General features: G+C 34.3%; 2 protein-coding genes across 2 annotated transcripts; both read left to right on the forward strand.

Moving 5' to 3' along the window:
* The first annotated feature begins 264 nt into the window (after positions 1-264).
* LOC124372414 (protein spaetzle-like) lies at positions 265-21093 on the forward strand. Its single transcript, XM_046830814.1, has 8 exons — positions 265-283; positions 1040-1071; positions 3305-3474; positions 13309-13468; positions 14349-14430; positions 16199-16261; positions 18299-18402; positions 19089-21093. The coding sequence occupies exons 3-8, from the start codon at positions 3372-3374 to the stop codon at positions 19369-19371; spliced, it is 795 nt and encodes a 264-aa protein (XP_046686770.1). The 5' UTR covers positions 265-283; positions 1040-1071; positions 3305-3371; the 3' UTR covers positions 19372-21093.
* A 19179-nt stretch (positions 21094-40272) lies between these two features.
* LOC124372413 (calcineurin B homologous protein 1-like) lies at positions 40273-57052 on the forward strand. Its single transcript, XM_046830813.1, has 4 exons — positions 40273-40507; positions 48038-48304; positions 49723-49816; positions 56899-57052. Exons 1-4 carry the CDS (start codon positions 40441-40443, stop codon positions 57041-57043), a joined length of 573 nt encoding a protein of 190 aa, XP_046686769.1. The 5' UTR covers positions 40273-40440; the 3' UTR covers positions 57044-57052.
* Positions 57053-61588: the final 4536 nt, after the last annotated feature.

Here is a 61588-nt window from a genome sequence, read left to right on the forward strand (position 1 = left end):
TAATTTTGTAATTGAAGAGTTGTTTTTTCGTTCTATCATGTTTTGTTTCTATAAATTTCTATTTTTGTGTTCTTCATACTGGTGTGGTCGGTATAATCCTCAAAGTACCGTTCAGTGTTTACGGACAGTTTTAAATTAATTATACAGTAATTAAAATCAACATTATATATTTTCATCTTGTAAACTTACTAAAACTCTATTCTTTACTAATAACTTATTTTATTATTAACTAATTTTCATCCATCTCTTAGTGGTTGCATCAATTTTCCATCCTTATGTGTAGGTCTGTTTTATTCCTTGTTTACCAACAAATTAAAAATGTGTTAATTGTGTCAATCGTAACTTTTAAATTGATATCTACGAGTACTTAGTATACAGTACTCAAAGCCTAAGGACCCTTATTTTTTAGTCACATAAACATAGTACGTATGTGATTTTTCGATATGTTTATAGATTGTTCAAATAAACATAAAACTTTGTTGTATTTCATCCTTAAAATATTAAAAAAATCAATAGACTTTACAAAAAGGGACTAATATCTTTATATCTTTGAAATAAGAACATCCCCGACCAAAAATAAAGGGTATAAGGGCGTAAAAGTATTTTCTTATGGGGAAAACTCCTCATGTTATTAAAGCCAATTACTTTTATTGAGAACCTACATTTATTTGTGTAAAAACAATGAATTATCTGTACATTAAATATAATTGTAGTACAAGTTTTTTTTTATTTATTTCTAAAACTGAATTTAGCTTTATTTATCTAGTATTAAAAAAATTACATACAGGGCATAAGGCTTAATTTTACCTTCAGTTATATAATTACCTATAAGTAGACTTGCAAAAAAAAACAAAAATTTAACATTCCTGTTACTACAAAATGTTACAGAAATTTAACAAACTGGAATAACTTTAATTTTCTATATTTTTTACTAGATAAAAATCTAGTATTTATTTGTTAACTTTTATCTTATTTTTAATATTTACTTTAATTAATTATTAAACACTTTTTTCAAATTCCTTTTTCTTATTTTTTACAGGCAGTGCGTCCTACATTAGAACTGTTTGTTGGGTAAGTCTTTTATTATCTATTTCTGTTAAAAGGTTATAATAGAGTAATCACTTATTATTACTTTAAAGAAGAGCTGTATTGTATTGATTTACATGGCATAGAGTATTTAACAAGGGAATATATGGAACGGATAGTTACAGACATTTTATTTATGGTTGCAGTCTGTGAAAAAGAAGGGATATGGCCCCAGGTACTTTTTTTGAAGTATTCTAGGTGATCTTAGGTGTGATCTAGGTTTACTTATTCTGATATCTTTGGAGAGTAATATTTCAGTGCTTTTTCCTATCTGCTGTCATATTTTTCTGCCCACCAGAGGGACCCAGTATCCACTTTATCACTACATTATGATTAGCTTAATAAACCGTTTACAGCCCTTAACATTTACACATTAGTTAGTATTTTTCTTCTGAACACAAAACACGATCTTCTACTTTTATACTCAATTCATGCTACTCCCAACCACAGGCTACAACCCCTTAAAACTAAAAACCCCCTATAAGTATTAACTTTATTAATTATATAAAGGTTATTGTAATTAATTATTACAATATACTTTTGATTGAAGGAATTATTAGTTTAACTTTTTTTGAATGACAACAGTATGGTATCATTCTTCTACTTTGGTTTCTGTATTAATTTTTCAATCTGTTGGTGCAAAATGTTAAAAGTATTCTTTAAAACAACTCCACAATGATGCTTCTAAATTTAATGTTACTATATCTGGGTTTACATAATTGATTTATATCACATGAGAGTTTGAGCGGATTTGCATATTTGCTAAATTCAAAATTGATTGAATGGAATACTGATTATTACTGCAATGAATTTTGATAATAACATGTAAGACCGTGTAGAAATGTTTGTGACAGTATGGTTTATGCAAGATTGCAGCCCAGTTCTAGGATATTTAAAAGTACATTTTGTGAATTTGTATAAGAGCTGAAATGGTTTGAGTCTTATTTAGTGCAGACTATTATGTCCTGTATCCTGGATAGTAATAATGTTTTATTTTTCTCTAATAAATGTACAATTGTTTTACAAACATTAATTTCTTAGAAACCAGATCTGAACTCAAGAATAAACTTATATATTTATATAAATACATATAAAATATAAATCAAATCATCTAACAGTTCTAGACAATAAAGTAAATAAAAAATTCAATTTATCAGTAATTCTACAACTAAATATCAATATATACGATACATGATTTGAGAAAATTTAGGGCCTCTAAGGTTAAGCCTGTTTAGAGGTTCCATCATTAGTAATAAAATATTTAGTGTGCGATGAGATAAAAATTATACTTATACTTATTTATAAAGCGATCTAAAACTAAAAATAAATCTTTTATGATGTAAAACATAAAATACTAATAAAATCAATTCTTTCCCCGTACTTCTGTTTTAGTTTCACTTACCTTTAAAAATAATATAAAATAAATCTCAGTACTTAATTACACAATATATACAAAAGTGTATAATCATTGCTGTATGAGTAGTATTTGTTCAACATCAGTTTCAAGCAACCATTTTTTTAACGCCACAAGGAATATTTTCCTACTAGGTGAAGTCTTTATGTTTTCAGGCTATGTATTAAATTTCTAGGTGCTATAAGGTTTAAAGTTCTTGTAAAAATGTATTGTTTGGTTTAGGAACTGTATAGAGGGTTGACATTCCAAAGTCGTAGCTTATAAGTATTTTCGTTCAGGGTTTATCATAAAACAATTTCAGAACAATATGGTACTCATGGCAATCAACCTGTTTGTTAAAGGGAAAATATTTTGTTTCTAAGAATAATGGGAATGAGGACTCTAACTTACTTTTAAATAAAATCAATCTTATAAAATGTTTTTGTTGAAAATATATAGGATTTAAGGAGATTTCAAACACATTAAAATTATTTCATATTCAATCCTGCTTTGAACCATAGCAAAGCACAACATTCTCAATATCTTTGTACTACTTGTGTTTTGCAAGAAATAGAATTATCTAAGTGTGCTGTTTTAATTTTTGTAAATGAATTTTCAAATTAACATCAGAATCAACATAAATTCCTAACCTTTTCAAAAATATAGCATTTATTTATTGCACATACATTTTTTCTACCAATGCACTCTGTGCACTTATATTTTATGGGTTTAAAAATAATGTATTTTTTTTAGATTAAAATTTACATATTATGTTTTTTCTTTAATAACATATGATCCTTATATGTATCTTTATCTGTGACACAGAAAAACCGGAGAGCAGCCAGTGGAAAGGCAAAGCCAGGGAGAGAGTGACATAGACGGAGATGGAGAGATGGAGATGTACCAGGAGGCAGCATCTCTTCCACTGCCACCACTTGTACAGCCACCGCCTCCTCCCCGGCGGTCCAAGAAGCGCCGGAAGCGATCTTCTGAAAGTATGAACAGTTTTGGCATTATAATGTCTGCATAGCTTAGCAAAATACGGGTCTGATGCTTCGTTATTGGGCATCAGGTCTAACGTTGGCGGCTGTGAAAATATTCAGGAGTATATTGTGCCTGCTAATTAATTTAACTTCAACTTTTGAAAATAAAATAGCAGAAGGAAGTGAATTATAAAAAGATTGTGCCCAGCTTACTTGTATGAAGCGTTACATCTGCTCAAGCTCTGATTCAAAATGTAAACCAATAAGACTATTTCCCAATTTTCAATAACAGACGTACTACTGCATTAAGGCACTTGTCCATCATAGGATTTTGACATCTACCATCGTTATATTTACAAAAATAGAACACTGAGGTTTAAGGATTGGAAACCATCCTTTCATCACGTGTCAACAACTTAAGGTTAAGCATGCGTTATTGTGTTCTATTTTTGTAACAAATCACAATGTCAAACGTCCGTATCCTATTATCCTTTCAAATTATCTTAAGAAAATCCATAATTTTGTTTAAGTAAATGTTGAAATCTTAATAGTGTATGAGGGAAATGACAAATAACTTGAAGTTTATGACTAACACAGTATTAACTCTTTTGAAGTTTATGACTAACACAGTATTAATTCTTTTGAAGTTTATGACTAACACAGTATTAACTCTTTTGAAGTTTATGACTAACACAGTATTAACTCTTTTGAAGTTTATGACTAACACAGTATTAACTCTTTTTATATGATTGTAGAATTAACCTCCACTTCACTTTACTCTTAGTGAAGCGTCAAGGTGTCTCTGATGTCGAAATGATGTAAATTGTTCGTTTTGAGCTTTGCGTCGTCGACTTTTTTCCTATCTCTTCAGACGAACACAGCGCTAGATTCTAGACACTGCTCTTAGAGGAAGCTGAACTCAACATTCATATTGTATCAACCTTTCCCACCATAGCTACGTTTATCTGTCTTTTTATATAACGTGAATGTTTGTGAATATTGTTACGTTTTTACAAACTAAATAATTCTTATGTGGGTTTACAAATAAGCAACACGATTATTAGTTACAATTAATAATGTTTATTAAAGCTAATTTACAATAAGGACAAATAATTACTTTAATTGAAAGAAATTACTATTTACAATTATTACTATTAATTACAACTCCAATAATTACAATTACTATTATTAATATTTGCTAGATGACTAAGATGGCTTCTGCAAAACTAATATTATTTGCAATCACAAATATAGCTAATTAACAAGTGGCTTTACTGTCTCTTCTGCTTAAGTCCAATTTGCTTACGGTTTCCCCGGTGTCGTATCCTTCCACAGGAGTTGTCCAATACTGCGCTGAATCTTCCGGTCGATCCCACGATGCGACGATTCCCACAGCAGTATCTCCGCAGGCACTCACTATCACAGGATCCGTGTCACGACACTCACTACACTGCCTCGCTGGTACTCACAACTCCCCCCGGCTCCCCAGTAGACGGCCTTATATAACCTTCTAGCATTCTTGCTAGAAGGGTCTATACCGGTGGGCTCTGGAAGGTCTAGAAGATTCCGGAGTCAATGGCAGTGAGTCTTTTACCAGGAAGACTGCTCTAGACTTTCTATTGTCATCAGCCTATTCAGAAGAAAGGACTGGCCCAGCCATTTATGAGGGTGTTGATGGCTCTCGCAGAAGGATTTATGGCGGTCCCTTACGTCAACAGCCAGGCCGCCACCGCAGCCGCCGCGCGACGGCCAGCTCCGTGACACTGCCCCTCTCCTTAAGGCTGATCGTCCCGATCAGTGTTGGAACCATGGTAAGACGCTAGACGATCTAGGTGGACGACGAGCATCTTGCCTCTTGGGTGTCTTTGGATTCGGTAGACCACGTCGTTGATTCGTGTCACCACACGATAAGGTCCAATCCAGTCCTGTTGAAGCTTTGGGCACCTTCCCTTCCTCCGCAGGGGACTGTAGAGCCAAACCAAGTTGTTCTCCTGGAATCCAGCTGAGTTGGCTTGTCGGTCGTAGCGAGCCTTCATCTTGTCACTGGCGACCTTCAGGTGCTGGCGAGCAAACTCGTGAGTGTCGTGCAATTGTTCAACGAGTTCCGAGGCGAAGTCAGTCGCTGGCCTCTCCTTGTCAGGTGGTAGGCCGAACATGAGATCACTTGGTAGCCGAAGTTCTCTTCCGAAGACCATTCTTGCTGGGGTAACACCAGTTGTTTCATGGCTAGAAGATCTGTAGGCCAGCAGAAAAACTGGCACCTTCTTATCCCAATCCCGCTGGCTGGTGGAGACAACTTTCCTGAGATGACCGACGAGAGTCTTGATGTATCTCTCAACCATCCCATCGGATTGCGGGTGAAGCGGGGTTGTCCGTGTCTTATGCACTCCCAGACGCTGAAGAACATCCCTCATCAAGATAGAACCGAAGTTCGTCCCTTGGTCGCTGTGTAGCTCACGGGGTACCCCGTACCGGCAGACGAAGTCGTTCACCAAGCATCCTGCCACAGTAGATGCCTCCTGGTTTGGTATGGCGTATACTTCTGGCCATTTCGTGAAGTAATCCATGGCCACCAGGAGATATTTATTCCCTGCGTCTGTCACGGGAAATGGTCCAGCGATGTCGATGGCGATCCTCTCGAAGGGTGATCCAACGTTGTACTGCCGCATCCTGCCTCGACTTCTTGTTTGAGGCCCTCGGCTTCCAGCACATACATCACATTGGCGGCACCATTTCTCAACATCAGCCCTAAGGTGCAGCCAGTAGAACCGTTGTCGCAACTTTTCCACTGTCTTGTTGACACCAAGATGACCTCCAGACGCTCCGTTATGCAACTCCATAAGGACTTCCCTCCTCTTACTTCTTGGGAGTACGATCTGTTCGATTTTCCTCTTCCCGTTAGGAGCTTCCCAGATCCTTATTAGTACTCCGTTCTTGATCTTCATAGAGTCCCCACTGTGCCCAGTAGCTCTTGTATAGGTGATCTCTAGCCGCGATGTCTTCCCAACTAGGTCGAGTTCCAGCTTCCACCTCTCGCAGGAGTGGTCCGATCTCCGTGTCTCCTAGCTGCTCGTTCCGAAGTTCACTCATTTCCCATCCACTAGCAGGCTCCACGGTGACACAACGTACTTCTGCCGAAGGATTCTTTTCTTCTACCTTGGAGCAGTGCTTACAGCCTTCTGGACAAGGACGACGTGACAGAGCATCAGCGTTGGAATGTTTCTTCCCTTGTCTATGTTCAGACGTGAAATTGTACTCCTGAAGCCGCTGCACCCATCGCGCTGTCTGCCCCTCCAAGTTCTTGAAGTTCAGTAGCCAAGTCAGGGCGGAGTGATCTGTCCTTAAATGGAAAGGTTGTCCATAGAGGTATTTATGAAAGTGTTCTAGGGACTTTACGACTGCTAGCAGTTCCCTCCTTGTGACGCAGTAATTCCTTTCGGCCTTAGATAGTGTTCTGCTGAAATAGGCTACCACGGTTTCCTGGCCATCCTGAACTTGCGAGAGTACTCCTCCTATGCCCACGTCGCTGGCGTCAGTGTCGACAATGAACTTTTCTCCAAAGCGAGGGAATCCCAAGATCGGAGCACTACAGAGAGCAGTCCTTGAGTATCCCAAATGCTTCACTCGACTCTGAGGTCCATTCAAACTTGCGCTGTTCTTCCGTGAGCTTGGTCAGTGGCTTAGCAATATCGGCATAAACCCTTCACGAAGCGGCGGTAATAGGTGCACAGCCCGAGGAAACTTCTTACCTCATGTTTGTTACGTGGTGTGGGCCATTCCTTTATCGCTCGTATCTTCTCTGGATCCACAGAGACTCCTTCTGACGAGACTACATGTCCGAGATAGTTTACCTTATTTTTAAATAAGTTGCACTTCTTCAGGTTAAGCTTCAAGTTGGCAGAACGAAGCCTTATAAAGATCTTTTCCAGGTTCTGAAGATGGTCTTTAAACGTCTTTCCAATGACTATGATATCATCCAGATACACTAGACAGGTTTCCCAAGTTAGACCTCTAAGCACGTTCTCCATTAATCTCTCGAAGGTAGCTGGTGCATTGCATAGTCCAAAAGGCATCACGGTGAACTGCCACAGTCCGTTTCCATTGCCTATGGAAAATGCCGTTTTCTCCTTGTCCTCTGGAGCAATCTCTACTTGCCAGTACCCACTCTTCATGTCCAGGGTCGAGAAGAAACTTGCCGCCTCCCAGAGCATCCAGTGTGTCGTCGATCCGCGGTAAAGGGTAACTGTCCTTCTTGGTGACGTTTATTGAGTAGTCGGTAGTCCACGCAGAACCTAGAAGTCCCATCCTTCTTCTTCACTAGTACCACCGGCGAATTCCATGGACTGCTGGAAGGCTCGATCACCCCATCTCGCTCCATCTCCTTTGTTATTTGCTCAGCTTCCTCCCTCTTCGCCCAGGGTAGTCTCCTAGGAATTTGGCGGATTGGTTGTGCGTCTCCAACATTTATCTTGTGCTGAACTACAGTCGTCCTGCCTCTTGGCCCTGTAGCAGTTTCGAAAACATCCTGGTACTCTGTTATTAACTTAGCTACTTGTTTAGTTTGTTCCAAGTCCATTCCCTTGCAAGCATCTCTCACAAATTTAGCTATGTCTTCTGGAAGATTCTTGTGGCAGGATGCTGTCTGTCTAACAGATTGTGATACAGAAGAAAACTGAGTAACAGGTACCTAAGAGCTTGCCTTGTTTTAAAGTAACAGGATAGTCGTTTAAGTTCATTATGCAGACTGGAACTTCCCTGGAAGATTGAAACAGTGTCTTCCCTACAAGGACACCTCGGCCAAGCTCCTCTTCGTTTACAGCTGGGTCTAACATTAAGTTCTGTCCTTCCGGTACAGTTCTGTCGACTTCTGCTCTCACGATCTTCTGAGCACGAGATGGCAGTGTGGTATCTTTTAATAACCGCACCGAAGAAGTAAGATTTTTTCTAAGCTGAAGGACGACTTCTTCTCCGCCAACAGTCGTCACCCCTTTCTTGAGGTCTAATTGAAGGCCAAGTTTCATCATTACGTCCATGCCGAGTATAACGTCCTCCTCGATGTTAGCAACGAGAGTGCGATGTTTAAAGCATGTACTCCCGATGCAGAAGGTGGCAACTGTCTCCCCGTGAACACTGGCCAAGTCCCCAGTCGCAGTCCTCAATGTCCAGGTTGTTGGAGTGACTTTATTGGGAGGTGAACAAACATCTCTATTTACTATGGTCATCGTTGCCCCAGTGTCTAGTAGAAGGCTTCTGGGCTTCCCGTTGACTAATCCATCTATGTAGAGGCTGTTAGTCTGTCCTGACAAAGATGCCACAATAATGCTGTCGGCTGGGGCCTCAGTTTTGCTGGGTTGACAATTGCCCCTTCCTGTCAACCCTTTTTAGTTTTCCTGCATCTGCCCCCGAGAGGCTCTATCTGGGCACTTGCTTCGGGGATGGCCCAACTCTCCACAACTCCAGCAGCGGATTTCCTTCTTCCTGTTCTTCAGCGCATCCAGCACTCTCTGGACTACGTCTTCTATCTTAAAACCTTCTTCCACGCAGACCCCTCGAAGACGTGCATGTCCTTGCACAGACTGTTTTACTGCTTCAAATTCTAGTGCTTGTGTTAGCGCCTCGTGTAATGTCTTAGGACGAGCCAACTTTACAGCCTGCTGTGTTTCAGCGTCTCGAAGGCCGTCGAGGAATTTGTCGATGGATAAGTTCTCACAGACAGCCTCATCACAAGTAGAGTAAGCACCTCTTACAAGTCGTGCGATATCAGCTTCAAATTCCTGCAGTGATTCATTGGACTTCTGGTGGCGACTCCTGAGTTGAGACCTGTAGACCAGTTCCATGTGCTTATGTCCGAACCGCATCTCCAGTCGTCTAACCAGTTCTCCGTAGTTTTGGCGCTCCGCAGGTGGCACGGTCTGCAGGACCTTTAGCGCGTCTCCACGCAGCGAAAGGCAGAGCATGGACGCTTTTGTTGATGACGGCCAACGGTGGACGGCGGCAGCAGTCTCGAACAGTGTCCGAAAATCCTCCCAGGTCATCTTACCGTCGAAGGTTGGCACCCCCCCTGCATTACTCATTGGTGGACATGAATTAAGCTGAGGTTCCGTAATTAATTCTGGTTTTCCATCTTCTGGGCTAACAATGGATTCTGTGCAGGTTTCTGAGCCCTTGTTTCTCTGAGCTATTTCCTCTAAGATCCTAATTCTATCACCAAATTCTTTGGAATAATCATTTAACTTGTCTTCTAATTGTTTGGAGCAACCATTTATACCTGCTTCTAGTTGCTTTTTAAATTCCTCTTCAACTCTACAAATTTTTAAATTAAACTCTGTAGCTAATTCATCTTTCATACTTTTCAAGTCATTTTGAAGTGTTTCACAATTACTATTTAATTTTTCTTCCAATGTTTTACTATTACTATTTAATTTTTCTTCCAATGTTTTTACTATTACTATTTAATTTTTCTTCCAATGTTTTACTATTACTATTTAATTTTTCTTCCAATGTTTTACTATTACTATTTAATTTTTCTTCCAATGTTTTAGTTAAGTTAGATTGTAACACTTTGGTAAGCTTACTTGCTTCAGTTTCAAAAATTAATATTTCGGGATCTTCACCTGCTTCTATCATCGCCTGTCTAAGTCTATTAGCTAAAACTGTTTTTGTCCCAGAAGTATCTAAGTCCCTTTCTTCTAACTCCCGTTTTAAATCAGCCACTTTCAAATCTGCTAACTTAAACCCACTAGAAGCCATCGTTTTATTATATTATTACTTTAAAATAATATTAATACAATAAATAAATAATAAATAATATCTAAAGTGTTGCTTTAACAAATCAATCCCACTTCTGACACCAATGTTACGTTTTTACAAACTAAATAATTCTTATGTGGGTTTACAAATAAGCAACACGATTATTAGTTACAATTAATAATGTTTATTAAAGCTAATTTACAATAAGGACAAATAATTACTTTAATTGAAAGAAATTACTATTTACAATTATTACTATTAATTACAACTCCAATAATTACAATTACTATTATTAATATTTGCTAGATGACTAAGATGGCTTCTGCAAAACTAATATTATTTGCAATCACAAATATAGCTAATTAACAAGTGGCTTTACTGTCCTCTTCTGCTTAAGTCCAATTTGCTTACGGTTTCCCCGGTGTCGTATCCTTCCACAGGAGTTGTCCAATACTGCGCTGAATCTTCCGGTCGATCCCACGATGCGACGATTCCCACAGCAGTATCTCCGCAGGCACTCACTATCACAGGATCCGTGTCACGACACTCACTACACTGCCTCGCTGGTACTCACAACTCCCCCGGCTCCCCAGTAGACGGCCTTATATAACCTTCTAGCATTCTTGCTAGAAGGGTCTATACCGGTGGGCTCTGGAAGGTCTAGAAGATTCCGGAGTCAATGGCAGTGAGTCTTTTACCAGGAAGACTGCTCTAGACTTTCTATTGTCATCAGCCTATTCAGAAGAAAGGACTGGCCCAGCCATTTATGAGGGTGTTGATGGCTCTCGCAGAAGGATTTATGGCGGTCCCTTACGTCAACAGCCAGGCCGCCACCGCAGCCGCCGCGCGACGGCCAGCTCCGTGACACTATGCTTGTGTGTCGCATCATCAGAGAACTGCCCACCAAACATTGACCTCTCTATTGATGACCTCTTATCTACAATTTGGGTCTGTTGTGAATATTCAGAGATGCATTTTCTGTTTTCTCTATTTAAAATAGAGAATAAATTATAAAGAGCAAAAATTGACATATCATTATTTTGAGGTTCTTTAATATTTTTACAGCGGCTCTATACTGAGTGATTTTGAGTACCCTCATTCTAATTCTGCACCTTACAGTGGTGGATCCTGGAGGGGGGGTTATAGGGTCCCCCATCCGAGATTTTGAAAAAATAAGTTTTTATGGAAAAACAATCATTCTTGTTTTCTAATCATAAGAATTCAAACTAATTTAATTATATGAACTAAACTTTGAGTATAAGTAAATTTTGATATGCATTGATTAAAGTGTTGAACAAATACTGCTCATACAGCAATGATTATACACTTTTGTATATATTGTGTAATTAAGTACTGAGATTTATTTTATATTATTTTTAAAGGTAAGTGAACTAAATTTTTTGTGGCAATTTGAGGTTTTGTTGTATTGAAATGCAAAATTTCATTTTGGTAACGATAAATTTAAACTCAGGTGGCCCCCTCCACATTTAGGACTAGATCCAGCCTTTGTGCCATAAGGTATCAACCACAGTTAATATGTTAACCGTAGTTTTTAAGGATTCAAGGCAGTTTTAAAACAGTGTTAAAGAATATTTTTAGAAGTGATGGTATAGACAGCTCTTTAGTTCTGTTCTCATATTTTTTCTGATTAAAAATAACATTTATTTCCTTTTAAAAAAGCGTTATTTAAACCAAACGTGGAAGAGATTTATATATTTTTACTAGATTATCTCTAATTATTAACAGATTTTTTTTAATTCTAGGATCCTGAAAAGCTTATACAGATCCATTTATAAGTCTACTTACCTAGTATGTAAGAGATTGGATCTCTCCTCATAGTGACATAAAATTGTCACAGTTCTTGTTGCTGTACAGCGATACAAATTAAATGTCATCCAATATTTTTCTTTACCAAATGCATTGTTCTTTCTTACAATTTTTTATTATTATTTTCCGTTAGATGTGAATTATTATTATTATTGCTGCAAAAACAAATGTTTTTCTGTTTTGTAACTGTAAAGGAGGATTGAATTATCTGCACAGTGATATCGGTTAGTAAAATTTGAAATTTATTAAATTATCAATAATTATTAATTTGATTAATAACCATTCTGATTTCTGAGTACTGTATTTGATAATGTGAAAAAATATTGACAGTTAATGTTTTAAATTATTTGAACGTGTTAATCATCAATTTCATTTGGTAAAATTATTTAGAAATGTGAGTGCGGTTTAATGAATCTACAAGTGCTTCTTAAAACCAGGCAATTTTGTAAATTATATTTACGAGTACACTTCCATATTATTTTGCGACTTGATAAAACATCAAAAGTATGTCTGAAAATTAGTCATAAAAGATATTATTTTGATCAAAAGTCTTCAATCTCTTCATGTTACTCAAAACAAACCACAAAAATTCAAAAATATTTGTATTGGATTTAGATAATAATTTAATTTGGGTATAAATTCATAGTTAACTCAAAGAAAGTATTGTTTGGTATGGAATTATCAGAAAGTGTCACACATAGTAATTCAGAGCAGTTATGAGTGCGTCTACTGGCACACCACATGTCACAGTTCGCACCTGGAATTAAGTTCACAGGCTAATTGCTGCTAGCTATGGTTAATTTTTTACGTATTTTTTAACTATAAGGATATCTTGCACTGAGCATTTCCAAATATATTATAGACAATTTTGAACATAAGTGTAATCTTTTCTTTCAGTAATACATCTTTCCGTAAGAAAACATATATGAGTATTAAATATAAATTTTGGTTCAACTATTTTTGTACAGATAAATTATATATTTAACAATTCATTAACATTGAAAAATTAAAATCCAACTTTCTAAAGTGAATCGTTTTTGGATTTGAGATGGGGTTTTACTTAAAGCACTGTTTTAAACTTTGGCTCCATGTTATGTAGATGCGTGGCAATTATATAACCTCAATGTTGTTGTTTATAACTCATAAAATATACAAGTATAACACAATTAAAAATAACTGTTTTTTAGTGTCAAAAAGTCAAAAACAATTAATTATGACCGAACATTTTGCAATCTTGAAATCTTAAGATGTGCGTAATTTTTCACACAGGCATGAGAGACTCCATAGTGTTCCCAGACCAAGTTCCCAATGCCTCGCAGGAGAAGAGCGACAGTCTGGAGGACAGGATATTTGTGGTCCCCAATACTGCAGGTCCCCCGCCCTGTGCTCGCGGTTCCACCTTCTGCGAGTCCGTCGATGAGTATCCTGCGTGAGTAATCTATTCTTTATTTAACACTGCTTACTGGGAATAAGCTCAGTGCTATTTGAAACTAAGCCAGGTGATGCAACAAACTAATATGAATGTTGTATCAGTTCAAGAAAAAGCCAGGAAAACATTTTGGGGGGTCAAAACGATTGATACTTTCTTGTAGTGGACAGAAAGTAAGGCAAGTACAGTCAACCGCTCATTCCCCATTTTGTTCCTTAAAAAGTTTTTGACCCATTTCTATTTTGAGAACGATCTTTCAGTAGTACATGTCAGTAATACTAAATTATTCAAATAATATATATAAAATAAAATTTCGGGGCTCCAGATCCCTTAGACCCCCTCGCTGACTGCGTCCTTGTATGAGTTATAAGCAACATCAATTCCGTGACCCATTGAAACTAGACACATATAAAATTTTGTCTCTACCAGCATAAAATTGTTTATCGACTTCTATATACTGTAAAAACACTAAATGAGGGCCACTATAATGATGTGGGTATTGTGTCCAAACCAACGAACCCTCTTGACTCCTATCTATGCCACCGGTGTCAAGTACATAGGTTTCTATTACTGTTACTGTTTTACGTACTCAACATTAAATATGATAAATCCAAAAATTATCTATCTATACACTACATTTTTATTGGTATAAAATGATGAAAACAACAGGCTCATATAAAAATATTATTTGTATTCATTTATAAAAAATATGTTTCTGACTTAAAAAAAAAAAAATATGATGTAGCATAATTTTGCCATTTTTTGTCCATAAATTATATTAGTTACTCACTAATACATCTATTCAAGTTTTAGTTCTCTAGTGTTTATTTTATTTATGAGGTGTGTGATGCAATGCTCATGTTGGATTTAATTTTTCCAGTGAACATGTGATAAAGCTGCTAAGAAAGGAACCGGTTTTTGTAAGAGGATTCTTCCAGGACGAGCGGAGAAAATACAGCATAGTAAGTAAAAGAAGTAACTTTGTACGGTATACCAGAGTGAATAAAAATGTTTCATCAAATAAAAGAGAAATCATGTTTGTAAATAGATAATTGGAGTTGGGATTGTCATTTTAAATGCGTATTGATTGCTTTTTACTAGGGATTTAATACTTATTAGGAAAACAGGGAGTGGTCCAAATAAAGTAGATTTTCGTATCTAGGCTGTTGCTACATGTTCTACAATGACTATGGAACAGAACAGATGGTTTCGGTTTACTTGTTGGTTTACGGCTTGCCAATTATGTTGTGTAACCCATTTGGAGGATGGGTGGTTGGGTATGGGAGTATATAAACTTAAGGGGCCCACGTTATACGACTTTTCATAATGCGTTTTGTGTCTGGATTACATAGTTATATTAAAACAAAGCTCATAAAAGATTTTGCAGGGTAAAATTATAGTTTTAGGTTGTTAATTGTTGCATATCTTATTGAAGCAGTAATATTGTTTTATTTGGTCCAAAATGTATCCATGTGTATAAGAGATAAGGAAATTATTGTAAACAGAAATCCTCTGTTATTTATGAATCAATTATATTTCATTGAGGTGTCAAAAATGGCCTTTCTGTAATTGTCTAAAGTGGTTTTAACTGTTCTTTATTACGATCTAAAGTAAACACTCCACCTTCAAAGTTTGTTTTTCCCCATGAGGATAAGACGGAGATAAAAAATGTTATTTAAAAACAATTAATTGTTTATTCAGTAAAATACAGATAAGCAACAAGTAAATAAATCAGTTTTACTTCAGTCGAATTTTAAAACAGCTGTTTGTTTTGTGATAACAGCTAAACTTTTCCTGTAAGGTTTTTTTATTATTTAACATGATTTTTATATTGAATGTCTTGAAATGCGCCAAGAAATAAAATGGAATAGTGATGACCAGTTTTTAATTCCGTATTGTGTAATAAAACCTAGAGATCACATTAAGCAAGTAAATTGGAAGAAGAAAATGTGAAATTAAATTGAATAGTAAAGATTCTCAAGAAGTTTCCAGGTTCTGAACTGCTTTGCAGAAAACTTCGTGCTGCACTCGTAATTTCAAGCACTTGAAGATCAATTTTGGTTAAATGACACTAGAAGAGATTTAAAATAATTAAACTGAATTTAAAGGGTAGTTTTGAAGAAATTAATGTAACAAATGAACCCATAAAAAAAGCATTGTTGAGGTTCTCAGCGAATAGCTAACAATTCAAAAAACTGAATAAACGGTAGCTCTCAATGTGGGCTATGTCTTGTCACAGTAAATATGCTCTAAATCAATGATTTATTATTCAATTCAAATAATGTTGGTGCCATTAGATTTGTTATAATATCCTCTAAAAACTGTTATTATTTGAGTTCTTGAGAAAAATGTAGTTTTTAAGATATTAAAAGTTAAAAAGTTATTAAGGCCGCCATTTTGAAAATGCTAAAGATAATTTCATGATATTTTTTCAGTAACTGGCCTTGTTATCATAAACATTTGAGACAAATTTGATATAATTCAATTTATTAGTTTTTGAGATATCAATTTTTTTGTAAAAAAACACAGATAGGCGGACAGACATAAGCATCGGAGACCCATGTTCATATGGTGAAATATGTTTGTCTTGACCTGAGCAATAATGTAGTATACCTTTGTCCAGAGAGTTATGGACACCCTGTATATGAGATATTCAACAATAGATTGTACTTCATTTGATTCTCCTGTGTTATGTGACCAATGTCTCATTAATTTCTTTCTTTTTCACAGGCAGATGATGATGTTCAGGACAGAATTGATATTTCCGACGAAAGTCCACTGTGCGCTGCTCGGGTATGATTTTTTAATCAGTAAAGACTTCCTTAACATAAGTTTAATTATTGAGAACAGCATTATTGACTTGAATATATATATATATTTCTTTTATTCGTGTGTATGTGACTGAACTCCTCCTAAACGACTGGACTGATTTTGATGAAATTTTGTGTATGTTTTCAATGGAATTTGAGAATAGTTTAGATTTACAACTCGGTCCAATTTAAATTGTTTATTTAATCAATATTTTATTTATAAACTGTTGTTGATTTTGGAATGTTTTACCTTCAATCCGGCAGACTGCGCTAAGACACATAATACAAAGTGAACTGATACTTAACAGCTGTTAATCCATATAAATAAATTGTACTGAATAACTTTTCAACACCTACCAAAAACCACAAAAGATAGGGGCAGGGAATATGGTACGTACCGTCATAACGCGCCCAAGAGGCTCACAAAATAACGACTATCAATTATCTCAGGAATGTTTAGAATGTGATAGAAAAAGAATATGTGAATATAGTGTACTGTTTTCCAACAGGAAATTGTGTGCAACTGCTAGTATATATATATATATATATATATATATATATATATATATATATATATATATACACATATACACATACATATATTGAATTCACTAAAGCTTCAGAAACATTTTATTTGAATACGTTAACAATTTCCTAATTTTATTTAATATGTTCAGGACAACATGTACCCCATCAGGTACATGAGATCTTTCACAACTGCCAGATCTTCTTTTTGTGTACCAGATCGTGTACACACCAGGGTTTCGTAAAGCGTGTCATGCACTCGATAGGGTACATGTTTTCCTTATTGCACTTTTATTGTTTGCATGTCTTGGTTTGTTAAATTTGATCTCGCACTTAAATAAATACGTCAGACTATCGTGTCCACCATCGGGTGCTCAATTGCTTCATTTTTAAGGTAAATTAATTTTTTTTAAGTACCCCTGGGATACACGAAGAGAAATTGAAAATTGCAAAATTACGAAGCCTACATACTTTTACCCATTTGACGTTAAATGTAAAAAAAAAGATCACGGTTTTTTTCAATTGTTATAGAAAAACTAAAGGCCAAATAATAAGGTCCGGAAAAAAGCCGTTGTTGTGAACGTGTTAAGTTAGTTTTAGGCTAGTTTTATTTAGTTTACGTTAGAACTGTATAGTGTTTCAATAACATTACAGTAATGGGGAATTTGATGGCCAAATAGACTTTGGACATGAATTAGACATAGCTCAGGCTCAAATCCTAAAAGTGACTGTGACACTTTTTATCAATACTATTGACTTTGTGCTGTACTGATTCCCCTCCTTGTACTGTTTCGTAAGATCTCCATATAGGCCATGGCCAACAGCACGGGTAGAATAAGGTTAGAAACTGCTCTCTGTTTCAAATATATAAAACAATAGCTCAATCCTAAATTAATTTTTGAACACAATAATGATCCAAAAACTAAAATATTTGTTGATATTAAATACAAATGTTTTACCATCACTGCTACTGTAACAGGAAATTTTGCATTTCTGTAAAATAATAATGCTTAGAAAGAAATTTACTCATACTCAAAGTTCAATTGATTAATTAAGTTTATTAAATTTTTTATGGTCATAGTTCAAGAGTAATTAGTTTTTTCGTAAAAACATAATTTTTTTAAATCTTGGAAGGAGCCATGGCCACCTGCGTTAATTGACTACCTGGTTGAAGTTTCAGGCAGCAGATTTTATAACATATTTCAAAACTAGATCACCATGATAAGTGCCTAAATTTGTATTTTAAACCATGTTGAAAAATAGTATTTAGTGTCATTTTAAAATGTATGTAATACAATTTTTTTACTTGTACTTTGTTTTTTGTTTATATCAAAACGTAACCTACTTTCCGGATAGCTGTCGTATAAATCAAATGCAAGGATAATTGCTAAGGTTGATAATATATCTATCACATATTTTATCGTCCTGCATCATTAAATACATTTTCATTATAACTGGTAAAATAAAATCACAAAAAATGTATGTTCTGTTACAGGAGCACACTGTTTACCCAAAGATGGCCAAGAACATTGAAGGTAACTGGCTGTTTGTAATCAACCAAGACGAGTACATCCAGGGCGTTCGCGTGGAGAAGTGTCTGTAAGTCATCTTTCCTGATGAATTAAGTATAAATTATTTTTGTGATAATCAACCTCGTATCACTGTATGTCATATGTTAACAAAAAACTACATATATACACAAGAAGTTGAAGGAAATTCCCAATAAGGAAAATAATTCTAAATCGATAATAGTTAATAGATTCACACCATGTGTCCCGTAGAGGCTTTGAAGAGGTTGCATGCAAAATTCCAAGACAATGTCTCATATATAAAGTCATATGATTGCACTCATTTCATTTTAAAATTTATTTTATTCTGCGATTTTCTCGTTTCCATCGTGGTCACCAATGACCAATCTGAACATTTCTGCTAACACTCAACCAAATCCCATACGCACCATCATCGTACTTGACGTTGCTTATATAGAAATGAAGTTTTTTACAAAATTTAAAATCTGTAGTTTAGTTCATTCTTAAGCTTTCATGCGGACAGGTAGAAATTAGAGTTTTCCAGCTCTTAGAATGATTGAGAATGTAAACAATGAGCTACTTTTACAAATTTGGTGATATTTTAATACTTAGTGTTCATAAAGCAGAAGACTGATAAATATAAAATATGTCGGAGTTCACGACAGGATTGATTTAGAATACATTTCTGTAACACTTTTATTTTGTAGAACTTTTAAGTAAGTTTAACTTATTTAATAACACTCTTCTGTGTCACAGGAACGATCGGGAATGCTCGTTCCCCGCAAGTCTACCTAACGGCTACCGATCGCAGTGCAAGCAGAAGTACATCTACCGCAAGTTGGTAGCACTGAACGGCACCGGCCAAGGCGTCATCTCAGACTCATTCCAGTTCCCGTCCTGCTGTTCGTGTGTGATCAAGCTGGACCATACGCACAACCGGTTCGGTGGTAGCAGTGGGGGTAGTGGAGGTGCCCCCCTCCCCCTTCCCCTCACACTGCCCAAGAGCACCCCTACACCACTCAAGAACAAGAAGCCCTGAGCGCAACATTTCTAGTCACCCTCGCTAACTCCCAGGCTGTACTTCCTTGGTTTGAAAAATCACTTTTACTACAGCACAAGCCATCAATGTATTTGCCGATCAAATTCACTTTGAAGTGTATTTTGTAATCGTAATTTGTAGTGAAAGTAGTCATTTATAAATTTTTCATTTACGCGTAGTAGTAGAATAGCGAAGGCAGTTAAAAGTGCAATGTAAAAATAAATTATTGTTTTTTTTTTCAAGATTTAGTAATCATAATAATCGAAAAAATGTTCATATTTGTTTGTTATAATTAGGAAATTCAAAATGTAAATAATTTATGCTATTGAGGCTGAAAGTGTTATAGCAATATTAATCCGTATATGTTATAAACAAGTTTATATCTAAATTTTTTTTAAATTGCGTGCAAATTATAATTTTATTTTAATGCCCATATTGTACTTGAAGAAACTTAGCAGATTACATATGTATCTATAAGTTTTTAGTGATAAATTTACAAAATGTATTTTTTTATTTCACAAATACTTTTTAATAAGCACAATTTTTCTGACACACGGCTTAATTTTCCACACCTTGTTTTTTACTATTTTAAAATTCTGAAAACTAAAACACTAAGAGTTAATTGTGAGAAATCCAATTTTGGTGATACATACATTATCGTCTTTTTTCAACCTCATTTACGATGATTATTAATTAGACATGTAAAACTTAACTGTTAAATTTGTATAGCACAACCTCTATTGTGGTTGTCTGCGATAAATACAATAATAAATGCTATGAATTGTCGATAATAAATGCTATGAATTGTCGATAACAAATGCTGTGGATTGTCATTAGTACGGTACATTAATGTTTTTAACAAGTCTCTGTCAACTTGATATAATGTGTGTTCCTCCTTAATTATGTGTGACCCTGGCACATTAGCAGTTATTATTTGAATTTCATAAGAAAGTATTTCCAATAGAAACTTCTGTCTAAGTGGAATTTACCACGCGCTATAAAATTTAAATTGCACTATTGCTTTTTTAACTAAATTTCAGAACATTAATACAGCCTTTATCTGATCTGATCTAGTAATTCCAAAATTTTAGATGTAGTAACTTAATATCAGATTATTTCTACTGCTACGTTAAAAATATTCTCTCCATTTTTCATGTTATGGATTTTTAATAGAATTTTTAGTTGAATAAATACTTCACACTCAAACTTACCAAAAAGTTATTTGTTTATTTACAACTATTTATTTACAAACAAATAAAAATTAATTTGGATATCAAATTCCAACATTTTTGTATATAACTTACTGTATTGTATATAACTTACTGGTATGTAAATTGATAAAATAAAAAAATAAAGATTGTACATAAAGAATAACCAGAAAGAACTTTCAGTAAGATTACCTGACTTAAATGAACCCATTCATTGTTTTGCCTTTTTTATTTTGTGATCCATTTTAATAATAATGACAGTTGTATTTAGTATTACATAAAAATAAACACAAAGCAATAGCTTTTATGGAAAGTACATATGAATAAAACGTCGCTATTCTTATCCTTAAAATATTTATACAAAGCATAGGCTTAGAATAAGTTTTTGTACATATTGTAAACATCATCATGTCCATAGAATTAGAATATTTTTTGTATATAAATAATTCCAGTTAAACTATGTAAATAATGTATTGTGAATATTGTACTGTGAATAAAATCTTAAGCAATGTTTTATAAGTGTCTCATTTAACTTCAGTCAATAAGGATGTGTTCTGTATTTATTTTGAACCTACAGGTTAATTTCTCCGAGATGAAACCACAAAATTATTTTGATAAATTTCTTCAGGAATTTCCTCAAGGAGATCAACAAATTATCTGCTATTATGTCCTGAGGTATCAACCTCTTTAAGTTTTGTATGCGGTAATTATTTTTGCTAGGCAAATCCTTTAAAATTATGTACGTCATGGCCACTGGCGCACCTAGAAATCTTCTATAGTGGATGGCTGAAATACCAGAGGGTCAGGGGTATGGAAAAGATAATTTGAATAATGTTGGTATTCCTATAAATGAAAAATCATCTTTTAATGTCCATTCAAAAGTTGAAAATATAACATAATTCATAATTTACTAATTGCAGGCCCATCCTGGTTAAATGCTCCATTTGTGCAAATTAAAAACACTGGCGCACATAATACAAAATCATATACCGTATTTCTTTTGAACATTCTGATTCAACTTCAGATTCACATTCAAATACACAAAACATAGATAATTTAGAAATAATTAACCCTTTGAGTGCTGAGTATTTATTGAGTGGATGTACTGAAAAGTGCCAGGTATTTTTAGAGGCATTGCGCAAGGTTTCAGTAAAAAATTCAGTTTTATTTAATAAGCTATCAACATAATTTTTTATAATTTTCTTTTGGAAACTCTGCCTAATTAACATTAAATAACAAAGTTACCATAAAATTAAATTTAGGAATATCAAAAAATCCAGAAAATTTATTTAAATTTTACTTTTCAACCAAACATCATTACCAAATAATTCATATCCTTTTCTTTGTCCGTATCACTGGAAAACGGTATTCCATTGTCTATAAATCATGAAAAATGTTATATTATTATCTTCAATAATGAGTGAGTTATACAACTTTTAAGAAACTAATGTCACATTGTTTCCGGTAGCCATGTAAACCAAAAATGTTTATATGTGGAGTTCTAGATTGATTTTCATTCAAGTCAATTGATCGGAAGTGTATTTTAACAATTCATTGGGGAAAAAACAGTTTTCACGAACAATTAAAATAATGTTGGTTTAAAAATATAAAGTTTTCGATTTTTAATGATTATTTCTCTGAACGTCCGGTAAAATCCGATTTTTGGCACTTTTTGGCCAACTTTTGACATCTGGTAAAATTGGATGGTGGCATTCAAAGGGTTAAACAAGAAAATGTCAATAAGAATTTACAAGAATATTACATTTTGCAATGTGGTACACCAAACACTGCTTCAAAAATGCAATTGCGTCAAATCAATAGTCTTAACATACTTCAATATTTATTTAGAAGTCAGTGATCATTTTAATACATTAAATATAAAAAAATAGACATAAATTCAATGGAAAATATAAAACTTTTATGTTAAAGAATTTAGTGTTGCATATTATTTTAAAATATAAAAAATAACCATTTAATAATTAATAAACATACTTTTTTAAGATATACAGGGTGTTTGAAAAGTCTGGGTACGGCTTAATATTTTACAAACTATAGCAGGTAACATCTATAAACTTTGCACTGTGTCATATGGCTATGTAAACTATTTTTCCTTGGTATTACCATGACATGCCAACCATGGGGGGACGGCCCACAGAGGAAAACATGGAAATCTTAAATTAAAGCATGTGTCGAGTGATACCTCATTTCAAAGAGCTCACTTAGTAGAGTTGAATGCTGCAAACCGCATATCAAAAGGTTTATCCAATCAGAAATGGCGGGTTGTTTTAGGTTCTTTCAAAGCATAATTACTTCTAGTATTTTACTCTGGAGCAACAGCAATCAAATTAATAGGATATTGCTACTTCAAAAAGAAATTGTTAGGGTAATCACAGATTCTCATAAATAGGATCCATGCAAACCTCTTAAAAAAAAAACAACTTTTTTTAACAACATTTTATTTATTTACAATCTGTTCAACTTGAGAAGAACAATAAGTAAATATATACAGAAACAACATTGACAATTAAAATTAAGTTAGATGTTAACCACTGTTAACACTAACATAATTAATTCAAGAACCTAAAAGGTAGATCCAGGATGGCAGTTCGGTGGAGTCTGTACACATTTTTATAATTATCGTAGATTTACCGCAAGGTAGTTCTGATGATCTTCTAGTCTTGAAAGATAAATGCGACTGAGTTTGGTTATTTCTTCTTTGACTGTTGGGATGTTCAAATCTTTATGTATCGTTTTATTGGATACATGCCATGGCGCTTTTGCAATATTTCTTAACAATTTTGATTGATACCGTTGTAGTATCTCCAGATTTGAGTTGCTTGCTGTGCCCCATAACTGCACACCTTATGTCCATACAGGTTTTAGGATAGTTTTATATAATAGTATCTTGTTCTTCAAAACTAAGTTTTGATTTAGATCCGAGTAGCCAATTTATTTTATTTGTTTTTAAATATAGCTGTTGTCTCTTTCTCCAAATGTGGGATTTCCATGTAAGCCTTCTGTCTAAGCCCATTCCCAGATAATTTACTTCAGTTACTTGGGGTAAATGAACGTTATTCAATGTAACTGGAGGACAAAAATTTTGAATAAACGTAAACGTTATGTGAGCTGATTTATTTTCTTTAATTTTGATTCTCCATGTCTTAAACCAATTAGCAATTGCATCTAAGCTCTGTTGTAAGTAATGAGATGCTCGAACACAATCTTTATGGACTGACAAAATTGCAGTATCATCTGCGAAAGTTGCAATTTGAGTATGTTCATTTTTTGGGAGGTCAGCGGTATATAGTAAGTACAAAAATGGACCAAGTACACTTCCTTGAGGAACTCCGGATTCTATTAAATGCAGCTGAGTAAGAACATCATGGTATTTTATTTGAAAAGATGCGACTTTAATATTGAAAAAACAGAGTGAGGCAAAAACTTCTTAATTTTGTATAATAGACCAGTATGCCACGCCTTATCAAACGCTTGACTGACATCTAGAAAGGTAGCCGAACAATAACTTTTATTTTCTAATCACTCCCAGCCTGTAGTCACTTTGGCAGAACATTGCAAACAACCAATAAAGTAGTCAGTTGCATTTTCTAAATCCTCAACACTTTTCAACTAAGTGTTCAAATTCAAATTTTCATCTAATGAATCACGAAATCGAACCCAGTTAGTAAATTTGTTATGTAACATTTGACTTGACTTTTTTTAAATACTTCTGTGCCTAAATTAAGTATAATTTCAGGGCTTTATTCAGGAAAGCCAAAACTTGGGGCACTTGGGAGACCTACCACGAGGCTCTTGCACTGTACAACGGCAAGGTTCGTACGGCTAAGAGGTTAGCCTGGAAGAAGCTCTGCACCGATATCGATAGTGTGCAGGGTTGTGCAAGGCTACAAAAGCTACTAGCAAAGAATCCCATCCCGCCGCTTGGTAGTCTCAAGGACGATCAAGGTGTTTACATTACTGAACCGGAAGGAGTTCTAAAAGTTATGATGGGAACACACTTCCCGGACTGTATTGTTCTTGAGAGTAATCAACCACCCGACAGTGAGGGGAGACATGCGGGCCGCGCCTCCCATTTGCAGTGGAGTCTGGCGCACCGTATTGTGACCTTCAGAAGGGTTGAATGGGCGATCAACTCTAAGTCCTTACATAGCTCCTGGGGGTGACGGGGTGAGACCGGTTTGCTTGCATCGGGGGTTGAATATTCTCCTTCCCCAGCTGTGCAGACTGTTCAGAGCCTCCGTGGCTCTCAGGTGCATCCCACTATCCTGGAGAGTGTCCAGAGTAGTGTTTATACCGAAGCAGGGGAGGGCTGGCATGGATCGGCCGAAGTCTTTCAGGCCGATATGCCTGTCCTCCTTTCTTCTTAAAACCATGAAGAAAATGGTTGCCAGGTTTGTTTGGGAGGGAGCTCTTTTGGAGCGACCTCTACATCCTAGCCAGCATGCCTACACTCCAGGAAGGTCATGCGGCTCGGCCCTGCATCAATTGGTATGCAGGATTGAGACGCTGGCGGCAAAAGAGGTAGCCATAGGTGTCTTTCTAGACATCGAAGGAGCCTTTGACAATACAGCCACTCAGGCGATTATCAATGCAGTCTCAAGACGTGGTGTTGATGGTCAGGTATGTGACTGGATAAGGGCCTTGCTCACAGACAGGATTGTTGTCACAACCCTCATGGGAGCAAGTGACTATGAGGGGCTGTCCGCAGGGCGGCGTCCTCTCTCCTCTTCTGTGGAACCAGGTTGTGGATGACCTACTAAATTCTTTGAATAGCATCGGTGTCTTTGCACAAGTGTACGCAGATGATATTGTGGTTCTTGTGAGTAGCAAGTTCAACACAAAAATCACGGAACTGACCAATGGTGCTCTGAACATAGTGGTAAATTGGTGCGATGGGGTTGGCCTCACTGTCAACCACACCAAGGCTGCTGTGGTTGCCTTCAGGAGGCGACCAGCTCGATAGTGTACCAGGAGGCGACAGATGGAGGGCATTGGTCCCTTTCTATTCAAAGGCTCTCCCGTTGAGCTGAAGTCTGAGGTCAAGTACCTGGGCGTGATCCTGGATAGGGTTCTAAACTGGGGACCTCATCTAGAAAGGGTCATTGCCAGGGGGAAATGGTCTCTAATGCAATGCAGACGTGTGATAGATGGGCCCTGGGGACTGAAGCCGAGGCTCTTGTACTGGCTTTATGTTTCCGTGGTCAGACCTGCACTAATTTACGGAGCTGTCGTCTGGTGGCCAAAAACGGAGGCCAAGACGGTGGTAGCTCGTCTGGCGGGTAACCTAAGGATAGCCTGCCTTGCTATCACTGGGGCTTTTCCTAGTGCGCCAGGCGCGGCTCTGGCTGCAGCGGTGGGCACTGCAGAATTAGCACCCTGATACAGGAGGATGCTCTGCACATGATCTCTGATCAGATGCCACAAAGGTTTTCCTTTGACAAACCCTTTAGGATTATTGTACCCTCTAGGGATGATTGGTAAGAGGGAAGGAACCCTCTTCCACCAGCGGAGCTCGAATGGTTCACAGACGGCTCTAAAACAAAAAGCGGCACAGGCGCTGGAATTCTGGGAGTGAGACCATGTAGGGAGCCTATGGGTCCGTATCCGACAGTCTTTCAAGCGGAGGTCGCAGCTATTATGGAATGTGCTCGTGAGAATCTTCATCTGCGATATAGGAGCAAGACGATTAATATTTTCAGCTAATGACAGTACCAAATATATACCGAGGACAAAATTAGTCTTTACTAAGAAAGTGAAAGCGAAAAGGAAAAATAAAAAGATAAAACGTGGTAAACAGACTTCATTATTGAACCCAGACGATGACAAATCGCCCCCCAAAAAATACTTTCAACTTGAAGATAGTGACATACAGTTGTATTTTGAGAACATACTCTCCCCTCCACCTGGTGTTCTCCTCCTGAGCCCGGCTCATAGTCACCTAACCAGGCTAACGGAAACCGACAATCTGTCACAATTAAAAAGTGACCTGAAAATTCAAGACTATGAATGGGTGGTTTCTCCGGTGAATAATGGATGCGGTTATGAAACGGGTACACATTGGACTTTGCTTCTGTACCAGCGTAGTGTGAACACCTTTTATCACCTGGACTCTATCGCGGGAATGAATGCGGCTCACGCAGTGGAGCTTGCCAACAGGCTAAGTTCCTCGGGCAGCCCTGTTCCTGCTGTACGAGAAATCGGGTGTCTGCAACAGAAGTTCACCGTGGAATGTGGTGTATTTGTTCTACAAAACATTAAGACTTTATTTTCCTCGATTGAGCAAAATGTTCCTTTCTCTGGTACGCTGTTTCAGAAAAGCTTTTCTGTTATGCAAATATATAATGAAATTCTCAACCTTAAATCAAATCTAAAATCTGTTTTAAATAACACAAACTCTGAAATTATTGTAAATAGTAGTTTAAGTAATCGTGGAATACTCAATGATAAGAATGTTCACTCAATATCACATGTTTAACAATAATAGTAACGTAGATAAGGAAGTAATTAATGATAAGAGTAAACTGATAGTCATCGGAGATAGCCACTGTAAAGAGCTACAACCTACTTTGCAAAAACTTTTACCCGAGTTAATGGTACAGGAGTACTGTTATCCTGGTAGGAGTATATTTTATGTGTTAAGCCAACTACAAACTGTTTTACTAAATTTAAATGACAGAGACCACGTTGTAATTGTAGGTGGCACAAATGACACTAGTCATAATCATTGTGTATCTGTAACAAATCTGTTGTCTGTTATAAAAAACCTATGTAAAGCAACAGTGATTGTGACAGAGGTCCCACTTTTGTACAACATTCCTATCCATAGATTAAACGAAATTATGCTTACCAATAAGTTTTTACTAAATTTCTGTATGTATTCTGACACTAAGTATTTTCTTTTAAATCACTCTTTGAACAGAAGCCATTTTGTAAGGAATGGTATGCATATGAATAGTCAGGGAAAGAGTGTGATCTGTTCAAAGATTGCGGGGTGGTGGTTGCAAAACAGTGGTAAATGTAACAAATTTTTACAGATTACACCCACGCCTCAGCCTACAGGGTATTACAATAATGTCTCTAAACTTAGTGTCTCACATTTAAACTAAAGGTTAACGACAAAGAAGCGATATCTGCTTGTAAATATGACGTTGATACAAATTTAGGCAACTGTTATAGTAGTAAAGGTGATGATAACTCCATATGTCAGACTGCTACTTCCAACAATTTGACTGATGATATACAAATCATCCATCTCAATGCTCAAAGTGTTAATAACAAAGTTGACATCATTAATGTATTTTTAAACCAACATCAACCTGATTTCTTTTGCATATCTGAAACTTGGCAAAATGAACTCAATAGTCATTGTGTTTATTTTAATGGCTATTCTCAATCATCTGCAACTACTCGGAAGTCCCATATACATGGCGGTGTTGCGATATTTTCTAAGAATTTTTACGACACAAAAACACTACAAAACATAAATGAGCTCTCATCTGAAATGGACATTGAGTGTACAGGAATCTCCATTTCGAAAATTAAAATGAATTTAATAGTAATTTACAGGCCACCTAATGGAAATTTTGATGTCTTCTTAACCATTCTAAATGATATTTTTTCTTTCGCTCATAAGACATCGTACCACACCGCAATATGTGGGGACTTCAATATAAATTTTTTAGATAAGACTTGTAACAAAAGACAAAACTTAGTTGACTTACTAGATTTAAACTATTATAACACTGTTATAAAGGAACCCACTAGAATAACTTCTCATAGTGCTACACTAATTGACAATATAATTACCAACTTGCCAGTACAAAATATTATTAAGTCACATGTTATAAGGACAGTTTTTTCTGACCATGATGCTCAAGTTATACATTTTGTTAACTCCAGTAAAAAATTAGTACCCGAAACCGCAACAATAAGTAAGCGATATTTTTCTGACAACAACTGGAAATATTTTGAAACACTTTTAAACTCAGAAACTTGGAATGATGTATATAACTGTAGTTTAACGAACGAAAAATTTGAAATGTTTACTAATACATTTAATTATTTCTATAACTTAGCCTTTCCAGTGGTTAGTAAAAAGGTTAATCTTAGGAAAAAAACTAGCTTGAACTGGATAACTAGAGAAGTAAGAGAGGCTAATCTTAATCTTAACTATCTTAAGTCACTTCCTAGGAATTTAGTACCTGATAATGTTGTTGAGGATGCTAGGAGTAAGTATAATGGTCTTGTAAAGAATACAAAAGCTAAGTTTTACGATGAACAAATTATGACCTCAGACAACAAGTCTAAAGCTATGTGGAATGTTGTTAATGACACAGTACCTATGAGATGTAAAGCAAAAAATAAATTTAAATATGAACTTTTTGTAAATGGATCGAAAATAATTGATGGCAGCTTGTTAGCGAGCACTTTTAATAGTTATTTTTCAGTAGTAGCCGCGGACATGGTGACCAGCATTCCACACCCATCCGAGCCTGCGGTGCTTGTACCCCCCAGCCCGGTTGGCAGCATGTTCATCAGTGAGGTGTCAGTCTCTGAGGTGTGGGATGTTGTGAGGCGGCTGAGGAGCACGCGTTCAACTGGGATGGATGGTATCCGTGTTGGTATTATAAAAAGGTGTTTTCCGTTCATTTCTATTGTTTTCACTCATTTGGTAAACTCCAGCTTAACCCATGGCATTTTTCCATCTGTATATAAAATAAGCAAACTCATACCGATATTTAAATCAGGCTCTAAATATCAGATAGAAAATTACAGACCAATCAGTATCCTATCGGCATTTTCAAAAATCATTGAAACTATTATGTGTAATAAACTTATCCAATTCTTTCAGCAACAAAATATGTTTAGTCCGCACCAACACGGTTTCCTCAAAGGTAAATCTACGTCTTCTGCAATTTTTAATTTCATTAATTCCATTATAACTTCTCTTGACCACAAGCTGTACTCGATAGGCATCTTCTGCGATCTCAGCAGGGCGTTTGACTGTGTCAGGCATGACGTTCTGCTGAGTAAACTTGAGGCATATGGCATTCGAGGTGTTGCGCTTCAATTATTTGCCTCCTATTTAAAAGACAGAAAACAAGTCGTAGAAATATCCACAAATACAGGTATTCACCATTCAAATGAGGGAGTCATTAAGTGCGGCGTACCACAGGGCTCTATTTTGGGACCAATACTGTTTGTCATCTACATAAATGATCTTCCCAAAAACATCAACCATAGTAAGATTATCATGTACGCCGACGACTGCACTTTACAAACATCAGAGTCTACTGCGTCAGCAGCAGTTGATGCTGCCAACAATAGCCTCGCTCAAGCTTCTGAATGGTTTTTCAAAAATGGGCTTGTTCTCAATCCAATCAAGACAGGCTTTATACGTTTCACAATACTTAAAGCACCCAATAGTCACATATTCCCAGGCAGTGGACTCACCTACAACAACAACTCATTGCAACATTTTTCTGCCACAAAATTTCTTGGGTTGCATTTGGACGCCCATCTCAACTGGGAATCTCATGTAGATGTCATCTGCAAAAGGCTCCGCCCAGTCTGCTATGCTCTCGGCCGCCTTGCTCAGGTATGCAGCATCCGAGTCCTTCTCGCTGTATATTTCTCCTATGTTGAATCTATTTTAAGGTATGGAATTATTTTTTGGGGTATGTCAAGTAACAAAAATTTTCAAAGAGTTTTCAAAATTCAAAAATGGTGTATAAGAGCAATGTTGAAAATGACCAGAAGGGAGTCTTGTCAGTTGGTGTTTAGAGAATTAAACATAATGACGTTGGCTGGTCTGGTGGGGTATGAGTGCTGCATGTTTGTTAGAAATAATCCCACTCTGTTTACTGCTGGCACGGCTTGCCACTCGTATTCAACGAGGGGCGCGCAGCGACTGACAGTGCGGCAACATTCGACTGCATTTTTTCAAAAAGGGCCACAGTACATATGTACTGTAGTATATAACAGGCTGCCATCAAACATAAAAAAAGAAACAGGTGCTTATACTTTTAAAAGACTTTTAAGAGAGTACTTTGTAACAAAAGGCTTTTATAAGAAGGACTTTATACAAGACATGTAAACTGTATTTTCCTTGTTATATATTTATTCTTACTTTGATGTGTTCAATTGTATTGCAATTTGAACGAATAAAATATTATTATTATTATTATTATTTTCACGGACAGTCAGGCAGCGCTGATGGCGCTGGACTCTTGCATGATCAAATCCAAACTGGTTTGGGATTGCTATCAGGCCGTTTCCTCCCTTGCCAGAATCAACAATGTAACCGTTTGTTGGGTTCCTGGTCATGAGGGGATTCTTGGGAACGAAAGAGCTGATGCCCTGGCCAACCAGGGCTCAGCGACAATTATGACGGGCCCTCAACCGTTCTGCGGTGTTCCAAGGTGTGAATCCTCTAGGGTTGTCTCGAAATGGATTCGCGCGGAGCATGAGAGAAGGTGGAGGTTGCATCCGGGTTTGAGAATGAGTAGAATGGTATTACAGTCACCTTCCTTCAGGGTGGCTTCGGACCTTCTCTCATTAAACAGATCAATGTCTTCTCAGGTTATTGGTCTCATTACGGGGCATGGTCACCTGAGGAAGCATCTTCACAGAGTCGGCATCCTTCAGGAGGATCCACTCTGTAGAAGAGAATGAGCAGGAGGAAACTGCTGAGTACCTGCTCTTTGATTGCCCCGCAATAGCAAGAGAGCGGTATGCCATCTCTGGTAGTTTGGACAGGGGTGGTGAATTTACCCAGGATGACTTGATAGGTTATTTTCGGCTGTTTGTGGAACTGCTGAAATTGTAGACTGGTGGGCCTCATGGTGTGTTTCCGGGGTGCGCAAAAAGCCCTTGAGGCTTAAGTGCATGGCTGTAGGCCACCCCAAGGGGGAAAAAGTGTAATTTGCGAATGATCAGAAGATAGATCAAGGCAGGATTTGATATCTGTGTAGTTTTGATTAATATCTTTTGTAACAAAAAATCTAACAAATCTGGAATTTTTCTCATATCAGATGGCCAGTATGTAGGTTCACCCATTGAAAGATAATTGTAATGATTATCATTTAGAACCTTTAATAGTTCTCGTCCTCTTAGAGTGGCCAAACGAGAATCCCATTCTGGGTGAAATACAACTTTTAACTCATAAATCTGTATATTTTTTACGTACTACTATTTACAAATAGTAACTCATCTACCCATCAATTATGACAGGACGTCTACTATTATAATACAAGGAATAATATATGTATTGATAATTTTTTGTATACTGTTGAAATCTCAAAAATAGTTATGTTGTACTAGGTGTGAAAATGTTCAACTAAGTCCCTTTAGAAATAGCAGAACTAATTATAGCTTTATTCAAGAATCAGTTTTATTGGCTTTTGGTTAATTTACCATTTTATTGTATTCCGAAATTCTTTGAATCCAAAGAACTGTCAATGTGATATTTTATTAGATGTTTGTTGTGTTGGATTAAGTTATAGATTGGCCTTTTGCTATAGTTTACCACAGTTGGTCTAAATTACAAAATGACAAGTCTTTCTTTTAAGAGTTCTTTTTCGATTTTCTATCTTCTATTCTTTGCTGACTTTGTTTTAAGTTATTAATATTATTTAATATAGCAGATTTGACTTTGTGTATTGCGTGAATGAAAATAGCTTAATGAAAATAACATTCTTATTTATTTATTTATACTATAATCACATATTCTTTTAGAACAGTACATTGAGTCAATTCTTGGAGATCAATAAATATTTTTATGAATCATGAGGTACATAAAAGTACCGAAGTTTAGTTTGACAAAATTCTTTTCGGTGTAGTAGGGATTGTAATAGGAACCTAATGAACACATATTGGAGCGTGAGACTTGGGACGAAGTGTGCAATTCAGAATGTGCATAAGAAGCATATAACACCTTAACTAACATTATAACTTCTACATGGACTTAGAATTTCCTTACGTTAGAGCTCACAAGAGATGTTTTTTTAAGAACACAATGCCCCAAAACCAAGACGCAAGACAGAAGAATTCCTAAAACGCTCAATAAGAATATATATTAAGAGATACTCCCAAAAACAAGAATATAGCAAGTAAAAAGAAGAAAACACGATCTTCATCTAAAAAATGAAAGAAAAGGTCAAAGTGTAGACTTTATTAATAACTCAAAAGACAAGTCCAAATCAATCTGGAGAGGTATTAACGGGGAAAGACGCAACAAAGATGCGGAGAAGCAGCCCATTCAGCTTACAATAGATGGGACTCTGCCAGAAGATCCGATAGAAATTGTGGAACAGCCTAACACATTTTTTTGTAAACGCGGCAGAGAGAATTACTGAACCAATCCCAAATAAAAATGCACTGGCAAATACCCCTCGACCATTAATACAAGATAATCTAGTACTCTGGCCAACTTGTTATCAAGAAGCTTACAATGTTATCTAAACCTTAAAAAAAACAAAAAAAATGTTAGCTTTGATGAAATCTCACTTGTAAACATTAATAAATCCTTAGGTGAAAGAATTGATCCGTCAAAATTAAAAGAAGCCAAAGTTAACCCTAAGTACAAACAAGGGGGCGCAGTACAAGAAAAAAACTTTAGGCCTATGATCACTTCTACCCACTTTTGCCAAAGTAATTTAAAGTAGCAATTACCTGACTTATGACTCTACTGACAAGAAACAACCTCTTACCTAAAGAACGGCATGGCTTCGAAGCTGGGAGATCAACAACTGCAATTACAAATATATAGTAGAATAACTTATCCAAGCCATTGAAGAAGGAGATACCACCACTGCAATATTTTTGACTGTAGTAAAGCGTTTGATTGCATCAATCATGAAATTCTAATAAAAATAACTTGAGAACATAGGAGGAATTCGAGACCTATCAGAACAGTGGTTCAAAAGCTATTTAACTTCAAGAACACAAGTAGTGGAGATAAACTCAAATAATAAAGGAGTAATCAGTAAAATCACTTCTAAACCACTAAGCATGAAAAGAAGAGTTCCACAAGGATCAGTGTTGGAACCAATATTGTACATTATATTTGTGAATAATAGTGATTTCCCACATTACATTAGTGACTATTGACAACTCTTGCGCAGATGACACTGCACTCCTTTTAAAAAACAAACTACCTACCTTAAGATTTATAAATAGCATCATACATTACAATGGGTATGGTTTCACAGTATTGCTAAAATAATGAATTGGTATTAAATAAAAAAGAAAAGTCAGCAGCTATTTATAGGCAGGAAAAGGAAGATATCTCAGGGCTGCCAGATGTAATGAGAGTTAAGAAAGTCAAATATATGGGTGTATACATAGATTATGCTTTATCTTGGCAATGCCAAAAATGGTTCATCGGTGTAAAATACTCAGTTCAGCCCTATATATGTCCCAACGACTAAAACAAATTAGTGATTAAAAAGTGACAAGATCTGTGTACTTTGCTCTATTTGACACACAATAAAGGTATGGTCTGATAGTCTGGGGCAGTTCTTCTAAGACAAACTTGCAAAGAGTTCTCATCCTCCAGAAGAAAGCAATCTGGATACTGCCAGGATTGGGACCCATTTCATGCATTTCAATATTGCACATTTTGACTGTGGTAGCACATTTCATTGACGAGAGTGCTCTATGCTTACAAACAAAACCTGAGCAACAGCACTGACCTCCACGGGTACAACACCAGAGCTGCCAACAACTACACTCTGCAAGCCCACAGATTGACGATCTTTGAGAAACAACTAACATACATCGATGCTAAGTTCCTGAATATTTCTACCAGAGGAAGTGAAGAGGGCCAGTGCTGCTGAAATAAAGAACGGACTTACCAAGTGGCTTCTTGACAGACCCTACTACACTACTGAGGAATTTGAGAACTGAAGATGACAATAATAACTTGAAGCTTAATACAAATAAGCTGTGACTTAACCATAATTACAAATATAATTTTTTTCTTTTTTTTTCAACTAAATATTATATGTGACGCCAAAACTGTATATAAAAGTACCTATGCTGCTTCTTTGTATGAGAGTGTCCTTCCAAATAGGCTGAGTTGGTGAGTTGGCAGTGTGAAATCAGCAACATGGTGAGTATTGTGCTAGTGCATGTCTCTTTACCTGAGTTGTGCTGTATTGACAGCACGTAAAATCACTATTAATCAGGAATGTGAAATGATACTACTGTGAGGACCCTTGGCAAGTCACTACAAATATTAAATATATTTCTTTTCCTTAATAGCTCGAATAAGAAAATAGAGTAAGGTTACATAGACTTGTTGTATTACATCTGCTTGATTTTTTGGAAATTATTCCTGTTGCGCCCAAAGCACTGGCCCTTTAAAAATCAGAGTATGTATCAGAACTCTAAAATTCTTTATTGACAGACAGAATATCAATGAAAATAGCGTCAATAATAATATGTGTAAGTATGTGTAACCAAATTAAGGTTTATTACTTTTTAAATCCCCTAATGGGTAATTAATAAACCTTAATTTAGATTGTTAATTACCCATTAGGCGGTTAAAAATAAGCTAATACAATGAAATATAAAAACAAGTCAGACTAATTAATGTAGAACTAAAGTTTTTGCTATTGCTAAAAAAAATAAAGATTACACAGGTGGCCTTTTACCTGAGATTAAACTAGTCTGATCAGAGCAGTCAACAAAGTCCCTGACGCTGTAATAGGCCCACTGCACCAATAGTCGCTCGACCTTCCTGTCAAAACACGGATTTTTTTACAATCATAGAGTCTAGAATATCATTGTAAATTCTAATGCCGCTGACTAACAAATGTCTTTCAAGAGAGCTAGTTTTATGGGTAAGAATGGTAATGCTATTGGAGTGACGAAGGTTGTGACGGTGTTGGGGTATGATGTTTTTTGATAACGTCGAGGTTTTTGTGAACAAATGTCACACATTTCAAGATATAAACTGATAGGAATGTTAGAACTTTAGCCTTCCTAATAAGTGAATTACATGATGTTCTTCTTCCCAAAAACCAATCTTAACACCTTTTTTCTGGATTTTGAAAACTAATTTATGCGTACACTTTTGCATATTCAAACAACTACTGTAGATATTAGAAAGGAGTAGATCAGGCGATCAGCTCATAGTAAGCAGCCAAGGTTACTTTGGTATCTGCAAACTTAGATATTCTTATAAAGAGAACTCGTGCGCCTAGTTTCTTACAGACGAGCTCAATATGATCATGGAAGCTTAATTACTTGTCAATCTGAATGTGAGGAACTTTAATGCAAATCACAAGACCAAATCTCTTTATCCCCCAAACGGTATGTAATCTGTTCCAAATCCTGAGTATTCATCTTCACCCCAATGCAAGTTTTTACAAATTATTATTCAAATGGTGCCTTCAACCAACCTAGCTACCAGCACAATAATTAATTATTAATAGTATACAAGATACCATTGACAATATTCCTATATATAAGTAGAAGGTTCCATAATACAGTATGTAACTAATCCTCACTCACATTATACATAATTCTGTAAATACAGGTTTTCTCTGATCGTTAGGTTCGATTATATGGGAGGCCATTGCAAATTTGTAAATAAAAATGGGAATTTCTGTTATTATTCACTACATTAGAAATTTAAAATGTTAAAACCATAGAAATAATTCCATAAAAATACATAAAAGCTTTGTGGTTAAGGTTGTACCTTAAGGTTCTATAATGAACTCCTTAATAAAAAGTCCTATTATATGCAGTATAGCGATTTTCGTCTTACTGGTCATCATTACTCTTTGCAACTGATAGATTTGTCCTTTTGTGGGTTAATCTTAGGTCGTGTCTTTTTTAAGGAATATAATAACTCCAATTTTATTTTTGATTAATAATCACAATCACACAACTGTACCAAAATTATTTAGTAAACCAACTACAATAGATTTAACCTTCATAACTCCGGAATTATACGCTCAACTTTTACTATGGGAAGTGGGAAAAGATCCTATGGGAAGTGACCATTTTCCAATTTATATTAAATTTAAAGTACAGTCTAAAAACAGCCCTACTAGGCTTCCTATGTCTAATGTTAAAAATCAACAAATTAAATTCATTAACAAAAGAAATTATAAAAAAGCTAATTGGAAAGGATATACTAAAAGTATTAAAGGAAATCTAACCAAATTAGAAACATATGGAACACAACCTACTATCGATAAACTGTATGATATAATATACCAAGCTGCGGAGGAAAATATTCCCTATATAAAACCAGTAATGAATGCATCATTTACACCTAAAGCATGGTGGACACAGGAATGCTCACATGCAGTAGCAAAAAGAAGATTGGCCTTTAAAAAATTTAGGCTAGCTATGACTCCTAGTAACTATAAAAATATTTCAAAACGCACAGTTAGAAGCTAGGGAGGTTATTAGAATAGCAAAAAAGAGAGGTTGGGAGGAATTGTGTCATAAGATGGCATCTTCCAATTCTACCACACATGCATGGAATATTATAAATAAATTAAAAAACAAAAACAATTCATTTAATGGATCGGACAGTTGTATTCAAACAAATGAAATACTTGGAGAAAAATTTCTTAAAAATATAATCCCAGATTATGTTCCACATGTAACAGAGCTAAATTCACCAGTAATTTTAGAAACTAATCATTTTCTTGAAAATAATTTTACCGAAAAAGAATTACATCTAGCTATACTGACAAAAAAGAAAGATACAACTCCTGGAGTGGATAATATTACTTATAACCTAATTAAACACCTCCCTGTAAATGGTAAGACAATGTTATTAAACATATATAATGACATCTGGAATGGAAAATTAAATATTCCTTCTACATGGAAAAATTTTAAAATCATAGCCCTATTGAAACCTGGTAAAAACAAAGAAGAGGAATCAGCATATAGGCCAATATCACTGATCCCATGTTTCATCAAGGTAATGAATACAATGATTAAAAATAGATTAGAATGGCTGGTTGAGAAACACAAGATCATCCCAACATCACAATATGGCTTTAGGAGAAAGCGAGGTTGCGCAGACTATTTAATTGGTTTTGTTTCGGAACTTTACAATGCACTGACATTTAATGAAGTTATAGTAACTGCATCCCTCGATATTGCAAGCGCATACGACCATGTACATTTACCAACTCTATATAACAAAATGTATATTCTTGGGATCCCTGCTAAATTCATATTGCATTGTAGTAGATGGTTATCGGATAGAGTAATGACACTCTCATATGCTGACTACACAATAACCAGGAGGACTAGTAGAGGCTTGCCCCAAGGAAGTGTACTGAGCCCAATCCTATTTTCCATATACATCAGTGGTATAAGCAAAAACCTACCTAATGCAGTCTATTCATTGCAATATGCAGATGACGTTATTCTTTATACATCTAATAAAAATTATGATATTACACATGATAGAATGCAAAATGCACTGGAAATTATAGAAAGTACCTGTTCGAAATTAAACCTCAATTTAAACCTGTCAAAATCCAAAATTATAATATTTACAAGAAAGAGATCCCTTGATGTAAACAATAGGCAATATTGTCTTAATGGTAAAGAAATACCGATAGTAAAAGAATTTAGGCTGTTAGGAATATTAATTGATAATAAACTCACCTTCAAACCACATATAAACAACCTGCTAACTCAATGCCAAAAGGACCTAAATTTATTAAAAATTATCTCTTGCTGGAGAAAAGGGGCCCACCCAAAGATAGTTTTACAAGTGTACAGAGGATTGATCAGATCAAAAATTGAGTATGGTTGCCATTTGTTTGGTCATGTAACGCAGAACATGTTAAAAAAATTAGACATAATACAGAATCAGGCTCTGAGAATTAGCACTGGAGCACACAAAACCGCACCAATACTAGCTCTACAGATGGAAACTGCCACATTACCATTAAACCTTAGACGCCACATTATTACAGAACGATTAATACACAAAATTGTTTCGGACACAAATCATCCTGCATATGAGAGTATAATGTACATGAATATGATGTGTAGTATAAACCCATACTGGCAAAAGAAGAGAATCCCAATTTTTATAACCGCACTTAATACCCTGGAAGAGGTTAACCCAAACCTTGCGCAAGGGAAAACAGCTTTAATAAATCACTGGGAATTTACGAGACCCCTATATTTGAGTCAAATAACAGTTAAATGCAATAGCACTATAAATGATGAAATGCTTAAAAAAACACAACACAAATCGTTGCTGAAACAATCATTTATAAGGTGTCTGAACATAACCTATAAAAATCACATGATTATTTACACAGATGGATCCAAAGATACCAGAGGCACAGGAGCTGCCTTCTTTATACCACAGTTGAACATCAAGAAAAAATACTTACTGAACAAACATATTTCCAATTATTCAGCCGAACTATATGCTATATATAAAGCTACTCAATACATTAATACCCTCAATTTTGAAAAGTATGTAGTATGTTCTGACTCGCAAGCAGCAATAGTGGCTTTTGAAAATGCAACTAAAGGTAACAACCTAGATGGACTAATCATGAACATTTTAAAAATTATTGTCGATGGGAACATAAATATAACGTTTCAGTGGGTACCAGGTCACACAAATATAGAAGGTAATGAAATGGCAGACAAACTGGCCAAAGAAGCTATAGAAGATGGAGACAGAGAAGATGAATTTTTTGTTGATATGCAGGAGTTGAAAGCTATCCAAAGGAAAACCTATATTGCCAAATTCATCAAAGAAGCACAAGATTCGCCCAAAGCAAAATGGTATAAAAGAATTAATAATAAATACACTAATCAACCCTGGTTCAATGCAACAAACATGAGTAGATATGACATTATTAACATTATAAGGTTACGGATAGGTCATGCAAATGTCAATTACAATTTACATAGACTTAAAAAGTATTTCACACCTTTGTGTCTGAAATGCACATCAGGACAAATAGAAACAATAGAACACTTCCTACTACAATGCCCCAGTAATTTCCATATAAGACAGCAGTGTTTTAAGAAAATAAATAGACTAATCAGGCAAAAAAATTACACATTAAGAGATATTTTGGCCTTAGAGGATATAGAGATTTATAAGGAAATCAATTTATTTATTTCACATTGTTACAGAAAACTATAACAAGACACACACAAACAAATCTTAGAGAAAATTGAATGTATCCTGGTCATGGGTTCTGTCTCCCGTGGTCCACACCTTTTCGGGATAGGCTAAGCCTGACGGGCCCCTGGCAGGAAGATTAACCCTAAACCTAACCTTCCAATTGATATCCCATGTTAATTAGATAATCCTAAACTATTACTAACAAACACGGTTAGGTACACAAGAAAAAAAAAAAAAAAAAAAAAAAAACTATTTACATTGGATCCCTTAAAGAAATGCAATCCTAACAATTGTGTATGTGTTATATGTAACCACTAAGATGTAATTGACAAATCTGTACAGATGTGACTAATGAACCAAGGTAACCACAAGAGATTATGATAATAAAAACGAAAATTCCGTATGCAAGATAAAATAATCAGTGTTACAAGAGGCTTATTGGGTCAAACCTAGCCTGTGCCAAGTGGCACCAACAAGATAATAAAAAAAAAAAAAAAAAAAAAAAAAATAGGTCGTGTCCTTGTCGGCTTGTCATCGTGACGTACGGTGGTCAAGGCCTGTCAACTGTCATTTCGCAAGTTCTTTATGCTGTAAGGTTAACTGACAGAAGTAAACAATTTAGTTGACAATATTTATTCAAGTTTAGATGTTTAAAGTTTTATAAAAAAAAACAATTTTTATTAAGAAATAGTTCTTAAGATGGGTAATAGAAGCTCTTTACTATTGAGGGAAGAAGAGATTGCACAAATTCAAGAAGAAACTGGTTGTAAGTATGGCTAGGGTTAAATTGTTTTTCTTTTGATTTTGAATAAGTTATATGGTATACATTCATTTACGAACCTAAACCACAATCGCTTGTAATGTAATAATAGTAATTTTGTTTATAATTAATCCAAAACAATGTAAAATGACTTGCATGGTAGTGGTATTTGAGTAATGGTCATAACGACAGTGTCTATGAACTTAATTATTTGTGATACAAGCTGCGAGACACGCTTATCCTTCAAATGGTAAGGAGTAAGTTTTTTACCGCTTTATTTGTTGCATTTAATAAATACAGGTATATAATTTTAACTCTTCATTAAATCATTAGGGTAGGGTACGATAAGCGGACCCGGTTTTTTATATCGAAGAATGTAATCATCGATACCTAATATTCGCATCTCAAATCCTAGACTATCAATCGATATAAAAGTATCTATAGTCTTCAATGACAATCATATGTTTTAAATTAAAATATGGAATTAATATTTACAGTAATGAAATAAATTATTATAAGCAAAATTATGAAAACTGAAAACGACAATATTTGCTCCACTCACAGTTACAGTTGTTTCTTTCCCACAAATTTCACATAATGGATTTTTCGGTACGAGTCCAACTTGTTGAAGCCACCTAAACATGTCATATCATCTTTCAAAGCAATGTCGTGTAGTTTTCTAAAATTGACTGTCATTTTTAATAATCAAATGTTACTTATATGTAAAATTGAAATATTACCTTACGTATATTATTTGAAAGTGTTTACAGCTGTTGATATAGATTATTTAAGTTATTTGTTCAAAATAATTAATTAATATCGATTGATTTTATCGGTGGTTATGATTAAGTAATATCGTTTGCCAATTTCGATATAAAAAACCGGGTCCGCTTATCGTACCCTACTCAATCATTACTTTTTAGACATAAAAACATAGCTGAACTATACCATAATATTATAACATACCTATACCGTAATTCGGTTTGTTATTATTCGGTAGCTTAGATAATCAGAAATATCGATGATTCAATTGTCGTGGTGGCTGCTTATCATACTGCAGCCATAAATAGCAGTTTTTATGATAAAGTATAATACCATAACGAAAAAAAAAACTTTTTCAATTAATTTTGACAATTTTAACTAATACGTTTGTATATTATTCAAATGGCTTATATATCATGGCTGCAATAAGCATCCAACACTCGAGTGATCGTTAATATCAAATCATCAACTAGAACAATTTAAATACTGTTAGACATGTTTTTTTTACCCTTTTAAGTAGTTATAACTGTTAAGTAGTTGTAACTGCCAAAACTTAGTATACAGAAATTTGTATTATTTTCTATAATCTAAAATGCATATATTTCTTTGACATATAAAACTATAGCTTCACTATAATACAAGCTTAAAAGTCTATGTGACGTAATTTGAAATAAGTAGTTGTAGCAAGGATTCTTTACTCATAAATATTGATGATTCGATATTATCGATCACTCGAGTGTTGGATGCTTATTATAATGCAGCTAGTTTTTATATCATAGCCAATGTCAGTCTTCTGTTCTTATATCCTTGTTGGTGGATGACCAAGGTTTCAAACCAGTAGTCGGTTAATTTTTAGATCTCCAGACTAGGTACTGTTCCATCATTTAAAAAGTAGATCCAGTTTTATACCATTGTGGTCTACAGTTCAGTACTGGGCCACCAATTCAGTTGAATATAATATCAATCTAAAACTCTTGTTTGAAGTTTGTTTTTGATGATGGAAGCATGGTGAAGGAAACAGGATTTTTCAGATATTTCATATAGTTCAGAGATACAGAAAATCAGTAACACCACTATAAGTAACACAAACCTATTAGGCTGCAGTATAATAAGAGGCCACCACCACAATAGAATCATATAGTATATCCTTAAAAACAGTAAAAAATAATTAAATGTTAAACTGTTTTGTTTGTTACATTTTATAGGTACATTAAAGAGATAGTTTTTTATATAACATAATTCGTGTCAACATTTTTGTTTATATAGTTTAGATAATCATTAAAATATGATTCTATTGTGGTGGTGGCCTCTTATTATACTGTAGTCACCTATTGATGTATCAATTACACTAAAATAATTTAAAAAACAATAATATGAAATATATTGTTAACATCTTAATTATCTACAACTATAAAATATAACTTTTTTCTAGAAGCTGATCCCATTTAAAGCCTTATTCTGCCCATCCTCATGGGCCACTGGCCTGTGCGAGGATCTTATCAAACAGAATAAGGGGAGCATTGATACAGTATAAGGTTGATGGTACTGATAAAAAGTGCAACCATCACAGACAGTATTCGAACCTGTGCTATCTCTAAATCAGACGCAAAGTCCGTCTTAGAACGCCTGGCCATCTGCACTCTCAAATATTTTTATATTGTACATTTTTACAGCTGTAAAAACATTTTGAATATTATTTGTAAGCTCATATTATGACATATTGAAAAACTATTTTAATGTAGGTATTTATCAGGAGTGGCAATCAGAAACAAACACTATTTTCTACACACTGTAGACTGCCATTTTTATATAAATAGAGATTATTTTTTTACCAAAATATTTAGGATGCAAAGACCTTTAAAAATACATGATTGTTTTTGTATTTTTTTAACATGGGATCTTCTGTTTTTGGGACACCCTATATTTTTATAGAGTTTAAATTATTTTAAACAAATTCTTTGGCGTTGATTTAATGGCGAATCTGTTCAAACTAAATATCTGCAGTTAGCCGTTTTACCACCAGACGTTTGAAACGGGTGGTCTGAATCGTCAATGTCTGTAGCATATTTCCAAAGACATATTCTAATCTGGATTCATAATTGATGTCTTGATTGCAGCAACTATAATCGTCTAAGATGCCAATAATTACTTCACAATTTTCTTTAACTGAAAAATTAGATTGAAATAGAATAATTTAAATGTAACTTTTTGCTTATTTCAAGTAGTTTTACAATTAAATGCAGAACCCGAAATAAGATAACTGGTATCATTCATGTCAGTGCCAAATTATCTAAAAATTTACAATTGTTCCACAATAATACATAGGTTAGGCCTATAAAGGTACTATACATATTACGTTACAACTTTATAGCCAATTGTTTATTTAATTGGATTTACAAACTATTATTAACCTATACATTTTTGATGCTGCTATTAATTAATTAATACCAATGATTTATTAGTATCAGTTATTGATACAACACGAAAGGGAAAATGATACATTTAATCTATTTGCTACAACAGATGAGTAGGCTAGAACCCTACTCATCTGTTATTTATATTGTTTCTGTGAAAATATTAAATAAACTCAAGACAGTTTCATAGAATAATACCCTACCATAAACGTAGCATATTTTACTACATAATAAATAATTTCCATGACAATTAAAAATATAGGTATTTTACAATCTTGATAACCTTAAACAATCACATGTTTATCATTATTTGTTATTTTATTAAATTATCCAATGCATTTGATGTTAGGTTTTACTTGAGCTATCACCTTACCTCAATTTATAATTTTTATTATTTTGTGGTGTTTTGTTACTTTTATGCGTATTACAGCATTTCCCAATTGTTTAAGAGTGCAGAGTACGATAAGCGAACCTGGTTTTTATATTGCTTATTACGATCATCGATACTTTTTATATCGAATAACAGAACTATCAATCGATATAAACTTATCTAAAATACTAAGTCACATGTTTCAAATGAATAAAAATAGTTCAAACAATTACGTAATACCATAAATAATAAAGGAACCATAACCATTAATCAAATGATAAAATTAAGACAGGTGACAGGAAAAATGTCATTTAAATAATAAAGAAAATGTAGCAATAAAACAAACATTTTGAAACCGAGAAAGACACAGTAAATCATCTTTAAGTGTTATTTTGTTTAGTTTTCTAAAGTTAACTATCTTTTTTATGTTAGAGATGATGTAGCCTCTAAAAGTGTTTTAAAATGATAACATAATATTAATAAACTTTTATCACTTTTATACTTTTATTTTACGTACAATGTACATTTCGGAATCATTGATTCCATCTTCAGGTACAAATAAGGTTAAGTTAAAATAAATAATTAAAATCAATTTGTCATGTGTTTTTTACTACCTTGGTGGCTAAATTTGTTGTATTTAATTTTATGTGAGATCATTCATTGTATATTGTTTAAAAGTCTATCGAATAATAAATTTTTTGTTAGAAACTCTTTGTCATTTAATAATATATTATGATTAATTTTGGCACTTTTGTAAATTTCAAAATGTTCTAAAGTGGATAATATGCGACTTTTTTTGCTTGTGTGTAAAATTTCAAGATTGTTTTCGATGTTAGTGTATGTATGGCCGGTGTTGTTTAAATGGTCTGCATATTTTGAATTTGATGATGTTTTCAATGCTTTTATGTGTTCATTAAATCTAATTTTGAATGATCGGCCGGTTTGTCCAATATAGTGGGATTGACAATCGTTGCAATTTAATTTGTATACTCCACTATTGTTGAATTTTGAATTTTGATTTTGGTTTGTTGAATTGCTTTTGTTTTTGATTAAAAGTCCAAGGTTGTTCGATGTTTTGAATGCCAATTGATATCCTTGTTTATAAAATGATTTGTTAATTTTGTGACAATGTTTACCAAGGTAGTCTGATTGAATGTATTTGATATTTCTTTCTTCTTTCTTCTTATTTTCTTTCTTTTTGTAATTCTTCAATAATATATCAATCTTTCTTGGTTTATATCCATTATTTTGGGCTATGTATTTAATAATGTTTAATTCTTTATAAAAATCTTCATTTGTCATTGGAATTTTGTGTAATCTGTCGATCATTGATTTGAATGCAGCCATTTTTTGGTGATATGGGTGATTCGATGAGGAAGGAATAACTAAATCTGTGTATGTCGGTTTTCTGTAAATTTTGAAATTGTGTTTTTTGTTGATCTTGGTTATAGTCAAATCAAGGTAGTTTATTGCATTATTTTCTTCAATTTCACTGGTAAAATTTAGATTATGATGGATTTGGTTTAAGTAGTTTTTGAATATGTCTATTTGTCTTTCATTTCCTTTGAATAGACATATTATATCATCAACGTATCTGTAATAATAAATTATTTGTGTTAGATGTTTGTTTTTATCGCTTAGTATGAATTTGTCTTCTATGTTGTCAAGGAATATATCAGCCAATAATCCGGATAGTGGTGATCCCATTGGTAATCCTTCATGTTGTATGTAGTAATTGTTGTTAAATGTAAAGTAATTTTGTCTTAGAGTTACTTTTGTGAGTTCAAGTATTTCTTCAATTTCTTGTGTATTTAGAATGTTCTGTTCTGTTAAATTATTTTTAATTATAAGCATTGTTTCTTGGATTGGAACATTTGTGTATAAATTTGTTATATCGAAGGATATAAACTTACTATTAAATTTAATTAAACTTACTAATTCACAAAGAAAACTACCCAATAAGACCATTAGTAAATTTTCAAAATGCTCCTTCTTATAATTTAGCAAAATACTTGGACAGCAAAATTAAAGAACATTACAAATTTAAAACTGACATAAGACTGAAAAACAGCATTGACCTAGTAAACAAAATTAATTATATAGATATACCAAACAATAGTAAGTTTATATCCTTCGATATAACAAATTTATACACAAATGTTCCAATCCAAGAAACAATGCTTATAATTAAAAATAATTTAACAGAACAGAACATTCTAAATACACAAGAAATTGAAGAAATACTTGAACTCACAAAAGTAACTCTAAGACAAAATTACTTTACATTTAACAACAATTACTACATACAACATGAAGGATTACCAATGGGATCACCACTATCCGGATTATTGGCTGATATATTCCTTGACAACATAGAAGACAAATTCATACTAAGCGATAAAAACAAACATCTAACACAAATAATTTATTATTACAGATACGTTGATGATATAATATGTCTATTCAAAGGAAATGAAAGACAAATAGACATATTCAAAAACTACTTAAACCAAATCCATCATAATCTAAATTTTACCAGTGAAATTGAAGAAAATAATGCAATAAACTACCTTGATTTGACTATAACCAAGATCAACAAAAAACACAATTTCAAAATTTACAGAAAACCGACATACACAGATTTAGTTATTCCTTCCTCATCGAATCACCCATATCACCAAAAAATGGCTGCATTCAAATCAATGATCGACAGATTACACAAAATTCCAATGACAAATGAAGATTTTTATAAAGAATTAAACATTATTAAATACATAGCCCAAAATAATGGATATAAACCAAGAAAGATTGATATATTATTGAAGAATTACAAAAAGAAAGAAAATAAGAAGAAAGAAGAAAGAAATATCAAATACATTCAATCAGACTACCTTGGTAAACATTGTCACAAAATTAACAAATCATTTTATAAACAAGGATATCAATTGGCATTCAAAACATCGAACAACCTTGGACTTTTAATCAAAAACAAAAGCAATTCAACAAACCAAAATCAAAATTCAAAATTCAACAATAGTGGAGTATACAAATTAAATTGCAACGATTGTCAATCCCACTATATTGGACAAAACCGGCCGATCATTCAAAATTAGATTTAATGAACACATAAAAGCATTGAAAACATCATCAAATTCAAAATATGCAGACCATTTAAACAACACCGGCCATACATACACTAACATCGAAAACAATCTTGAAATTTTACACACAAGCAAAAAAAGTCGCATATTATCCATTTTAGAACATTTTGAAATTTACAAAAGTGCCAAAATTAATCATAATATATTATTAAATGACAAAGATTTTCTAACAAAAAATTTATTATTCGATAGACTTTTAAACAATATACAATGAATGATCTCACATAAAATTAAATACAACAAATTTAGCCACCAAGGTAGTAAAAAACACATGACAAATTGATTTTAATTATTTATTTTAACTTAACCTTATTTGTACCTGAAGATGGAATCAATGATTCCGAAATGTACATTGTACGTAAAATAAAAGTATAAAAGTGATAAAAGTTTATTAATATTATGTTATTATCTTTTTTATTTAAAAGAAGTTACTTTTAGAACAAATTTTGCTTAGAATATGAAAATATGTATACAGTTGGTACAGATGATTTAGTTATTATTCAAATTATAATTACTATTGGTTTATTATATCGATCTGTATAATAATTAAATACCGTTTGATTATTTCAATATAAACACCAGGTCAGCTTATCGCACTCTACCTGTTTAGCACATTCAATAATTTTTATTCTTGTTATCATTTAGATTATTACTATTGTACATTTATCAATCTTTGAGTTGCCATTATCAGTCATTCATCAACATGTCTGATTTATTTTTATTTTTAGTATTTCGTTTTAGTTCTTTTATTGTATTTTGTAAAATCGTATTTTTAAATTAGCATTTATTATCAATTATTATCATCAACATTTTCATGTTATTGTTGTAGTTACTCCAAACCAAATCGAACGTCTGTATTCGAGGTTCACCAGTCTGGACAGAGGTGACTGCGGGACATTGAGTCGTGAAGACTTTCTGCGCATTCCAGAGTTGGCAATCAATCCACTGGGGGATAGGATTGTACATGCCTTTTTTGATGACGATTCGGGCAGTGACCGCGTCAACTTCAGGCAGTTCATGCAAGTGCTAGCTAGGTTTCGACCAATAAAGAAAATGAAGGATAATAAGCTCAATTCAAGAGAGCAAAAACTGAAGTGTGAGTTGTTTATAAAGATTTTTTATTTTACAGTAACTATAGCATTTAATCCCCATGAGAATTTGATACTCCAAAGCAAGACAGCATTGTTCAAAACCTCCAAAGGGTCAACTTTCATTCTGCATTTCCAGTAGAAAAGAATGTTCCATTTTGAAACACGGTCAATTCCTTAATAGTGAAAATACGGTGTTCATTCTTACATTTAAGAAATGTAGTTTTAAATGACAACTTAAAATATGTTTACAATACAAAAACTATAATTGGAAACTAACTTAGGGGGTATTTAAGTCTACTTCTTTGTTATTGGTGCCTTGATCACCTCAAATAATTTAATAGTAGAAGAACAAAACCATGATAAGATATCAAACTGAACAAAATTTTACTTCTATGTAATTAATGGTTTCTTTTTTTTAGGAAAAATGTTTGATCTAACCTCAACAAAGTTGCTTTGCTACTACTCGTATCATTGTTACAACGTACACTATGTGTCGCATAACTGAGTAAGGATACAACATTTAAAATCTACAGCTCATTTCATTCTATAGGTGTCCAGATATACGAACAGACAGTCATAAAGAAATTTTTACATCTCCCTGACAGAAAAAAATATAAATTGCGTTTGTCTACAGAGTGATTGACTTTAATGGCACGTAGCCAATTTCCATGGTTGGATAAGCACCATTATAGATCTCATTCTTGTCTATGTAGAATTGAAGTTTCGTTATTATTGACTTTTCACTCTTATTTTTTATATCAATATTATTTCTTTCTCTTTACTGTATGAATAAATAATACAAGTCCCAAACGGTTATGGAACACAAGATTGCACTGAAATTAAATTTCATTGACTTTTATGATTGATTTTTCTATGAATACAAGTCTACACAAAGACACTTAAAATGATGTTGTTAAATTAAATTATACCACATTAATTTTGGCTCAAACGTTTATAATAACAAAGCCAATTACTGAAAAGAATACAATGAAATTATCTTTAGTATTTTCAAAATCGCGGCCATTAAAACTTTAAACTTTGAATATCTTACAAACTAGCATTTTTCTCAAGAAATGCAAGAATAACAGTTTTTAAAGGATTTTATCACAAATTTAATGACACAAAAATTATTTAAACTGAATAATTAATAATTACAGCAGATCGTCTGTGACAAGATATAGCCCACATTGAGGTTCTCAGCGTTTTTGTACTGTAGCCAACAGTACAAAAACTGAATAAACGGCAAGCATTGGAGACCCATGTTCATATGGTGAAATATGTTTGTGTTGACTTGAGTAATAACGTGGTATGCTTTTGTCCAGAGAGTTACGAGACACCCTGTATATTTGTTTAGTGAATAAAATATTGGAATTGTAACTAACTATAAGTTTTTTATGGTATTGATAGCTGTGCTTTGTTACAGTTGCCTTTAAAATGTACGACTTAGACAACGATGATATGATATCAAGAGATGAGCTGTTGGCTATCCTGCACATGATGGTGGGCGCAAACATCAGGTGAGTTCAATGAGTTTCCTGTTTTGTAATTATTACATTGTGAACCCTATGCACTCAAAGGCAGTATTCATAATTTGCCCTTTTAGCTTGTATAGTCAGCTCTAATGGCCACTGCCATTTTGTCAGAAGCTCGAATTAATATTTGCCGTAATGTTATCTCAGGTTGTATGTCCAGCTGTACTGGCCAAGATATAATACATCCATAGCTCGTAAGGCCAGCACCACTGGCCACTAAACATAACATTAGCTTCTAATGTTCTCTTGGGTTTATAATGAATGGTGAGTGCTGAAACCTATCGAGCATCTTTATTTTAAAGTAATTTTTAAGTAAACAGTAAATTTTAAATTAGACTATAATTTTCCTCTAAACATTGACTGTGCAAATAAGACAAATGATGCGTAGTGGGCCTATACACTGAAGTGATAGAAATCTAGAAAATTTTACCAGAAGATATGTGCTAACTATTCTTGACTTACGAATAGGTATTTATTTTTAAAAGTTTTATTCCATAAAAATATGTAAAGACTGAGAAAAATGTAAAATAGTTCATGTCTGAGTATAACATAACTATAAAGTCCTACTTTATAACATTTTATTTACATATTTTATTGTTGTTAACAATATACATATGAGTTAAATTTCCCAAATGTATGTTTTATCTTTGTATTAAAAGATTCAATAAAAATCAATTTAAAATTATTTTTCATTTCTTCTATAAACATTTTAAATTACTATGCAAACAACACGGAGGAAATTGAAAAATAATTTCGATCTGGGAAGGCAAACAACAAATATGGCCGCAGAGGTACCAATGAAAGTAGTGCGGCCGTCTGTATTGACCATACGAGTTGCGAGGACAAATTACGGCAAAACTAACCGGCTGTCTGCAACCTTGTTGCTGGCCTTTCGAGCGCAAGGGGGTAAGGAATAAAAAGTCATAATTATCACTACTGAAGGGCACAATAGTGGTGTCTCATCTTTACATTACACTCGCATTGTCAGATTTTTTAGCCAAAGTGTTAAGTTGTTTTTTACATTGAGATTTCTGTGACTTTGACTTTTGTCAACCTTTGTCTTTGATAGACAACAGACAACATTCTTTATTTACAAATTCGTGGAGAAATGTTACATTGTCATTAAACTAATAATACAAATTTATATTTACAATGTCAAGTTAAATGTTAGGTTAAGTAGTTTTGTATTGGTCTTCAGTTCTCATCATATACAAAATACTCTTCAGTAGTTTACAAGATATTTTGTAACAGCCACTTTTTTACTTCACTTGCTTTACACTTCTTGAGGTCTTCTGGTAAGTGATTCCACAGCCTTATTCCCATGTATGAGGGCTTCTCCTCAAACAGAGCCAGTCTGTGGATGAAAAGGAGGGAGGGAAGAGAGGGAGGGAGGGGAGAGGGAATGACTTTATTTAAAAATCATCAAGAAAATGAAGTAGTGTCAAAGGTTTACAATATATTACAATACAATACCATTGCAACTTGTTGTCAAGATACATTGTTCAAAATATCAGTCCCATTGATAAATACATTTAAATTATAATAAGGTCTCTCTTGCCAAGTAGAAGTGCTCAACATCATACCGTTTATACTTTTTTAGCCTTAAAAAGCCAGGATATTTTTAAGGATTTGGAATTTTTATCACATTTTTCATGGTTTTTAGCCCATTAAATGATTAATAATAGTATAAGTCACATTTTTATAAAATTATCTTTAAAAAGAATTAAAATTTGATTTGATATAAAAGTGCTCAAGATACAACCAATATCTCAACTTAAATTTCCGTAACTTCCTGGTACTAAGAAATTTTCAAAATTTACCTATAATGTTAAAGAGGATAAGAGGATGTTTTTTTCAAATTTGTGTAATATTTGAAATTTAATTTGATTATTAAGGACACAATAAAGCCATCTCAGTTTTAAACATGTTAACAAACGCCTGCAATAATTACCAACTACAATTTGAAACACACAAAAAAATAAAACAAATGTAATTCTTGGTAGAAAATTTGCTACAAAATTTATATCTTGAAATTTTAAAGCAAAATTTTCAGTACTTTTTTGAGCTAAAAACACAACTTGTGTTTTAATTGCAACTGCTTCAGGTTTTACAATTTTCTTTAGTTAACAATTCAATCACATTAACTCGTCCCCTTTGTTTTCTATATGAGTTATATAAGCAATATGCATGATTTTCTGTATATGTTTTAAATAAAAGTGTCATTTTGTGTAATTTTGAGTTTTTGTAAAAATTACAATCAATATGGCTAAAAGCCTATTATATTTGCATTAAAAAATAAAAATTGTTTTTATAGAAACACATAAATTCCAAATGTTTTGTTTATTTTGAAATGGATTAGAAAATTTTTTTACAATCGTCTGATTTTGACTTTTAAAATGAGTAATTTTTTGGTGTCTGATTCATAATTTGCAAAATATACAGATTACAGAAATGTGTAACATTTTAAAATTTCAGTGTATTCTGTGCAATTTTTAAACAATCTAGCGAATCTTTGCACAAAAATATTAAAAATTTGCTCGCTACTCAAGGAAGTTCTGATTGTCACCTCTAAGGTTAAACTTATGTAATCAGAAATCCAGATTCTAAACTGTGTATCATCCATTCTACACATGTCCAGGGGACTGTAGCGGGAGTTACTACCTAAACTTCCATTGTTTTCTGAAATTATGATTGTCTTATCTATTTTAATAGCTTTGTTATGTTACGTTCGCAATTGTTGGATTATGACTCAATCTTCCTCTGTTTGAATTCATTTGGTAATCTAAATGTCAGTCCAAATTTTGTAGATTAACATCATGCCACTCATATAATAAATACTATTTGTTTTTCCAGCAGACAATATTGTAACTAAACATTCGTATTTATTTGGTTTTTAATGTTATATGTTATGTTATGTTATGTGTGTTATGGTTTTTATGTTTGTGTTGTATTGGACACTTTGTGAATAAAAAACAGATGAGTTTGTCAGTCCATTATATTAATAAAAGTAGTTCACCAAAGAAATAGACAGAATTTCTGGATATTATAATTGGATATTATCATGTATTTTATATTTTTGTTTTTCATATTCATTGGATTTTTCAATTTATTGTGAGAATTAGATTCAGTGCATATGACAAAGATTTTGAAAAGATAACAGCATAGTTATGATTATGTATTATTATTGTATATAAATAAAAACAGAAACTAGATTTACTAGTAAGGAAGAAAAATCCAAAAACATTAGCTTAATGCAGTATAATGTAAAAGTAATTTCCATTTACATTTGCCTTGCTTCAGTCTATTGGTATTTCCAGTGTATTTAAGTGTCTTTTATGAATACACTGTGTATAAATATATGTGAATTAAAGAGCAGCTGATATATATATATATATATATATATATACACTGTATGCAGAAAATAAATGCTCAGAGGCTTCTTTAAACAATAGAAGAAAATGTTTTGTTTTTTATTCTTACATTATATACACTGTTTGTACCTTTTTGACCTCAACAAAATTTATTATTATTGCTCTTTTAGGAATACAATTAATGTTATGCAATACATTAATTTCAATAAACGACAGTGTAGAGCAAATATCTGATTAATATAACTATCTCCAAAAAAAAGTTGTTGACAAATGTTTGTAATTCTCAGTAAAGAGTTAATTTTAGAGAGCACTATGTTATTTTTAGACACTTCAAGTTGTAATTTATTACTATACTACACAATATTGTTGTATTGATTAAAGGATTTATATGAAGTCTTTTTCTTCTATTGTATATATATATAGAGAGAGAGAGAGAGACAGAGACAATTAGACAATTTCTTTATTTATCCTGCCACAGTTTAGGCCAACAATACATATATTACCATATATAAAGCGAGTTGTGACTGTTTACATATTCAACAACAATAACAAAATTATTAATATGTTAATTGTATTACTTTCACTATTATGACTATGAAATACTTTGATAAATATTACACTCTATCATACAGATAGTTTTATACAACAATGTAAAGGTTAAAGTAAACATTTATTAATATTAAGCTATTTAAGTTTAAACACTACTATTTCACTACTTTCTTACAAATATTTCCATAATCTAAAGACAATTATATTAAATACTTTGATAAATATTACACTCTATGGTACTGATAGTTTATACAACAATGTAAAGGTTAAAGTTTACACATTGTTTATCATAATTAAGGTGTTTAAGTTTTAACAATTACATTGAGATTTCCTACTTTCATTGTTCATATCTTTTCACAAGATTACATTTGACCTTTTTTCAAGAAATTTTTGATACTGGTACTATCTTTAATACTATTATCTAGGTTATTTAACAATCTTATTGACTGAGTGTGAAATGCCTTGCCATACACAACAGTTCTGTGTATTGGAAACTGTAAAATTGTACTACAGAGAGAGAGAGAGAGAAGCCCAGCGGTCCCTCCTCCACCCCTGGTTTAAGTCGGAGACTTATTCACCAGGCCGCTTTCCTGAGTTCCTCTTGAGCCTTCCTCTTGATTACTCTTGATCCTCTTCCGGGCACTCTTGTTGTGCCTATCCAACACACCTCTCCCCTCACCTAGCACTTATGTACTAGGATCATCGGAATTTTGAATTCTTCTTGTTTTTATCAGCCTATGTTCTTATGCTCCTCTTCAAGCTGTTTGCTGTCTTCCGGCATTTTCTAGGTCATGCTTCTTACTCCCTATCCGTCTACACATACGTGAAAACTCCAGTGCTGATACTTTACTTCTAAGAAAGTTTATCTTTTCCCAAGCCCACATCTTCCGTCGGAGGAGTTCCTTCAAATCTCTCCGTTCTTCTTCGTAGAACCAGCACTCCATCAGCACATGCTGAGATGTCTCCAGCTCTCCGCAGTGGGTGCAGCGGTCATCTTCCACGAGGTTAAAGCTCTTCAGTTTGGCCTTAAAGTTGCCATGTCCACTCACGAACTGTGTGGTGTAGTGGTCCGTCTCCCAGTGCACCTTCTTCCTGATCCTCACATCCGGGACGAACGCAAATGTCTCTCTTCCTTTAGTGCTTCTTTCCCACAACCTCTGCCATTTCGTCAAGTGTTTCTTCTCTTCTAATCCCCCTGCTCTCCCCGCTGTCTAACCCTTCCTCCTTGTCCCTTCTTCGCTTGATTCTTTCTTCTACCATCAGGTCTAGCGGGATCACTCCGGCAATCACTCTCACAGCTTCGTGGGATATTGTGCTGTAACCCTTGATCACTCCTAATAGCATCTTCCTCTGCAGGCTCATCAGCTTCGACCTCTCTCTTCGTCCTCTCATTCTTTGCCCCCACATTTCACAGCCGTACAGGACCATGGGCTCCAGCGCTCCGATGTACAGTCTCCTTAAGTTTTCACACTTCATTCCATGATTTTTTTTGCCAGTCCTTTCAATTTTCCAAAGGCTTTCATAGACTTGTCGATCACCTGGTCATAATGCCCTGCAAACTTCATCCTGCTTCCCACTACTACTCCTAGATATTTTGTCTCGTTCGAGCACCGGATTGTCACATCTCCCATGTTCACACGGATAAACCTTTCAACTAACTTTCCTTTGAGTAATACCATCACAGTCTTCTCCTTCGAGAACGTCATCTTCCTTTCTTCTCCCCATCCTGTAATAAGCTCTAGGGCTCTTGTCGCCTTCCCCATGAGATCTGGGCTCGTGTTGGACTTCACCAGCAGCAGTCCGTCATCCGCATAAGCTCTCGCCGAAATACCCTCCTCAAATGGCAGCCGTAGGAACCCATCGAACAGGATATTCCAGAACAGAGGGCCCACCACTGATCCTTGGGGGCAGCCTTTTGTGATGCTCTTGCTCACCTCACCGTTGCCAGCTCTCAGCGTCACTGTCCTCCCCCTAAAGTAGTCCCTCACCAGACGGTAGATGTTGTTGGGGCATCGCCATCTTACCAGCACCCTCAGGATCTCTGGCCACCAAGCGGAGTCGAACGCTCCGGAGATGTCCAGGAACAATCCAACGACGTATTTTTCCTCAGATTCTTCTACCTCTCTTCTCATGTCCAGCAATGCATCGACTGTTCCCACACCTTCCGTGAAACCATACTGAGCAGCATTCGTCCTATTTTCTCTCTCCATCCAATCCTTCATCCTCTTCACGACCAGTCTTTCCCCTAACTTTCCCAACACGGGTAGGAGGGTCACCGGCCTGTAGGATTTGACTTTGCTCGGGTCTTTATCTTCGCTTTTCAAGAATACTTTCACTATTCCTTTCTTCCAGACGTCCGGAAAGGGAGAGAGGGAGGGAGGGAGAGAGAGAGGGAGGGAGGGAGGGAGGGAGAGAGAGAGAGAGAGAGAGGACATTCAATGGGGCAGACATCAGTGGGAACCAGAAGATCTCTTTTGATGAATTCCGCAAGGCTCTTGATTTATTTCTGCAAGGCCTTTTTAAGTTGATATGAAATAGAAACTGTCAATGAGATGTAGAAAATAAAGTTTTGTTTTTATACGTTTTAGTGTGGAGCAGCTGACATCAACAGCAGAGATAAGGAAAAATGAGACAGACATCAAAAGAGACCAGACAATCTTATTTAATGAATTCTGGAAGGCTATTGGTTTGTTTTTGCAAGGACTAAGCAAATATGAAACAAAAACTGTCAATGAGGTGTAGAAAATAGTTTTGTTTTGTTTGTTTTTGTCCTGTTCAGTGAGGAGCAGCTGACATCAATAGCGGAAAGAACCATCAATGAGGCTGACATCAATGGAGACCAGATGATCTCATTGAATGAATTCTGCAAGGCTCTTGATTTGTTTCTGCAAGACCTTTTAAGCGGATATGAAACATAAACTGTTAGTGAGGTGTAGAAAATAGTTTTGTTTTGTTTGTTTTTGTCTTGTCCAGTGAGAAGCAGCTGACATCAATAGCGGAGAGAATCATCAATGAGGCCGACATCAATGGAGACCAGATGGTCTCATTCAATGAATTCTGCAAGGCTCTTGATTTGTTTCTGCAAGGCCTTTTAAGCGGATATGAAACAAACTGTCAATGAGGATAGAAAATTTTTGTTTTGTTTAGTGAGGAGCAGCTTACATCCATCGCGGAGAGAACGATCAACGAGGCAGACATCAACGGGGACCAGATGATCTCTTTCGACGAATTCTGCAAGGCCCTTGATAGGACAGATGTCGAACAGAAAATGTCAATTAGGTTTCTTAATTAACATCACCAATCAACTATAAGACAAATGTTACCATAGCTTTAAATTTAGGAAATTGTTAATCGCCGCCAACTAAAAGCTTTTAAATTTTTTTATGAAGTCTAAGGAGAATTTTTGTTATATGTTGATAAAATGCGTACAAATAGTGTCATCTTGATGGCTCAAAGCTCTTTTTGAACCTAATGTTAATGCAAAATATAGAGATTTTGCCTGTCATAATTAAATTTGGTTTTTTGTCTTCATTTAAGCCAAAACTCAATGTCTGAGTATTCAATGTAACAACTATGAAAATATGCACTAATTTTACATATCATAATTCTTGTTAAATAATACAAAATGCATAAAACTTTACTTATATATATATAGTTAAAGTATCTAAAAATTTAAATTACTCATATATCAAAAATACACATATATATATAATAAAAAATTAGAGAAACCCTCAACAAAATTTATTATTATTGCTCCTTTAGAAATACAATTAATGTTATGCAATACATTAATTTCAATAAACGACAGTGTAGAGCAAATATCTGATTAATATAACTATCTCCAAAAAAAGTTGTTGACAAATGTTTGTAATTCTCAGTAAAGAGTTAATTTTAGAGAGCACTATGTTATTTTTAGACACTTTAAGTTGTAATTCATTATTATACTACACAATAGTGTTGTATTGATTTTATCACACCCCACTATAATAGAATTGTTTTATTGGATTTTCTTTGTCATGCATTTAAATCTTTCAATGGGCATAAAATCATTTTAATGTTCATAAAATATAAAGACCTATTACAAAAAAAACATAATATTTTAACTGTACATAATCGTTGTTGGAATAATGGGTACTTTACTGTAAAATTATCGGAACTGTTACTAAGCATTTAGCCTGAAACGTTCTATAAGAGAGAAAAAGTAAGTTTACTGTATTATATCATTAAATGTAACAAGGCTCAATTTTTCCAAAGTATTGAAACATTTAATACACATTTGGTTGAAACAATGTTTGAAATAAGTGATTGAATTTAACTGGGGTCTATTAAAAGTGGATAAAATATATTGTCAATAATTTTAGATTTTGGTCCCAGTTTCATATACTAGACTGGATTAATACGGAAAACAACTAAATTTTTAATACACCAAATTGTCTACATTTAATTTAGTATATTATCTGTAGTTGCAGGTATTTTTAGTTTCATCTTTTTTCCACGGTTTAAATTTTAAATTATTCTATGCAGCCTTTAGATTGCTTACGATAAGCATACCTTTATTTTTATATAGTCATATTGTTATATTTTTGCATTTAAAATAAATGAGTTATTACCACTCTCAGCATTATAATTTGTGTTGTTATAATACCGTGTCTCAGCTTAGTTATAACCCTTTTACAATGTTGATATTTAGGAGGGGACAGGATGACCAGCAAAGTTGTGTATTGTAGAGATTTCATATACATTTCACACAAATATTTAATGTTAAGTGTAATTTACTGCAGGTCTCCTAGCTACAGCCTCAATCTGGTCTTCTCCTAGTTTTCTAAACTCAAATCGCCAGTTCTTTAGTTCCTAATATTTTAATCCAGATCCTACCTACTGACTTACAGCCTCAGTCTGGTCATGTCCCTAGTTTCTAGACTCAAATCTGCAGTTCTTTAGTTCTCAATATTTGATTCCAGATCCTAGCTACTGACTTACAGTCTCAGTCTGGTCATGTCCCTAGTTTCTAGACTCAAATCTGCAGTTCTTTAGTTCTCAATATTTTAATCCAGATCCTAGCTACTGACTTCCAGTCTCAGTCTGGTCATGTCCCTAGTTTCTAGACTCAAATCTGCAGTTCTTTAGTTCTCAATATTTGAATCCAGATCCTACGTACTGACTTACAGCCTTAGCCTGATCATGTCCCTAGTTTCTAGACTCAAATCTGCAGTTTCTTTGGTTCTCAATATTTGAATCCAGATCCTACCTACTGACTTACAGTCTCAGTCTGGTCATGTCCCTAGTTTATAGACTCAAATCTGCAGTTCTTTAGTTCCTAATATTTGAATCCAGTTCTTAACTAATGACCTGCAACCTCAGTTTGGTCATGCTTCTAGTTTCTAGAATCAAATCTCCAATTTTTTAGTTCCGCTAGGAATTTGGTAGTTCTTCAATGCTAATTCATTAGACGATGCCACAACATATTTATTATCTTCTTAAAAATGTTCACATCGATGTTTTAATGTCAAAAAAGTTGTTTATTCCCTTAAATATTTTAATATTAATTTTAATCATCAAATGAATTAGAGCATTTTTAGTTTTTAGACTGCTAAGAAATAGCTATGTGTAATGTTTTTCTATTTTAAACTCCGTTGTCTAGCATAAGTATATATAAGAGCCCTGCCAAAATGTAGGGTATATACTGGCAATGTTGTCTTAAATGAATACATTGATTTAAGTCCAAAAAAAGCTGCTCTCCGCTTCAAAATGAGCTTATTGATATTTGTAGAGCAAATACGAAAACAGGACATAGAAGAGATAAAGTATTCTTATTTTACAAAGTTATGTGATGAAACATTTGAGGTGGCTGCTTTCTAAACAAAAATAGTTGAACATCCCTAAATGTTGCCCTTGTTATCAGTTCGATGAGAGAAAACTTCAATAACATTAACTAATCTAGAAAATCTTTATTAATTACTAAGGTAAGGCCTTTACTAAGGTCCCCATAGGGTTAGTGTGATCAGTTTGGAGAGTTTTTTGAAGCCTCGTAGCCTTAGGTAGGCTGTTAATGTTATTGCAAAAAAATTTCTCCCGGTTCTTCTAAGTTCTTGCTTATATTCGTTTTGGGCGTGTAGATAAGGGAACCAATCGTCTGTCCTTTTTGCCCATTATATTAGTTTCCTAGTTTTATTTCTTAGTTTCTCTAACCTCCCAGTCCACCATGGCAAGTCTTTCTTCAGCCTGTTTTGCCTGAGAGGGCAGTGTTTCTCGTAGGCTTTAATTATAGCTTGTTCTACTAATTGTGCAGACCTTTCTAAGTCAAATACAATTACTTAGATTAGTAATAAAGATTAAAGTAAGGGAGGCGCAAAGGTCCTTTTAGGACTAAGCGCGGGGACAAACTGTCCTTTTCCCTCAGGAAGGAAAAAAAAGTAATTGTATGGGGCCTCTAATATGGCTTGGAATTTTAAAAGGAGTGTCGGTTTTAGCCACAGAGAAATATCATCATGTAACACACTCTCAGTGCTGTATTAACCCTTTAAATCTAAGTTTCATACAAAATAGCAGTTCACAACTCAGCCTATAAAAACACAATTTGTGTAGTGATGTCTATAAAATATTATAAAAGATAGTGCTTTGAAAAGACATTTTGAAGATGCATCTTGTTTATAATCTTCAGAATATGCCAGTAAGCTTTACTTGAGGCTTTCGGTTAGGTTGTGGTTGGGTAATGGCAGCCTTCGAAGAGCTTGGCTGCCTCTGTCGACGTAGCCTCCTGCTTGTCTGTTCCAGTCTGAAGAAACATAGAAGGTAACTAATAAAACTTCTCTACTCACAATTGACAGGAGAATCAATAGAGGCAGCATGTTTATATAACTGGAACTTAGCGCAAACTGACTACTTGAACTTGACAGAGACAAATATAGCGTGGAAGATGCACGCTCGACTACTGTGCACACCATGGACCCACGATGTGTATGGCCATAATGCCGTAAAACCGGAAGTTAAAACAAACTATCCTTGTATGTAACTATGCAGGCTGTCAAAGATGCCACTTTTTAGATGGGGGAGGGTGAAGGAACCTCTCGAGTCCCACTCTGACTGAAAGTTAGTCCCATCAGTCCAATTCCTTACTTCCCCCAAACCAAGGTGGAACAGCATATGCTGAGAGGTACATTACCAAGGGGACCTTGGTCTAAATTTATTTTAAACACATCTGATTCTAAAGTAGCCAGAGCAGGTAAAAAGATGTGGCCTGAAGTCCTTGGTACCTAACATATCCACATGCTTTAAAATTTCGGCAGTGGTAAAAAGATGTACATGTTATTTCAGTTTTGTGAACCTTAAATGGTACAAATGTGGCTTAATCTCTGGAGTCATTAATATTTCATGTTCATACCAATTGAAATTATTATCATTGTTAAATATGGTTCTGATAATAATATAAATATTTTATCGCTGGTGAAGCTTGACAATAAATGTGTGCTAGGAGAGTGTAGACTGTTTAGTAAGCGAGTGTATCGGTAAGCTTTATTAATAAACGAATGCTGTGGGTCACAGTGCTTAATGCTGGGGAATGTATTGGATACGTTTTTGTTATAAAAACTTGATGGAAGAGTTTGAAACTAAAAAGTAAGATAAAGGGCTGAATGTGTAATTTTTGTTTTGATGCCCTAAACATTCAAAAACATGAAACAAACAAACGTGTTATTTCAGAAGCCTCCAACTGGTTTAAGAGCAATGGTTTTCTGCTCAATGAATCAAAAACTCAGAATTTTCTATTCAGTGTAAGGCTGACTGATAATAACTACGATTTTCACAGTACTTTTTCTAGTAATGCAAAATTCTTTGGAAT

This window comes from Homalodisca vitripennis, unplaced genomic scaffold (assembly GCF_021130785.1).
Source record: "Homalodisca vitripennis isolate AUS2020 unplaced genomic scaffold, UT_GWSS_2.1 ScUCBcl_3153;HRSCAF=8498, whole genome shotgun sequence".
NCBI classification, from domain to species: domain Eukaryota; kingdom Metazoa; phylum Arthropoda; class Insecta; order Hemiptera; family Cicadellidae; genus Homalodisca; species Homalodisca vitripennis.

Excerpts from the sequence above, each read along its gene's own strand:
- LOC124372414 (XM_046830814.1), top strand. The coding sequence starts at position 3,372 with ATGGAGATGTACCAGGAGGCAGCATCTCTTCCACTGCCACCACTTGTA. Across the intron at positions 3,475-13,308 it reads CCGGAAGCGATCTTCTGAAA|GCATGAGAGACTCCATAGTG; the intron begins GTATGAACAGTT and ends TTTTTCACACAG. Across the intron at positions 18,403-19,088 it reads GTTCGCGTGGAGAAGTGTCT|GAACGATCGGGAATGCTCGT; the intron begins GTAAGTCATCTT and ends TCTGTGTCACAG.
- LOC124372413 (XM_046830813.1), top strand. The coding sequence starts at position 40,441 with ATGGGTAATAGAAGCTCTTTACTATTGAGGGAAGAAGAGATTGCACAA. Across the intron at positions 40,508-48,037 it reads AATTCAAGAAGAAACTGGTT|TTACTCCAAACCAAATCGAA; the intron begins GTAAGTATGGCT and ends TTATTGTTGTAG. Across the intron at positions 49,817-56,898 it reads ATGGTGGGCGCAAACATCAG|TGAGGAGCAGCTTACATCCA; the intron begins GTGAGTTCAATG and ends TGTTTTGTTTAG.